Source organism: Camellia sinensis, chromosome 7, assembly GCF_055761805.1.
Source record: "Camellia sinensis isolate YWXY chromosome 7, ASM5576180v1, whole genome shotgun sequence".
Taxonomy (NCBI): domain Eukaryota; kingdom Viridiplantae; phylum Streptophyta; class Magnoliopsida; order Ericales; family Theaceae; genus Camellia; species Camellia sinensis.
Genome location: NC_138967.1, coordinates 148,911,737 through 148,983,825, shown reverse-complemented (window position 1 = coordinate 148,983,825; position 72,089 = coordinate 148,911,737). Strand labels below are relative to the sequence as shown.

The following is a 72,089-nucleotide window of genomic DNA, read 5'->3' as shown; positions in this document are numbered from 1 at the left end:
AGGTCCATGTCCAACTCTAGGGGAGCCCCACCGCCTGGAATGTCGTCTGCCATCTCAAGAATAGCGTGAAAATGGCCGAAAGCGTGAAAACCGGGCAAGAATGTGAAAAGTCAACCCAAAAGTCAACTCCGAGAGGGTGAAAAATGGGCGAAAAGGTCAGAGTCTGAAAAAGGCACAAAGATCGAGGTAAACTTGGGGGAAACAAACCCCAAGTGGTGGAAATCGAGAAAAGTACACCGAAACTAAGATTTGTTCGGTTCAAAACGTGCGAAACGAGGAGGGTTTTGCGAATTGAACGACAAAAAAGTGTCGAAAACACGAGAAAAACGAAGATCGAAGGTTGGAAAATCACCTAGAGAGAGAGAAGAGGGTTTTTCGAGCTTGGAGGAAGTGGAAATATAAGGTTTAAGGCCCTATATTTAAAGACTCGTGGCTAAATGTCGAAACTACCCCGACTCTGCCATTTTTGGCCAATCGGCCAAATTGTTAGCCGATCGGCTAAATAGTTGGACGATGATCTCATTTTGTGGCCGATGGATGGCCGGTGGCCTCCCCTTGGGGTCGGTGAGCCTCCCACGCCCTTGGTTGGGTCAATTATGTGGTTTGGCACCTTCATCACTCAAGACAGTGCAAGAAAGTGCACTTTTGAACCTTGACCGGCCTTCGTGTTGACCTCGAACCGTGTTTCCTGTATGCGATGCTCAGTACGCGCAAGGTGTATCCTTTTTGTATCCCTTGGTATCTTGCAAAATTCAATAACTGCTTTAAAATGTGTTGTATTACAATGTTTTTCCTTGTTTACGATAAACACACATAGGTTGCATCGTTATGCACGTCTACATGCGTTGTAACACACACAACTGGCATTGTTATGCACTGTTCATTTGCATTGTCATGAATTCCAAGAAACGTGCGCTGTCGCACATTTGAGTTCATTTGCATTGTCATGCATTTCAAAAAATGTTCGTTGTCGCGCATTTGAGTTCATTTGCATTGTCATGCATTTCAAAAAATGTGCATTGTCGCGCATTTGAGTTCATTTGCATTGTCATGCATTTCAAAAAATGTGCGTTGTCATGCATTTGAGTTTATTTGCATTGTCATGCATTTCAAAAAACAAACGTGCGTTGTCACGCATTTGAGTTCATTTGCATTGTCATGCATTTCAATAAATCACGCATTGTCATGCATTCCAATAGTTCATGCATTGTCATGCATTTCAGTTCATGCATTATCATGCGTGTCTCATTTGCATTGTAGCGCATCCCAATAGTTTGCATTGTCATGCATTTCAATAAATCATGCATTGTCATGCATTTCAATTACGCGCATTTTCGCGCATCTTTCGTCTGCATTTCAGTTCATGCATTGTCATGCATTTCAGTTCATGCATTGTCATGCGTGTCTCATTTGCATTGTCATGCATTCCAATAAGTCATGCATTGTCATGCATTTCAATAATTCGCATTGTCATGCATTTCAATAACATGCATTGTCATGCATCTTTCATTTGCATTGTCATACATTTCGAACAACTCGCATTGTCATGCATCTTCCATTTGCATTATCATGCATGTCAATCTCTCGCATTGTTGCATATTTCATGTGCATTATCTTGCGACCTATCTAACTTTTCTCCACTCGTGTGCCGCGTGTGGACGTATCTAACTTTTCTCTACTCGCATGCCGCGTGTGGACGTAACTCTAACTTTTCTCCACTCGCGTGCCGCGTGTGGACGTATCTAACTTTTCTCCACTCGCGCGCCGCGTGTGGACGTAACTCTAACTTTTCTCCACTAGCGTGCCGCATGTGGACGTAACTAACCCTTACTAACCCTTACTAACCCCCTTCTCCCCCTCTTGCATTGTTACACACATTGCATACGTTTTCGCGTATGCTTTACTTACATGTGTTTATGCACCCCTCTTGCATTGTTACACACATTGCATACGTTTTCGCGTATGCTTTACTTACATGTGTTTATGCACCTTCTTTGCATTGTTACACACATTGCATGCGTTTTCGTGTATGCTTTACTTACATGTGTTTATGCACCTTCTTTGCATTGTTACACACATTACATACGTTTTCGCGTATGCTTTACTTACATGTGTTTATGCACCTTTCTCCCTTTTCGCATTATTATACACATTGTACACGTTGTCACGTGTGCTTTACTTATATATGTTCAAATTTCATATCATTATACACATTGCTATACGTTGTCACGTATGCTTTACTTACATATGTTTATGTTTCAAATTGCATTGTTATGCACCACTCGGCTCGCGTTGTCGCGCGTGCCCTCCTTGCATTGTTATGCCTGTTTCAAATCGCATTGTTATGCACACACTTGGATTGCATTGTTATGCACCCTTTCCACCCGCATTGTCATGCACTCCCTCACTTGCGTTGTCACGCACTTTTCACTTGCGTTGCTATGCATGTTTCTAACAATGTTGTACCTGTCAAGTTTCTTCCTTTTGCAGGCACGATATTGTATGCACGGTTCATTTGAAGCTGGCGCGACTAGACGAACCGGACAGGTATTGTATTCTCCGCGTGAGACGTAGCGAGAATTACATAATTCTCTTACATCCTTTCGGCATTGTAATGTAGTTTGGTTTTTGGCTTGCTTAACACTGTTGCATGTTATGCCTCGTTACAGCTTTGTTTGCATCATCAAAAGTTATGTTTGGCTTTGTGCATTGTTCTTGCATTTTGCCCCTGCCTTCGGGCACATATCTTGCTATCTTGCATGCTTGTCTAAGTCTTCAGCCTTGTCAAAAATGGGTCATCTCTGGGCTTTGACATTCACTCCCGTCATTGTTATGACTTTCAAGTTTTGTCAAAGAGGGGCAACTGTAGACACCCCATTTTTGACCGTCCTCAAGACTTGGACGTCATCATTTGAACACTCGATGATCATCCGTGTTCGTGTTCGTTTTGAGTTCTCGGAGGTCTCGACTACTCGCCTTCCCTCAAGATCTCTCAACGTGCCGGTTTTGTGCCTGGTCTTGGACTAAACACTGTGTTTTTTGCTTCTAAGGGAAGAGCGTGGCTTGTTTGCCATCCCCTCAACCCACCGGCCATGGAATAAGGCCATCGGCCCCTTTTTCTTGCCACCGGCCAAGAGTCTTGGCCGATCGGCACTATATTTGGTCGACCGGCCATTGTGCTGGTCGATCGGCCATTTTTGCTAGCCGAACCCTGTCCATCTGCTTTACGCAGATATTTTGTGCCAGCTGCCACAGCTGGCACCCATTATTCACCCCTTCCATATTTGCCTCTTGTTTAGCTTCTCTTGGAAGCTTGAGGATTTGAGCCTCTATAAAGAGGGAGCCCCTCCTCCCTCCTCCAGGGTTCAGAAAATTAGGGTTAGAGAGTGAGATATAGTTTTATATCTATACTCCCTTGTTTGATCCTATTTTGTGCCTCAAAAGTTAGTTTTTGTCTTACTTTTGCACTTGAGCACCTAGCATTACACCATCCTTGGGTTGTTGAGGCATTAGAGGGTTGTTGTTAGGGTTCTTGAGTTGATTTTGATCAGAGAAACCTGCTGGAGTGGTGTTCTTGAAGAGGTTCTACAAGGGTGAGTTCCTTACTTTTGTTACCCCATTTTGGCTTAGGCTTTTAGCCATTCTTGCTTATTGTTTTAAGCTTCGACTATAACTAATAAAAGTTCTGATTTTGTGTGCTTTAGAACTTTGTTTAAAGTCACTTTGAGGTTTGGGGTTGTCTCCCCCCCCCTCCAAGGCCCTGTTAGGCCTTGTTTTAGGCCATACCTTTTGGCCATTGTTTTAGTCTTTGCATGACCTCTCTACTACTGAAATCCAGACGATTTTCAGTGGTGGAGACGTGGTTTTGAGGTACTAAATAGGAGAGGGTCATCCCCTCTCCTTGTTGTCTTTAATGCTTGCATAAATGGCTTATGTGGTAGCATGTGTGTTTAACTTGTTTTAGCTTCATTTCAGTATGTATTAGGCTTTGTTTTGCCATGATACACCTCTGTTTTGAGTTGGTTTAGACATGCCATGTATGCTTCATACACTTGTCTTGTAATCCCATGATTTGGCCTTAAGATGCATCATGTTGTAACATGTGTTTTTAGCATGATTTTGGCTCAACTCCATGAAGCTTTTAGCCTTGTTGTAGCATGCTTAAGCTCTGTTTTTCATTGTTTTGGTCATGCTTGCATTGTTTTGTATAGCCACCATGCAATCTAGCTTGTTAGCTTTAAGTGTCCAAGTTGCTAGCATGCCCTATTTGGATCGTTTCAGTAGTTTGGCATCACTTGTAATGTTATTTCAGTCCATATTCTATGCTTATAAACTTACACTTATCACTCCTTTAATGCCTTAAAGAGTTGTGGTCTTATGCTTCTTGAACGAATCATTGCGTATGCTTCCATGCTTAGGCCATTTGGATGCCATCTAAGTGTGTTTTTGGCCTTGTCTCGACCTACGTTGGGACTGTTTTGAGTCCCTTTCACCCTTTGGGACTTGCCTTGTATGGCCATGGTTTGAGCCTCTTGGTTAGCCTTAGGCCTTGGACCTTCTTGCATGCTTTGCTTGCTTTACTTGGTTGATTTGGCATCATTCCTTACATATTTTCAGAGCTTAATGCATTGCCATATTCTCATATTTATCGCATCTTGCTCATGCTTGAAGAGTGTGCATGGTTGCCTAAATGTTGGACCACTCACATGTGCATGATCGTTTTGCATTTTCATGCCTCCAATTCTTCACTTTGGCCACTATTTTGGACCTATTAGAGAGTTGTCCATCTTGGTGTAAGTCCATCCTTTGCATGTTGTTGCATGCTCGCCTTGTATGTTGTTGCATACTCGGCTCATTGCATGTTATTGCATGCTTAAGTTACATTTTGCATCCTCGTTAGCTTGCATTTTGCCATATGTTTGGTATGTTGTTACATGTTTGCATGTTTGTTCACATGCTCATGTTGCATTGGTTTGCTTGCATGTTTAGGGTGCATAACATTGTGCATGTTTGCATCCCTTGCCTCTTGATAAATCATGATAGAGGTTGGGGCTCTTCTATGTATTTGTGTGCATTTCATTTGACATCAAAATGCACATTTGGCACCTTGGGTCATCATGCATTGGAATGTGTGATTGATGGCCCGAGGGTCGAGAACCATACTCCTTTGAGTCTCAAACATGATGAGGAGGGTGGTTGTGCAAACATTTCCTTGAAAATGCATTGCCATGCTCTGTTTGCCCTCTACTGCAGCAAAAACAGCATTCTGCAGGAAAAGATGGCCGATCGGCTATCCGTAGTGCCGATCGGCTAATTATTGTTGGTCGAGAGCCTTACCAATGGTTGATGACCATTTTCCCATGGCCAGTGACTTCATATCTTGGCCGATGGCATCTTACAGCACCCAGAACGTGATCCAAAAGCATCCTTGAGACTTTTGCAGTCCTCAGAGGTGCAGAGCAGTGTAAACAGAGGTAACATGAGTACGGTGATGGATTTCCGAGTGAAGTCGACCATGCATGCATTTGTCCCTCTTCCCGAGGCCTCTTTACTGCTTTAGTAGCTTAGTTAATTTGTTTAATTAGTTAAGTGTTGTGTAATATTTAATTAGCTTGTTAGTTAATTAATTTGTATTATTCTTTCGGTCCCTTCCTCGAGAGGGCGCAAATGTGTAATAAGCGTGCGTGTGTGTGATGCATGTCTTCCAACCTCCACTTCTTTCTCCCTTTTACTTAACCGTTTATGATGGTTAGTTCTAGGGCACGTTTCAATTAGCATCTTTATGCTATGTATGTTTGCATCATTCATCTGTATTGCATGCACCGGGCTCGGCGCATCATACTAGCTGCATTGTATTTAAATTCCAAGTTGAATACATGTATTGAATTGTTGCATCTCACGTGCCATTTTAGATTAGCTGAGCCTATTCTAGTTGCATTTTTGCCTGCGATGCATTAGCCATCTTAACATGGACTTGGATCATGCATTTGATTACTAACATGTTCTTTGTTTTGGCTCGGAGTACACTATAAGTGTTTATGCTTTAGCATCTTGCATGTATGTGAGTGTTAACATGACGGCATGCTTGCCATGAGGCTAATTGCTTGTGATATAATTGTCTGAATGCCTGCGGGTGAAGGTTGGATTACTTGAATTGGATCAATTCATCGAAATCCGTGTTTTAGCTTACTCGCGAGTAGCAAACCTCAAACCATTTTCCAAACAAATGGATATGCGATGCTTTGTTTCAAATTGGGCGATCTAGTATATACTTGTGTGTTGTGAGCATCACATAGTAAATTCTAGCTAATTAACCGGAATAAGAACGCATGTGTTTTCAAAAACTCGATATCATGCTTAGTACAGGCCGATCTTCGGATCGGGCGAGCGGGGGTGCTCATAGATGACCTTCCTCAATCGTACCCAAGTTCCCGAGCCGAGGCAACTTTGGTGATGATGGACACGTGGCCTTAGGCAACGAGTCAGGGTTTCCTAAATTCCCCCAAAATAAAATATTTAGGTGGCGACTCTGTATCTGGCAAAGCAGTCCATGTTTGGCACTTCTTTCTTAAAAATCTGTTTTCCAAAATGATTTGCCGGATTTGGACTCTTTGGTGATTTATCGGTCTTGCATTGCACATTGCGAGATCAGATTAAGAACCGCAACAAATGAGTCTGAACTGTGGTAGCATAAGGCCCGAGGGCGCGTCCACACCGATATACTCACAAAAGTGGTTTCTGGGATCAAGTTTCAACATTGTTTGAACTTGGTCAACATCTCTTGGAACTAAGCACCTTCGGATGCAAGGCAGTGTTGATCGATCACTATGGACAGAGGGCAAAGGCATGATAGTCAAGGGCATCCCAACAGGGGGTACAGGACATCCAATCAGGGGGTGTATGATATCTTGGTTACACAAGTTCAAGCATAGCAGGTGAAGACATCCGAGACAGGAAACGTGGAAGAGATCTGTGGGAGATAGGAGCAGAGGCTCTCTCCAAATCATAGAGTGGTGTGAGTTAAGTTGAGGATGTAGGATTCCCTCCTTCTTTTGTATCTCTGGTGTATAATCTCTAGCTTCAGGGGATGCAGCGTCTCAGTGAGGAGATGCAGACTATGTTAAATTTGGGCGTGACAGGATTGGCAGCAGTGTGTGCATTGGATCACCTCACATGGGTTGAGGGGGTGATTTGTTGATATCACCCCATGTGAGGGGTGATTTCCTTTCAATGTGAAGTCAGCTCCAACAATGTCCTCGATTGCAGTTGCCAACCGACAAGCCGCAAAGGTAGACGATCCACCTTTGTTGAATGACCAGCTGGCCATGTGTAAGGCCAGCCAGCTCTCTCCCTTCTCAGTGTATAAATAGAGGTAGAGAGAGCAGAGGGAAATGTGGTGAGTGGTGAGTTCAAAAAGAGAATACAAAGAGTGACTATCAGTGTGTAATTCTTCCATTTCTCCATATAGTGAAATCCGCTGCCCGTGGACGTAGGCGACTTGCCGAACCACGTTAAATCTCTTATGTTATTGCTTGTGTGTGTTTCCTGGTGTGCCCCCGATCCCCAACAATTCAATGATCTACAAATCCCATATTGCATTTCCAAAGTTAAAGAATAGCCAAGACCCAAAACAGTTAAATCTAATACTAGCACAACCAGAACCAAGCAAGTATGAAACCCCACCACCACCCCAGCCAAGCCCCTAAACAATTAAGCTAAAACTAGCATAACCACAGCCCATGTAATCAGGAGAAATTATTCAGTTGTAGGAACAAATCTATCTGGTGGTCCAATTTCCACAATAATTACTTTACATAATAAGGACCATCACTTTTGTGTGAATATTTTAAAAGACAACATAAGATACGTTAATTAATAAATAATATAGAGCATTATTTCAGGAGTACTAAACAATTTTTTTTGTAGCCAGTGGTGGTGAGCCTTGACACAGCATTTTGTGGAGAACATGCAACATCATTCTATGATCTTAGCACATCCAACACTCAAATCATGTCTATAAAAGCTCCTGATTAAGCATTGTCTAGCTCATCCAAAACTGCTTAGAGAAATCTAGTGAACAAAATATGGGTTCCTCTTTGCATCTCTTTCTATTCATGCATTTACTCTTCTTATCACTCTCTTGCTTTCATCTTGTAATAATAATGGCTAACTCTTTGTCTGCTGAGCAGCCACTATGCCATGCAGACGAGAGCTCCGCCCTGCTGCAATTCAAGCAAAGCTTTTCAATTGACAAATCAACTTCTAGTGATCCTTCTACTTATCCGAAGGTTGCATCATGGAAGCTCGAAGGAGATAGTGGCCATTGCTGCTCATGGGATGGCGTTGAATGCGATCAGGAGACGGGTCATGTGATTGGCCTTGACCTCAGCAACAGTTTCCTCTACGGTTCTATCAATTCAAGCAGCAGCCTCTACAGCCTAGTTCACCTTCAGCGACTTAACCTTGCTTATAATGACTTCGATTACTCTTGCATTCCATCAGAAATTGGCCATCTCTCAGGGCTAACAAGTCTCAACTTTTCCTCCTCTGTATTTTCCGGTCAAATCCCTTCGGAAATCTCAAAATTGTCCAAATTGGTTTCCATTGATCTTTCTTTCAATGTAGGCTCATCAAATGCAGGAGGACTGAAACTTGAAAAGCCTGGTCTGAGAAGCCTACTTCAAAACTTGACTAACCTCAAAGTGCTTCGTCTCAATGACGTGAGCATATCTTCTGAAGTACCTGATACATTGGCCAAATTAACTTCCTTGACAACTCTCGTTCTTGAAAATTGTGGGTTGCGTGGCGAGTTTCCAATAAGCATATTTTATCTGCCAAACCTTCAAGTTCTTGATGTAAGTTTGAATGGATATCTCACTGGCCATTTGCCCGAATTTCATCCAAGTAGCCCCCTTCAGCATTTGATGCTTTCTTATAACAGCTTTTCGAGGAAGCTACCGGATTCGATTGGAAATCTTAATTTCCTGAATCAATTAAATTTCTCTGGCTGCTATTTTCCAGGGTCCCTTCCAGCTTCACTCGGTAATCTGACCCAACTCAATTACGTGTCGCTTTCATCCAACAAGTTTAATGTAGGGACTCTACAATTACTTGGTAAGCTAACTGAACTCACTGACTTGGAGCTTAGGGACCTCAATCTATACGGTTCGATCCCATCAGTTCTTTCAAACCTAACTCAACTTACTTATTTAGACCTGTCCTCCAATCACTTAAGTGGTGAAATAATATCTCATATAACCAACCTAACCCATCTAATTTCGCTAGATCTTTCAATAAATCAATTGCGAAGCCCAACCCCAAGGTCATTATCTGAGCTAAAGAATCTTGAAACTCTAGATCTTTCTTTCAATAACCTCAGTGGCTTCGAACTTGAAATTTTTCTGATGCTCAAAAATCTTATTTTTCTCTATTTGTCTGGTAACAATTTAACAGTTCTAACCAAAAAAACTTCAATTAACACTCTTAACAAATTAAAGGTGTTAGAGTTGAATTCATGCAACTCGAGGAAATTCTCAAATTTCTTGCACTTCCAAGACAAACTTGATATTTTATCTCTTGCTGAAAACAAAATTCATGGCAAAATTCTGGCATGGATGTTGAATATAGGTGTAGAAATATATCTTCGGAATAACTCTCAAACAGGCTTTGAGAAAAATCCAGATATCCTTCCATGGGATAATTTACTCAAGTTAGACCTTTCTTATAACAGGCTACAAGGACCGCTGCCAATTCCACCATTATCCACTTGCTCTTATAGTGTCTCACATAGCGGATTGACAGGAAAACTTCCACCGTTGATCTGTCAATTGAGTTCTCTTTATGTTCTTGATTTGTCTAATAACAACTTGACTGGAACTATTCTTCCATGTTTGAGTAACTTCAGTGATTCTTTGAAAGTCCTAAATCTCAAAGGCAACAACTTTCAGGGTCCCATTCCTCACTCATACAATAGAGGAAACAAATTGAAGATGATTGACTTCAGTGATAATAAATTACAGGGGAAGGTGCCAAGATCATTGGCAAGTTGTACCGAGCTTGAGATTCTTGATCTCTCAAATAATCTGATTGACAATGCATTCCCCTTATGGTTAGGAGATCTTACAAAGTTACAGGTTCTCATCTTGCGATCCAACAAATTCTATGGTGCTATAGGGAATCCCAAAATTAAGTTAGAGTTACCAAATTTGCACATCATTGACCTCTCTCATAATGGTTTTACCGGCGATTTGCCATCAAAATACTTTCAAAATTGGAATGTAGTGAAATTTTTTGATGTCGACAAGATGAAATATATGGACACAATCATTAAAGTTCGCACGAACAATGACATTTGGGGTGATGGCTATTGGTACATAATGAACATTACAAACAAAGGTGTAAATACAGAATATCAGGAGATCCTGAATGTCTTCACTGTCATTGATCTCTCAAGCAACAAATTTGAAGGGTTGATTCCAGAATTTATTGGTGTTAGTATATTATTATATGTTAGTGTTTAGCTTTAATAATTAGTGTCCCCTTGCTTTATGCTTTCGGTGCCTCAACTTAGCATCCTATGCTGTCATCTCCTCTCTATAAAGAGAGTGTTTATCTTCTTGTAAAAATGTACAGAAATATAGAGTTATTCATTTGCTATCTCCTCTCTTTCTCAAATTATTGTTACTTGGTATCAGAGCTAGGTTAAGAACTTAGTATTTTTCGCTTCACCGGCGGGCGGCAACCTCGCCTTGGCCGCCCGCCGGACCTCAACCTAGTCCGCTAGAATTTTCTACACATACCTTCACTCTTCTTCACCACCTTGCCAAAGCAAACCCAAAATCCCTCTGGGACATTTCGTCGAACACCATGTCTGCAACAATGATTGGCATGACACACACACTGAGATGAGGCTGCTAACCCACAACATGCTATCATCCAACATCAAGGGGGTCACCAATGGCTTCCCTCTCCGAATCGAAGTCCAGAAAGTGATCGAAAAGCCTGTGGATTTCAACCCCGATTTTCTTCGACACATGTTCCCCAAGATCGACTGGAATGCTCTCGTCGGAGCCTCTCAGACCATGGGCTACCCTGACCTTCCCGACTCCACTGACGCCGCCATGCTCGACTCCGACGACTTTCTCCGGCGCTTCCATCACTCCCTTCTCAAGCTCCACCTCGAAGAGGGCGCCCTCCTCTGCCCTAAGACCGGCCGTCGATTCCCAGTCATCAAGGGCATCCCCAAGACTCATCTTCATCACAGCTTCAAGCAACGCCACAGTCTCTGTTATCGAAGACCCACGCCACCTTGCACACCATCGGCGGCCACAGCCGATGTTGGCGTGATACCAACCGCGACGCCACACAGTGGGTTCTCTCTGTATACTCCACACAGTGGCTTCACCTGAACTGATGTTCCCATCTCTCTCCCTACCAACTTGTTTGGTCACCTTTTCTCTCTCTAGACATGCTCTCTACCGAGAGCTCTACAAAAGAAACCTTGGCCCCTATGAGACACCCCCCTCTACAGTGTACATGCTCGCAGATGACATCAAATCTACATCAATTGAGGCTCACGCATAGCAGCAGCAGTCCTTGGAAGCTTTTGGCACGCAAAAGCATCCAATACACTCGCCAAGTTGAACGTGTGACATGCACACTATCATCCACGATCCGTCTCGCAATCTATGAGATGAGCTCATGCTCAGCTTTGCTTCATCTTCTCAGCCACCACCTCTGCACCGATCCACCTGCATTGCCACGGGTGATAGAGAGAGGGCCATTGACCTCTCCTCTCTCTCTCTCTCACTTTACACCCACTCTCTCAATCCGGCAAACAGATTTTCTCTCTCTCTCACTTTAAACCCTCTCTTTTCCTTTCTTTTTATTTTAATATTGACATCCACTACATTTTGTCTTTCAGTAAAAGCAAGTATATGTCTCCACCCATAGAAATAGATTTTCTCTCTCTCTCACTTTAAACCCTCTCTTTTCCTTTCTTTTATTTTTATTGACATCCACTACATTTTGTCTTTCAAATAAAGCAAGTGTATGCCTCCACACAAAACCATCCTCATAATCCCTCTATAATATATTCCATCTCTCTGTCATCATTGTTTGGCCACCCACCGAATAGCCCATGACCATCTAATATATATATATATATATAATATAATATAATCGATTGTATTCTTCATCACCATACTCATCCTTTCATCAACCCCTTGTTTTATTCATATCAAGGATTCACCCCGCTCACCATTCTACACCAAAAAAACAAAAACACCTTTTCTATCGTTTTTTTTTTTTTAACATCTTCACTCTGTGTTGAGCTGTTTTACTCCACTTTATCAATCCCTTTGTTTCAACCTCAAATAGGTTTCTATCTTCACACCTATTTAAGTTTGAGGGGGGGGGGGGTTATACATATATCATGGTGAGCATGGTTACACACTATGTGAACCACCCAAGTTGATGAGCATGGTTATACACCATGCGAATCACCCAAGTCACCCCATGGCGCACTTCCTTAGTCGCCCCCTTGGTGCACCACCAAAGTCTTCTACAATCGATCCGGCATGACCCCGTAAACTGTCCCGACATTGATTCCGGTCAGTTTCTACATCGGTCCGGCATGACCCCGTAAACTGTCCCGACATTGATTCCGGTTAGCTTCTACAACGGTCCGGCATGACCCCGTAAACTGTCTCGACATTGATTCCGGTTAGCTTCTACATCGGTCCGGCATGACCTCGTAAACTGTCCAGACATTATCTGCTACAACGGTCTGACACGACCATACAGTGTCTTCTCCAACGGTGTGACACGACCATACCGTGTCTTCAACAACGATTTGACACAAACATACAGTGTCTCCTATCCTATTTTATTTTATTTATCAGTTTACTTTCCTGTTTTGTTACTCTCTCCAAACTCAAGTTGGTTAGTACCTATCCTCCTTGAGTTTGAGGGGGGCTGTTAGTATATTATTATATGTTAGTGTTTAGCGTTAATAATTAGTGTCCCCTTGCTTTATGCTTTCGGTGCCTCAACTTAGCATCCTATGCTGTCATCTCCTCTCTATAAAGAGAGTGTTCATCTTCTTGTAAAAACGTACAGAAATATAGAGTTATTCATTTGCTATCTCCTCTCTTTCTCAAATTATTGTTACAATTGGAAACCTTAAGGGGCTTAAGCTGCTTAACCTTTCCAACAATAACCTTAATGGTGGAATCCCATCATGGTTCAGGAACCTAACAAACCTTGAATCTTTGGACCTTTCTCAAAACAAGCTCTCGCGAGAAATCCCTCAGCAACTAGCACTTCTCACTTTCCTTGAATTTTTAAATGTCTCAAATAACCATCTCACTGGACCCATTCCACATGGGAAACAATTCAACACATTCGAGAACAATTCGTACGAGGGGAATTCAGGATTGTGCAGAGACCCTTTATCAAGGAAATGTGGAAAGTTAGAGGCATCACCACCATTGAACTCAGAACAAGATAATGATTCAACGTTCCCAAGTAAAGTTGAATAGATTTTCATATGCGCGGGATATGTGAGTGGGATAGTAGTTGGGATGGTTATTGGGCACAAAATAACCACAAGGTACCATGAATGGTTCATCGAGAATTTTGGAAGGAAACAGCGTAAGCTGAGCAGGGAGAAAAGGGGGGACACGGAAATCGAAGTTGATTATGTATTGTTTCACAAGTTATTTCCTTTGGGGTGCGTTTCTAAATTTATTGAATTATTTATGTATAATGCTTTCATGATATATTTATGAAGTGTGTACTCTAGCTAGCTTCTACTTATAGAATAGCACAGATCGTCTTACCCAAAATTTCCATTCCCATGTATTAAAAGCACTCTCAATCACATAATTGTGTCTTGAGTTTTCTGTATTTTGAGATTCTTGACATAATTGTGTCTTGAGTTTTCAGTATTTTGAGATTCTTGACATATCATATGGTTGATTGTTCATTAAGTACAGGGATCATGAGATTTTGGGTATAGAGAATCTCTAACTTCATGGCAATACCACTATATGAATCATGTGAACATAAGGTAGGATTAGAAAAATTCCAGTAACCATCATGTATTTTTTGGGGCGAATTATATTAATGATTCCTTTAATTTGGGACTTGTGTTACTTTAATTCATAATATTTTAATTGTGATATATTTGACTCTTAGTTTTGAATCTCGTTCCAAATAAAAATAATTGAAGATATTGTTTCCTTTGCAAACAAAAAAAATGCTTCATTTCAAGGGCAAATTCATCAATTTGATAAAATATAAACTAATTTGACAAAAATAAATGTCAAAAAGTTAATTTTGAATTTTTAAAAATTATTTCTACCCACCAAACATAAAATTATATAAAAATAATAAATCTTTTACATTTTTATATTTTTACCTAATTAATTTTTAGTATGCGTTTGAATGATGATCATGTAATGTGTGATTGTTTTTATTGATGTTTTTGGATAATTATCATGTAATAGATGGTTGTTTTTGTTGTTAACACATATTTTTGGATGATCATAATGAAATGGATGATTATTAGGCTTTTTTTAGTAGTGGTAGTAATAGTAGTTTGAACTTCCACCTTGAATAATTTGAAATTATGTTTTTTATTTTTTTTGTTACTATTATATTTTTGGAATACTATGAATACGCTAGTCATTTAAGTTGTGTAATTTTTTTCCCCCTAATAAATATTATATGTTGTGTACTTAAAACAAAACTTTGAAGAATGTGACTCAGATAAGGCTTGTCATATTTCAAATAATTAGACTATAGCAAGATTTGTTCAAAGGTCCAAATTAGCCCATACATATTAGTACAGTGGGCTGGTCTAGGATTTGAATTTTGTTTAGGGTTGGATTTGGGATAGCCGAATTAGGCTCAATACGGGGCCATGTTTTACGAACCGACTCTTTCGAGTACGCAGCACAAATTTTCTAAAATCAACAAATTGGGAAGACTTCCAACCCAGCACCCAAAATTATGAAGTTGGGCTACCAAGTTTTCAACAAACTTCTATCCTTGAAAAGTCTCCAACTCCAAATTAAGACTATCAAAATCCATACGAAGAAGAAAAGAAAAGGAACTGCTAAGGATCTATTTAGAAGTGCAATTTGAGCAGGTTGAAAGGTTGTCCAAGTTCAGTCTAAGTTATGTTGAGAGATGGTCAGACCCGCCTAAGCACAAATTGTAACCTGAGGTTCTCTATTCAAGCCCGAGGTTCTACTATTAACCCCCAAAAAATATACATACTATATGCATCTTTACCTTAAACTATTAAATTAATATATATATATATATATAATAAATTTCAGTCATTGATCAAAGTACTAAAACTAATATGCATTATAATCGAAAATCATTTTAGTCATAATCAAAGAATAGATCACATACAGCACTACTTTGGGACAAAATCAAACATCATAGTAGAACATAACCAACTTTGATTTGACTATTTATTAGTTCCACCACCACAATAGCTCATAATTAAACACTACAATAACTTACAATTACAGGACTTATGTACCTGACATTGCTTTCACACTAGCCATGTTTCTCAACCCACACAGTGCGGTTGAGTGAAGTCAAGCTAGCGAAGCACAAGTGAGTGGAAGTCAAGCTAGTGAAAAATGAAATCAACAAAAGATGTCATACTCCATCTACTTCCATTCATAGGGATAATATGTACCTCACATCACCATTTTTTCACCCCCTAGTTACATTTTAGAACAGGATTGGGATTTGAATTGATACTACTAAGAGAAAATACATATCAGTGGAAAGTTTACAAAATATTAACATATCAGCCCAAATTCACTTTAAAGCCATATATAATGGCGTAATGGTCGGGTCTGGGGTTTGAATGTTTCTAGGATTGGATTTGGGATGGCCAAATTAATCCCAATACCCAGACCAGGCCAAACCTAGAGTGGCACATATTTCCTTAGTTTCCCTCAATCATCATTAGGTAAATCACACATTTTGTTCTTCTACTTCCTTTTATCATGAATCCCAAGCCTCCATTAACTAGCCCAGATCACTTCCTATACCTCTGCTTCTGCTAACTCGGATATCCCCAGACTATATGCAAAAGACTGAACTACTACTTACTAATCATAGAGTTCATTGAAACTTTCTTATATTTGCCAATTGCTATCTCATGAATTAGGCTTTGACTATATGGAACACTGCAAGAGAGTCATTTTCTGAAATAGGCATGAAAATTTCTTGGTAGCCTTGCATCCACCATTGATTTCCAATGAGTTTTATGTTTTTCATCCTAAATTCCTAATAGTTTCTTTGACTTCATTTGGCTGATTAATTATGATCCAGTGAGCGGTACATTCAAGGATTGGATCATAGTTTAGGGGATGCCAAATTGGTTTCGTACTGTTGTTTGCTCTTGTGGGCAGCCTCAATTGGATGAATACTCCTACTGGTATGTAACCTAGGAAGGTAGAGATTATCACTTTTTTGTTCTGTTGAGTTTGCCTTGTACAAAAACAATGCTGCTCTGTTCTTCTGCTCCAAATCATGCTCTAACCCTCCATGTTTGCTAAGTTGACTTGTAAATGTGACAATTCTATGGAGTTCATAGGAAGTTCAATACACTCATGATCTGATTTAGGAAACTAATGTCATTCTTTTGATATCTTCAAAACACACACGGAATGTCATGCTTGTCTAGGCAGAGTTGCACTGGAACTACATAAACAGTTGTGAATCCAATATGATCAGATTTATTGTGGATGTGTCTCAAATTCAATCTCAATTATGCTTATTATCCATTATTGACAACGGTCACTAATGTTGCTAGGTCCAAAGTGTTATTTGCATTTGGGTCTATTTTGACCCAATTTTCTATTTGTTGAATCCTGGTTATATATTAGCTTATTTCAGTTTTATAGTATTGAAAGCTTTTGTTACAAAGGATTGTGTTAAGACTTGAGCGAGCAGACTCATTGTATTTGCTACATATGTTGTCACGACCCAAACCCGCACCTAAAAGTTTAGTCCATGCCCGGCCTGTACATAGGCCTCAAAACAGAATTTTAGAATAATATTTAACCACATACGGGGCCTTAAGTGGAAGCAATATCAATAAAAGACAATATCCATTGAGCTTGTGCATACATGATGGCTTAATTAGATTTAAGCCTTTAAATATACTCTCAGAGTTACATATACAATCACAGAATTTATATAGATCTCACACACACTTACATATGACTCCATAAATTACATAACTCCCAATAATCAAAATTGAGGCCTCAATATGGAGGCGTACCCCAGGTAGCTTGGCAAACAGACGGACCTCAATACAATTCTAATGTCGATCCCCGATGGCTCACCTACATAAATATATATAAAAACGGAGTGAGCAAAGCTCAGTGAATAATAGCAATGTAAGGAGGTTAATTCATTGAGCATAGTCTTAAAGAGTGTAAATAAGCATATCAAATCATACACAGACCTTATTCATAATTATATCTCAAAACAGCCTCCGGCCCACATGTGATACAAAACGGCCTCGGGCCCATATAAGATACAGAATGGCCTTAGGCCCACAGATAATACACGGCCTCGGGCCCATATAAGATACAGAATGGCCTTAGGCCCACAGATAATACAGAACAGCCTCAGGCTCACATAACGACAGCTGTCCACACATTGTAGGGTAGGTAGAACATCGACATGTACACTACCTCCCTTGGCCTCTGGCCATGAATCATAATCAATTTACATCATAACGGCCTCAGGCCCACTTTTATTAACAGAGACAGAACGACTTTAGGTCCAAAACAGTGCCATTGTTCAATTATGTCTGTTAATTCAATCAGAGCACAATGTCAATAGTATATGTCATTCTCAACAACCATATATAAATCATAAGCACCAGAAGTAAGTATAACATATCGTTACACGACTATTACTTACAGTGATAGGTTTTTGACAGCGGTAGAACGATGTCCTCGTCTTGACCTACAAACACAATGCACATAGCATCATAAGAATATACCCGATTCCTTACGTTACTCTTTAATCAATTAGTCATATCGGTTCTAAACTCATTAGTCTTTAATAAGTCATAATCCATGTCTCAAAAGATAGGAGGAATTGATAGGAAAATGGGTCAAATGAAGAAATGGTACAAAATCAGTGGACAGAAAGTGAGCAACTCTCACTAATTTGGGCATATCTAATTTTTTACTTATAATTTGGGAGTGAGACCACCACCATTGGAAATTAGACTTCCGGGGCTTGATTTTAGGCTCAAGAATCACTCAAAACGGAGTTCAGATGCAAAAGATATGCTTATTCAAAGTTGGCTGAACAGAGCTGTCCCCGCACGTGCGGGAAACAGGGCCGCACGTGCGGGAATGGGGCCACACGTGCGGGACTACGTGCCTTTTTAGCAGAATCAAACTTGGTTTTGGAACTGGACTGCCGCACGTGCGTGACACGCAGCACGTGCGGCTCTGGGCAGTTTGCAGTCCGAAAATGGCTGTATAATTTGGAACCTCTCATTTTCAAAATCAAACCTCAATTTCATGTAAATCAAAGCCTAAAATCTTTAATACATGATAAATTTCACATTATTAGCTTCCATCAAAGATCATAACCCCAAAATACTACTCAAATTCCCAAGCACAAGAACAAGATTAAGATTTAAAACACAAGAGCATAAAGTAGCCATGATTTGGGGTTCAAAGCTCACTTATATGGTGGAATCCTCTTTAGCCTCTTTAAGAACCATTAAATTCCTACAAGAAACGAAGTTGTAACATAATTCATGCCATATTCAAAGATTCAACATTTTCTTACTTGAAGAAACAAGACCCATACATACAATCATAGATAACCCAAGAAACTCACTCTTTAGTTTATGATCTTCAAGGATTGAGAGGGAGAGTCTTACCTTAAACCTTTACCATCACTTATTCTTGTATAGCCATGATGAATTCAAGCCAAATCATTGATTTCTTCATCATTCTCAAGTTTTCTCTTCTTCTCTTGCTTCTATCTTGCTTTCTCTCCAGATTTTTCTTTCCTTAGATATTTTCTTGGCTCAAACATTGAGTTAAACAACTCATATAGCATATCTATATACTAGCATATGCCCGTGCCTGAAGGCACGGTACAATTAATTATGAGATTAAAATATAAATCAAAATTATAGAGGAATGTATTCAAATTTTTTGTTTTTTGTTTTTTTTTTATTTTCTTTTCAAAGAGTATGTAATGAATTCACAGGAAGGAGAAAAATTCTTAAATGAAGACATGAAACTTAAATGAAACACCAATTTATTACTAACCCAAATAAATTTTAGGAACCTCCAAAATTAGGAACCTCCATGACTCCCAAAATGATGTAAACCAATTATATATTTTTATTTTTTTTCTTTCCTTCCTGGACCAATCATAGGTGAGTCAAAGTTATAAAGTTGTATTTTTTTAAGAATATGTAGCATTTTTTATATTTTTAATAAAAAAAAATCTTCCAAGATAAATTGCACTTCCCCAAATTGCAATCTCTCAATTTTCTCACCCACTCTCTCTCCTCTTCTCTATTACCTCAGTCTCTCTCTCCCAAAGACTGTAAAACATTAATCTTCTCAACTGTCTCTCTCTCTCTCTCTCACCAACTGATATCTCCTCGTTCTTCTCTCTTCTCAAACGAAGACTCTCTTTTCATTCTCAGAAAGCTAAATATATATATATATATATATATATTTAGCCAAAATTTCACTTTCTTTCTATTTCTCCCACTTTCTTACCAACCAAACAGGACATAATTTTTTTGGGTACAAACTACTAATTCATGGGCTGATAAAAATATGATGAAATTACTGATTTATGGATTGATTTATGGTGGAATACTTGACATATTTATGGGATGAAAGTTTAAAAATCTGATGAAAGTTCAAATATTTACACTGATAAAAAAAATCTAAAACTAACCCAACACATTAAAAAATAATGGAAAGTTTGAAAGATTTAAAATCTAAAATCTGATGGAAGTTTAAGTATTCATGGGATGAAAGTGTTCATGGCAGAAATTTTATCAGATAAAAGTTTCTGCACCAAGTGCAGCAAGGAAAAAACCCAAGTAAAACTATCAAGTATTCCACAAATGGCATAGAAAACCTAAATAAAACTAACCCAACACATTGAAAATACAATGGAACACAACCATCATCAAATGCACAACTAATTTCCCCCACTTTCTTTCCAACCAAACAGGATATTATTTTTTTGGTACAAACTATTGATTTATGGGTTGATAAAAATATGATGAAACTACTGATTTATGGGCCGATTTATGGTGGAATTTTGACATATTTATGGGATGAAAGTTTAAAAATCTGATGAAATTTTAAATATTTGAACTGATAAAGAAACCTAAAACTAACCCAACACATTGAAAAAACAATGGGTTGTTTGAAAAATCTAAAATCTAAATCTAAAATCTAAAATCCGATGGAAGTTTAAGTATTCATGAGATGAAAGTATTCATGGCAGAATCTTTTATTCAATTTGGTCTGATTTTGATAACAAAAATATAACAATAATTTCATGGCTTTTCATAGATATCCATAGAAAGCAAAATAAGAGAGAGACATAGAGAGAGCATACCATTTCTGCTCACAAATTCATATGTTTATAGATTCATATATCTATACACATTTCTAGGAGAGATAGAGAGAGTAAACTCACGGGGATGTGTCAGAAAGCGCCAAAGCCGGAAAACTTGTTCCTGGGGGTGATGTCTCAAGCGAAACGACTTCGAATTTCTACGGATTTCTGCGAATAAAATCAACCTAAAGAAAGTGGTTTTAAACAATCAGGCCAAAGCTAATAGATACTTATGCATAACAGGATAGACAATAGAGTGCAATAATCTAAAACTTTTAATAACATACAAAGCCTGATCTAATATACAAAAACCCACACTATTTTAACCAAAAAAAAATAACTTGACTCTGTTGAAATAGACAAATTTTCATGAATCAAATTCCCAAGTTTAGAGAGAAATTAGAAGAGAGAAGTTATTTGGTGTGATTTTGATTTTGTTGTTGCCTCAAGAAACTTGACTGTGTTGAAATAGAAAAAATTTTGTGAATCAAATTCTCAAGTTTAGAGAGAAATTAGAAGAGAGAAGTTAAATTAAGGCCAACAGCAAAATCAAATTGAGGCAACAGCAAAATCAAAATTAAAATTGAGGCAAAATCAAAATCAAAATTAACATGAATCAAATTGAGGCAATAGCAAAATCAAAATCACAGCAAATATTTACAGATGTTTTTTTTGGATATCCTTTTTTTGGACTCATTAAGAACAGAAGTATTTGCAGATCCATTATTAGATTTTCCTCTTGTTCCCAACCATCTGAAGGCAGGCTCCCTTGTCTCTGGATGATGGGTCTGAGTACCATTCAAGAAAGATTCAGATTAGATTACTTTAACATAACTTAAATGAACTGAGAGAAATTGAGAGAGTAAACCTTCTCAATGAAATTCATTGAAGACAACACATTTGCAATATCGTATAACCGTCTAACTTTAGCTGCAGAATTATCTTATGAAGAAAGTGTTAGCTAAAAGTTTATCAATACTCCTTCAATCAGTAAAATATTTAGATAGCCGAGTGAAGAATCATTACTTCTCATCATTGATGGATCATGTGCATCCCCAAGCAAAATCTTAGCAGCATCCTCAAGGGAGATCAAATCAACCTAAAGAAAGTGGTTTTAAACAATCAGGCCAAAGCTAATAGATACTTATGCATAACAGGATAGACAATAGAGTGCAATAATCTAAAACTTTTAATAACATACAAAGACTGATCTAATATACAAAGACCCACACTATTTTAACCAAAAAAAAAAAAACTTGACTGTGTTGAAATCGACAAATTTTCATGAATCAAATTCCCAAGTTTAGAGAGAAATTAGAAGAGAGAAGTTATTTGGTGTGATTTTGATTTTGTTGTTGCCTCAAGAAACTTGACTGTGTTGAAATAGAAAAAATTTCGTGAATGAAATTCCCAAGTTTAGAGAGAAATTAGAAGAGAGAAGTTAAATTAAGGCCAACAGCAAAAACAAATTGACGCAATAGCAAAATCAAAATTAAAATTGAGGCAAAATCAAAATCAAAATTAACATGAATCAAATTGAGGCAATAGCAAAATCAAAAGCACACCAAATATTTGCAGATGTGTTTTTTGGATATCCTTTTTTTGGACTCATTAAGAACAGAAGTATTTGCAGATCCATTATCAGATTTTCCTCTCGTTCCCAACCATCTGAAGGCAGGCTTCCTTGTCTCTGGATGATGGGTCTGAGTGCCATTCAAGAAAGATTTAGATTAGATTACTTTAACATAACTTAAATGAACTAAGAGAAATTAAGAGAGTAATTTCATATGTAACCGTACCTTCTCGATGAAATTCATTGAAGACCACATTTGCAATATCGTACAACCGTCTAACTTTAGCTGCAGAATTATCTTATGAAGAAAGTGTTAGCTAAAAGTTTATCAATACTCCTTCAATTAGTAAAATATTCAGATAGCTGAGTGAAGAATCATTACTTCTCATCATTGATGGATCATCAAGCAATATCTTAGCAGCTTCCTCAAGAGAGATCAAATCAACCTAAAGAAAGTGGTTTTAAACAATCAGGCCAAAGCTAATAGATACTTATGCATAACAGGATAGACAATAGAGTGCAATAATCTAAAACTTTTACATACATTAGAGCAAAGGAAGAGCTTGACAAAATTCTATGTAAGAAGTCCCAAAGATTTTTCCTTTCTATTGTCTGTCAACAAAAGTATCTCTTCATGGTAAGTTCAACAATTGACCCAAGACTCAAAACATAAAATTACAAAACAACATTGAATTGTCCAATTGTTCAAGTATAATTACCAATTGACAAAACAAAAAGATCAGTAAGTAGCAATATAATAATAAGTATGTGATTGTAACAATATAATAATAAGTATGTGATTATATAAAATTACAAAACAACATTGACTTGTCCAATTGTTCAAGTATAATTACCAATTGACAAAACAAAAAGATCAGTAAGTAGCAATATAATAATAAGTATGTGATTATATGCTCTGATTATTCAAAGCTGTTTTTTTTTTTGCTTTGAATTTCTAACATGTAAATCAACAGTAAAAAAATTAAACATAGAATTTCCTGTTTAATGTTGAAATTTCCTATTTAAAAAAAAAAAAAAATTTGTCGAAATTTCGGAGGGAGGGTAACAGCATAATAATTGAATCTCATTCTCCAAGCCAAGTCTGGCAATGGTAAGGAAGATTGAAGGTGCTATGATTGTGTGAAACCACATTTATAAATTGAAGGCACTTTATGGGTACTTTTTTCCCGAAAAAAATTCGTACACACAATAACATGAATATAAACAACAACAATAACATCCAATTGAATATAATCGAATTTCACAATGAACTCAAAAAAACCCCTAAAATTAACCAAATCTTTAATATAACCAATTACTCTAGTTGGTACACAGTTAATCGCACAAAGCCGTGTTGTTGAAATGACACTTACCAACTTCTAGAGTAATCGCAAGAAGGTAAATAGAAAATAAATAAACAAATAATTTTGTAAAATCCTGAAATGACCAATATAAACCTGTTTCAAATTCTATATATAAAGACTATAAATAGAAAGAAGTCAGTCTCGTGCAATTTCTGAAAGTGCTAACATACTTACAAAAGCTGCGTTGTTGAAGCATATGCCACCAAAGGAGTGACATAACCAGATGTCATTGTGGAAGTCGTACATATCGAGCTTCAAACCTCTAACACCATTCTGCGAGGGGACCATTTTCAAAATAGAAAGTCATTTGAAGTGTTTGTATACTAAAGCATCAGATTAAGTAATCTACTATAAATTGTATCCTATTAAGAGCAGGTCAATCTGTTCACAGTTGCAGTAAACATCATCATTAAAATGAAAAGGAAATAATTGAAATCATTAAAAAGATTAAAACTTTCATAATATTTGCATTGAAGTCAAGAGCACTACTGTGAAAGTATGCTCATTGTCCTGGAGACGATACCCAAAGAAAAATCCTGGTCATATGATCTTTGGCAGATACGTGCAGCATTTGAAATGAATCCATATGAAACATGATTGATCATGATTGCTCTAAATTTTTCTCAGTTGAAGCCAGAGATAAATCTTGGACAGAGATAGAGATGGAGATAGAGAAGACAAACATGGTTAGAAATGGAGGAATGATGATGAAACTGCCAATCGGTTTTAGATTCCACCCAACTGATGAAGAGCTTGTGGTTCACTACCTCAACCGAAGATCCACTCTTTTCCATTGCCTGCCTCTGTCATTCCTGATCTTGATGTTTTCCAGACCAACCCTTGGGACTTGCCTGGTTAGTTACAATTATTCCTCACTTAACTTATTACTACCTAGTTCCTAATGCCTACTAAATTGCGACAAATGTTTGGTTGCTTTCATGCCCTGTTAAAATCAACTAAACGAATAGTTCAAAATGTAGTTTGTACATAAATTTAGCAACATCCTTAAACCAAGATTGTATAGAGGTGATTGGTTTTAAATAAGGTGATTGCTTTCATGCCCTGTTAGAGGGCATCAAATATTTTCTGAAAAAAATTCTAAAGTCAATCACCTTTTAAAAATACCCAGCAATTTTTTTTTTTTAAATTATTTGCACACAGAAATAAAAATATTTGAAATCTATGGATACTTTCAAAATTTTCATTATTTTATCAACACCAAAAATTGAACAAAGAAAATAAAAACAAAATCAAATAGACCCTTTTTATGTGTTTGTGTTCAATTGAAATTGATAAATTCTTCTAAGCAAACAAAATCAAATAGACCCTTTTTATGTGTTTTTGTTCAATTTTGGTTTTAATGATTTTCCCCCCCCCCTCTCTATTCGGGGTTCAGGTGATTCGAAAGAGAAAAGGTATTTCTTCTGCAAAAGATCAAAAAAGAATGTGAACAAATGCAAGGGAATCACGGGGTCTGGTTATTGGAAAGCCATGGGCAAAGACAAATATATTATATCTCCTGGAAGCAATCAAGCTGTTGGGGTTAAAATTTTTCTCAATTGAAGCCAGGGTTGACACAGCCCGTCAGAAAGAGAGAGAGAGAGAGAGAGAGAGAGAGAGAGAGAGAGAAAGAGAGAGAGGCAGGACACGATGAACTCAAAAAAAAAAAAACCTAAAATTAACCAAACAGTATCAGAAATCGCAATAATAATAAAAACACACAGCCCAACAGAGAGAGAAGGGGAGAAGTCGAAACCGAGGACTACCTTGCGAGCCGAGTTCGAGAGGCAGAAATCGAGGACTGGAGAGCAGCGTCGCTAGCGAGCGAAGAGGAAGGGTAGGAAAGAAGAAGAACAAAGAGGGAGAGAGAGAGATCTTACCTTGCGAGCCGAGTTCGAGAGGCAGAAACTGAGGACTGGAAAGCAGCGTCGGAGCGAGCGAAAGAAGAAGAACAGAGAGGGAGGGAGGGAGAGAGAGAGAGAGAGACGTGGGTGAGAATAGAGAGGGAGAGAGAGCCGTGGGTAGGTGGAAGGCTGGGGGAGACAAATATTTGGGCGGGAAATAGATAGATCTGAGCCATTGATATATATCCAGGGTTGTTATAGACCATTGGATCAAAATGTATCTCACATACATTTTATACATTTTCAAAAACCTTCTTCCCTTATTATATAGATGTTTGGGTGGTTAACTTTGTACTGCAAATTGAAGGCCTTAAAGACTTCAGAAACCAGTACAGAGGACATATTTATGATCAACGTAATTTTTAGAGTCATCTGAAAAGTTTAATTGAAATTTGATTTTGTGCGATTCGTAAGGGCGTGTTTGGCCCTTTCTATTTGTGGAAAGCTTATATATATATATATCTATATAATAAGGGAAGAAGGTTTTTGAAAATGTATAAAATGTATGTGAGATACATTTTGATCCAATGGTCTATAACAACCCTGGATATATATCAATGGCTCAGATCTATCTATTTCCCGCCCAAATATTTGTCTCCCCCAGCCTTCCACCTACCCACGGCTCTCTCTCCCTCTCTATTCTCACCCACGTCTCTCTCTCTCTCTCTCCCTCCCTCCCTCTCTGTTCTTCTTCTTTCGCTCGCTCCGACGCTGCTTTCCAGTCCTCAGTTTCTGCCTCTCGAACTCGGCTCGCAAGGTAAGATCTCTCTCTCTCCCTCTTTGTTCTTCTTCTTTCCTACCCTTCCTCTTCGCTCGCTAGCGACGCTGCTCTCCAGTCCTCGATTTCTGCCTCTCGAACTCGGCTCGCAAGGTAGTCCTCGGTTTCGACTTCTCCCCTTCTCTCTCTGTTGGGCTGTGTGTTTTTATTATTATTGCGATTTCTGATACTGTTTGGTTAATTTTAGGTTTTTTTTTTTTTTTGAGTTCATCGTGTCCTGCCTCTCTCTCTTTCTCTCTCTCTCTCTCTCTCTCTCTCTCTCTCTCTCTCTCTCTCTTTCTGACGGGCTGTGTCAACCCTGGCTTCAATTGAGAAAAATTTTAACCCCAACAGCTTGATTACTTCCAGGAGATATAATATATTTGTCTTTGCCCATGGCTTTCCAATAACCAGACCCCGTGATTCCCTTGCATTTGTTCACATTCTTTTTTGATCTTTTGCAGAAGAAATACCTTTTCTCTTTCGAATCACCTGAACCCCGAATAGAGAGGGGGGGGGGGAAATCATTAAAACCAAAATTGAACACAAACACATAAAAAGGGTCTATTTGATTTTGTTTGCTTAGAAGAATTTATCAATTTCAATTGAACACAAACACATAAAAAGGGTCTATTTGATTTTGTTTTTATTTTCTTTGTTCAATTTTTGGTGTTGATAAAATAATGAAAATTTTGAAAGTATCCATAGATTTCAAATATTTTTATTTCTGTGTGCAAATAATTTAAAAAAAAAAAAATTGCTGGGTATTTTTAAAAGGTGATTGACTTTAGAATTTTTTTCAGAAAATATTTGATGCCCTCTAACAGGGCATGAAAGCAATCACCTTATTTAAAATCAATCACCTCTATACAATCTTGGTTTAAGGATGTTGCTAAATTTATGTACAAACTACATTTTGAACTATTCGTTTAGTTGATTTTAACAGGGCATGAAAGCAACCAAACATTTGTCGCAATTTAGTAGGCATTAGGAACTAGGTAGTAATAAGTTAAGTGAGGAATAATTGTAACTAACCAGGCAAGTCCCAAGGGTTGGTCTGGAAAACATCAAGATCAGGAATGACAGAGGCAGGCAATGGAAAAGAGTGGATCTTCGGTTGAGGTAGTGAACCACAAGCTCTTCATCAGTTGGGTGGAATCTAAAACCGATTGGCAGTTTCATCATCATTCCTCCATTTCTAACCATGTTTGTCTTCTCTATCTCCATCTCTATCTCTGTCCAAGATTTATCTCTGGCTTCAACTGAGAAAAATTTAGAGCAATCATGATCAATCATGTTTCATATGGATTCATTTCAAATGCTGCACGTATCTGCCAAAGATCATATGACCAGGATTTTTCTTTGGGTATCGTCTCCAGGACAATGAGCATACTTTCACAGTAGTGCTCTTGACTTCAATGCAAATATTATGAAAGTTTTAATCTTTTTAATGATTTCAATTATTTCCTTTTCATTTTAATGATGATGTTTACTGCAACTGTGAACAGATTGACCTGCTCTTAATAGGATACAATTTATAGTAGATTACTTAATCTGATGCTTTAGTATACAAACACTTCAAATGACTTTCTATTTTGAAAATGGTCCCCTCGCAGAATGGTGTTAGAGGTTTGAAGCTCGATATGTACGACTTCCACAATGACATCTGGTTATGTCACTCCTTTGGTGGCATATGCTTCAACAACGCAGCTTTTGTAAGTATGTTAGCACTTTCAGAAATTGCACGAGACTGACTTCTTTCTATTTATAGTCTTTATATATAGAATTTGAAACAGGTTTATATTGGTCATTTCAGGATTTTACAAAATTATTTGTTTATTTATTTTCTATTTACCTTCTTGCGATTACTCTAGAAGTTGGTAAGTGTCATTTCAACAACACGGCTTTGTGCGATTAACTGTGTACCAACTAGAGTAATTGGTTATATTAAAGATTTGGTTAATTTTAGGGGTTTTTTTGAGTTCATTGTGAAATTCGATTATATTCAATTGGATGTTATTGTTGTTGTTTATATTCATGTTATTGTGTGTACGAATTTTTTTCGGGAAAAAAGTACCCATAAAGTGCCTTCAATTTATAAATGTGGTTTCACACAATCATAGCACCTTCAATCTTCCTTACCATTGCCAGACTTGGCTTGGAGAATGAGATTCAATTATTATGCTGTTACCCTCCCTCCGAAATTTCGACAAATTTTTTTTTTTTTAAATAGGAAATTTCAACATTAAACAGGAAATTCTATGTTTAATTTTTTTACTGTTGATTTACATGTTAGAAATTCAAAGCAAAAAAAAAAAAAACAGCTTTGAATAATCAGAGCATATAATCACATACTTATTATTATATTGCTACTTACTGATCTTTTTGTTTTGTCAATTGGTAATTATACTTGAACAATTGGACAAGTCAATGTTGTTTTGTAATTTTATATAATCACATACTTATTATTATATTGTTACAATCACATACTTATTATTATATTGCTACTTACTGATCTTTTTGTTTTGTCAATTGGTAATTATACTTGAACAATTGGACAATTCAATGTTGTTTTGTAATTTTATGTTTTGAGTCTTGGGTCAATTGTTGAACTTACCATGAAGAGATACTTTTGTTGACAGACAATAGGAAGGAAAAATCTTTGGGACTTCTTACATAGAATTTTGTCAAGCTCTTCCTTTGCTCTAATGTATGTAAAAGTTTTAGATTATTGCACTCTATTGTCTATCCTGTTATGCATAAGTATCTATTAGCTTTGGCCTGATTGTTTAAAACCACTTTCTTTAGGTTGATTTGATCTCTCTTGAGGAAGCTGCTAAGATATTGCTTGATGATCCATCAATGATGAGAAGTAATGATTCTTCACTCAGCTATCTGAATATTTTACTAATTGAAGGAGTATTGATAAACTTTTAGCTAACACTTTCTTCATAAGATAATTCTGCAGCTAAAGTTAGACGGTTGTACGATATTGCAAATGTGGTCTTCAATGAATTTCATCGAGAAGGTACGGTTACATATGAAATTACTCTCTTAATTTCTCTTAGTTCATTTAAGTTATGTTAAAGTAATCTAATCTAAATCTTTCTTGAATGGCACTCAGACCCATCATCCAGAGACAAGGAAGCCTGCCTTCAGATGGTTGGGAACGAGAGGAAAATCTGATAATGGATCTGCAAATACTTCTGTTCTTAATGAGTCCAAAAAAAGGATATCCAAAAAACACATCTGCAAATATTTGGTGTGCTTTTGATTTTGCTATTGCCTCAATTTGATTCATGTTAATTTTGATTTTGATTTTGCCTCAATTTTAATTTTGATTTTGCTATTGCGTCAATTTGTTTTTGCTGTTGGCCTTAATTTAACTTCTCTCTTCTAATTTCTCTCTAAACTTGGGAATTTGATTCACGAAATTTTTTCTATTTCAACACAGTCAAGTTTCTTGAGGCAACAACAAAATCAAAATCACACCAAATAACTTCTCTCTTCTAATTTCTCTCTAAACTTGGGAATTTGATTCATGAAAATTTGTCGATTTCAACACAGTCAAGTTTTTTTTTTTTTGGTTAAAATAGTGTGGGTCTTTGTATATTAGATCAGTCTTTGTATGTTATTAAAAGTTTTAGATTATTGCACTCTATTGTCTATCCTGTTATGCATAAGTATCTATTAGCTTTGGCCTGATTGTTTAAAACCACTTTCTTTAGGTTGATTTGATCTCCCTTGAGGATGCTGCTAAGATTTTGCTTGGGGATGCACATGATCCATCAATGATGAGAAGTAATGATTCTTCACTCGGCTATCTAAATATTTTACTGATTGAAGGAGTATTGATAAACTTTTAGCTAACACTTTCTTCATAAGATAATTCTGCAGCTAAAGTTAGACGGTTATACGATATTGCAAATGTGTTGTCTTCAATGAATTTCATTGAGAAGGTTTACTCTCTTAATTTCTCTCAGTTCATTTAAGTTATGTTAAAGTAATCTAATCTGAATCTTTCTTGAATGGTACTCAGACCCATCATCCAGAGACAAGGGAGCCTGCCTTCAGATGGTTGGGAACAAGAGGAAAATCTAATAATGGATCTGCAAATACTTCTGTTCTTAATGAGTCCAAAAAAAGGATATCCAAAAAAAACATCTGTAAATATTTGCTGTGATTTTGATTTTGCTATTGCCTCAATTTGATTCATGTTAATTTTGATTTTGATTTTGCCTCAATTTTAATTTTGATTTTGCTGTTGCCTCAATTTGATTTTGCTGTTGGCCTTAATTTAACTTCTCTCTTCTAATTTCTCTCTAAACTTGAGAATTTGATTCACAAAATTTTTTCTATTTCAACACAGTCAAGTTTCTTGAAGCAACAACAAAATCAAAATCACACCAAATAACTTCTCTCTTCTAATTTCTCTCTAAACTTGGGAATTTGATTCATGAAAATTTGTCTATTTCAACAGAGTCAAGTTATTTTTTTTTGGTTAAAATAGTGTGGGTTTTTGTATATTAGATCAGGCTTTGTATGTTATTAAAAGTTTTAGATTATTGCACTCTATTGTCTATCCTGTTATGCATAAGTATCTATTAGCTTTGGCCTGATTGTTTAAAACCACTTTCTTTAGGTTGATTTTATTCGCAGAAATCCGTAGAAATTCGAAGTCGTTTCGCTTGAGACATCACCCCCAGGAACAAGTTTTCCGGCTTTGGCGCTTTCTGACACATCCCCGTGAGTTTACTCTCTCTATCTCTCCTAGAAATGTGTATAGATATATGAATCTATAAACATATGAATTTGTGAGCAGAAATGGTATGCTCTCTCTATGTCTCTCTCTTATTTTGCTTTCTATGGATATCTATGAAAAGCCATGAAATTATTGTTATATTTTTGTTATCAAAATCAGACCAAATTGAATAAAAGATTCTGCCATGAATACTTTCATCTCATGAATACTTAAACTTCCATCGGATTTTAGATTTTAGATTTAGATTTTAGATTTTTCAAACAACCCATTGTTTTTTCAATGTGTTGGGTTAGTTTTAGGTTTCTTTATCAGTTCAAATATTTAAAATTTCATCAGATTTTTAAACTTTCATCCCATAAATATGTCAAAATTCCACCATAAATCGGCCCATAAATCAGTAGTTTCATCATATTTTTATCAACCCATAAATCAATAGTTTGTACCAAAAAAATAATATCCTGTTTGGTTGGAAAGAAAGTGGGGGAAATTAGTTGTGCATTTGATGATGGTTGTGTTCCATTGTATTTTCAATGTGTTGGGTTAGTTTTATTTAGGTTTTCTATGCCATTTGTGGAATACTTGATAGTTTTACTTGGGTTTTTTCCTTGCTGCACTTGGTGCAGAAACTTTTATCTGATAAAATTTCTGCCATGAACACTTTCATCCCATGAATACTTAAACTTCCATCAGATTTTAGATTTTAAATCTTTCAAACTTTCCATTATTTTTTAATGTGTTGGGTTAGTTTTAGATTTTTTTTATCAGTGTAAATATTTGAACTTTCATCAGATTTTTAAACTTTCATCCCATAAATATGTCAAGTATTCCACCATAAATCAATCCATAAATCAGTAATTTCATCATATTTTTATCAGCCCATGAATTAGTAGTTTGTACCCAAAAAAATTATGTCCTGTTTGGTTGGTAAGAAAGTGGGAGAAATAGAAAGAAAGTGAAATTTGGGCTAAATATATATATATATATATATATATATATTTAGCTTTCTGAGAATGAAAAGAGAGTCTTCGTTTGAGAAGAGAGAAGAACGAGGGGATATCAGTTGGTGAGAGAGAGAGAGAGAGACAGTTGAGAAGATTAATGTTTTACAGTCTTTGGGAGAGAGAGACTGAGGTAATAGAGAAGAGGAGAGAGAGTGGGTGAGAAAATTGAGAGATTGCAATTTGGGGAAGTGCAATTTATCTTGGAAGATTTTTTTTTATTAAAAATATAAAAAATGCTACATATTCTTAAAAAAATACAACTTTATAACTTTGACTCACCTATGATTGGTCCAGGAAGGAAAGAAAAAAAATAAAAATATATAATTGGTTTACATCATTTTGGGAGTCATGGAGGTTCCTAATTTTGGAGGTTCCTAAAATTTATTTGGGTTAGTAATAAATTGGTGTTTCATTTAAGTTTCATGTCTTCATTTAAGAATTTTTCTCCTTCCTGTGAATTCATTACATACTCTTTGAAAAGAAAATAAAAAAAAAACAAAAAACAAAAAATTTGAATACATTCCTCTATAATTTTGATTTATATTTTAATCTCATAATTAATTGTACCGTGCCTTCAGGCACGGGCATATGCTAGTGCATTAACGAATCAGACGAATTAAATTTCCAATTAATTTTCCCAAATAGCTCTAAAAATTCCCATTAACATATCACTCAATTCCGATTTCTGAACCCATAAAAGTCGGCAATTCAACTTTAAAGTCGTAACTTAACAGATAATGCTTCAATTCAAACAGATATCATTAAATTAAAATGCATTAACCAACAAGGACATAAAAGTAATTTCGGATACGAATTTTGGGGTCGTTACATACGTAGTAAAACTCTTTCACTCACCCTGATCGGCTGTGAATTGCCTTGTGAATCGACTATATGTATTTGGGATATGCATCTTTTATACTATTATGTATGTGAACAACTCACTTTAGTCTCTTGAAGCCTACTCTCTCCTTTTGCCAAGTGGATGCTTTTATATCAAAACAGAAAAAGAAAAATTATAAAGTGAAGTGCACAACATTTGAACCTAAGATCTTAAGTTTGAAAAATAATAGGCTCACCACTTGATCAACAAGCACTACATATATTTCTAATTCAAAATCAAATTTTATATTTTACAAATTTAATAGCACGCCCTACTATAACTAAATAGGATCAATTATGCGATGCAAATTGGCCAATATTGAAAACCATGGACGAATCATTGAGAATTCATACAACGCAATGCTTAAGAAAACTCAAATTATATCTTTTTTAATAAAGAGCAAAAACAATGATAGGAGTATCAACTGAATTAAGCTAGGCTGCCAAAATGAACAATTGTTTGAAACAGTTCTGGCATCCCCTGAAACATTAGCTTCTCAAATTTTCCAGTCTCTGGATCATAAGACATCAAAACTCTACCTCCATGCTGTACCAAAACATTGCCATTCTTTAAAAGACAGAGAACTTGAGCAGGTCTCACCTGCGAAATCTTCCTCCAAATCGCATACGATTGCTTCAATTCTGGTTTCAACACCACCCGAGGCACAGAACTAGTTCCAATGTTGAACTCCTTGATCCAAGACTCTTTCACATCGTACACTCCTTGAGAAAGGCGTGCTGAGTTTTCTCACAATCTGATTGTTGTGATCGGAGAGTTCTGCAAAGCAAAGCTGGTTGTGGATTGGATCATAACTATGGAACATCAGACACGGGTTGTTCTTCGATGTCCGGTAATATTGAAGTTCAGCGAGATGAGGATAGTTTGATAATATTTGAAAGGTTCGACTTGTGAATCGCAATCGAATGAGAGAGGTTATGGGTAGCCTTGAAACTATGTCGATGGCTAAATCAAGAGGTAGGCTCTCTATCATAGCAGTCGTTGGTTCATCGGTGTTTTCATGGTTTGTTTTTGTTTTCTTGCTGCTCTTTTTGAAATCCATGGTGGATCGGATACAAAAGTATCAGGGGAGAATCTAGAGTATATATATCATAGAATTCTAGTTAGCGTGAATTTGTGTTGTTTAGGTTTAGTAAAATTGATGATAAGTTGGAGTTATAGTTACAGTTGGATTGAAACACTGAATTGCCATCTGATTTTTGAAATCCTGTATATATCTATATATACAAGAAGCTCTTTCTTCTCCATGGCTCCTTTTTTTTTCCCTATTTTTTTCTTTCATTTTGAATAATTTACTAATGATTGCCTATATGTTGAGTAAAATTTTTTTCCGTAATTATGCAAACATTCTTTGTCAATTATGCAACAAATTTTTTCGTAATTATGCAAATATTCTTGGTCAATTATGAAACATAAATCTTTTATTTTTTAATAAATTACAAATACACTCATAAAGTTTGTTTAAAATATAAATCAGTCTTATAATACTAGAAATTATAATTAATGTTTGTTATAAATTTTAATTTAACACAATACCCAAGGAAAAAAAACTATTCTCCTATTCAATAATAAATTATCAAAATTTTCTATTGAAAAATATTTCTCATATCATGAAAATTTGTTAATTGAGTTAATGATTTATTTATTAACAAAATGGTTAATTGAAAAATATTTTCCATATCATTAAAAATTGTTAATTTACTTATGATTAAAATTAATCATTTATTATGCAAGTGTGATTTATTTATTAATAAAATTAGTCATTATATGGATGTATTTTCTTCTGCTTCTTTAGTAGTTCAGTCATTTATCTTAGTAATTTTTTTTAGATGGGAGAATTATCTTAATATTTATTTTTTATTTATTTGTTGAGAAAAGTTATACACCATAAATTTGTTTTTTATTTTATTTTATAAATTCGGAAGAAATGTTAAAAACTCATAAATTCAACCAAAATGATATTGTAATAGAATTGGGATAGACATTATTGGGTGTATAACAAATCAAAAAATGATATATATCATACCACATAATTCTATAATATATCTAATGATTTATTCTTTTTAATTTCATAAAACAATATAATTGAAATTTTTAAAAAAAAATTATCAAAATATAAAACTTAAACATACTGTAATAATAGCCAGTGCCTTGCACAGGCCTATGTAAACTAGTATAAATATAAGAACTGTTTAGTTGCTTAAGGTTCATCTTTTCGTTTCAATTTTGTCCTTTCATATTCAATAATTTACCAAGGGTGGTCTATATGTTGAGTGAAAGTTTTTTTTGCAATTACGCAAACATTCTTGGTCAATTATGAAATATAAATCTTTTATTTTTTAACAAATTACAAATACACGCAAGGTTTATTTAAAATATGAATCGGTTCTATAATACTAAAAATTACAACTATTGTTTGTTATAAATTTTAATTTAACACAATACTAAAGAAAAAAATATATTCTCCTATGTAATAATAAATTATCAAAACTATTTATTAAAAAATATTTCTCATATCATTAAAAACTGTTAATTGACTTAATGATTTATTTATTAACAAAATGGTTAACTGAAAAATATTTTTCATATCATTAAAAATTATTAATTTACTTAATGATTTACTTATTAATAAAATTGATCATTTGTTATGCGAGTATAATTTATGTATTAATAAAATTAGTCATTTGTATATATATATATATATATATATGTATTTTCTTATACGTTTTTATTAGTTCAGTGAATTATCTTAGTAGTTTTTTTTAAAAGAGAGAATTAACTTAGTATTTATTTTATATTTATCTGTTGCGAAAAGCTATACACCATAATTTTTTTTTATAAATTCGGAAGAAATATTAAAGACTCATAAATTCACCCAAAATGATATGGTAATAGAATTAGAGTCTACATCATCAAAAAATGATACATATCATACCATATAATTCTATGATATATCTAATGATTTATCTTATTCAATTTCATAAAACAATAGTTGAAATTTTAAAAAAATTATCAAAATATAAAACTTAAACATACTGTAATAACAGCACGGGGGCTTTTTTAAACTAGTATATATATATATTGCATGGTTAAAGTTTAATTTTTTTAAGGGCGAATTAGTCCTTTTAGGGGCTTGTGTTTAATTGTGATACATTTAATCCTGAATTTTGAATCTTATTTTAAATAAGAACAATAAAAGATATTTCCTTTACAAATGGTCTATTTTTAGGACAAAGTTGTCAGACAATTTATTTTGTGGTGGTTAACTTGTATGTATGCTTGAGATGTAATAGTCATTTTTTTTTAATGAATAATGTTATAACTTTATTGGTTATGAAGTTGTGTTTGGTTTGGTTTTTAGAATCTACTTTCAAATTTTTTAAGAAATTAAAAATTAAATTGGTGAAAAAAATTAAAAACGCATCATATTTATATAATTTTATCTTTTGAGAGGGTAGAAATAATTTTTTAAATAATGTTTTTTGATATTTTTATTTTGTTAAATTAGTTTTTATTTTTTCAAAAGTCAAACATGGTGAAAAATATGAGGTCCTTATTAAACTAATCCGTTAAATTAAGAAATCTAAAATTAAAAACATTTTGTATATTAAACATATTTATTACACATTAAAAGTCTAATAACCATTCAAAAATATCTGTTAACAACAAATATAACTATCTATTACATGGTAATCATCTGAAAACATCAACAAATACAACCGCTCATTACATGATCTGTGATGACCGGTACGTAAGTTGCCTTGTTCACTTGAGTTGTGTTGGATTTTCGTTCATTAAAATGTTAGGTTTTAAAGTGTGATTCTGTCAACGGTTGGGCTCGTTACTTTTAAAAACTTCTCCTCAAAATTTTCGTCATTGTTTGTTTCAATTCTGAGTTTGCACTCGTTTCGAAGGGTGCGAGGTCAGCTTCGAAGTGTTGGGAGAGAAGCCAAGGATTTTCCGAGCTGGAGGGCCAGGGCCACACGTGCGAGGCCTTGGGCCGCACGTGCGGGAAATTGAGAAAGGCTGTGTGCAAGGCTGCATTATATGCAGGTGCGGAAGAGGAAGTACGGGAGAGACTGTGACAACCCCGGCCCATGATTAACGCTAATTCATGATTAAGCATGCTAAGTAAATGATTGAGACAAAATCCTAAATTAATTACATGAGTGTGTTGCTTTAAATAAATTTTTATCTGCTTAATGTAGAAAGATCTGTTCATGTTTTGGTTTCGATTTACAAATCGAAGGCCTTATCGACATCCGATTTAGAAATTGACTTGATTTATATGTTAATTATGATTTATAGAGTTTTATGGTAGGTTTGATTAAAATTCGATTCGGAACAAATAAATTAGAATAATTAGTGCCAATGTGATTAATATAAGTCAATTTAATTAAGTCACCCTAATTAAGCCTATATAAGGCTACTTTGACTCCTTTACTTGGTTTTACACTCTGTTTTCCTACTCTTTGATGCTCAAAAACGTGAGAAAGGGAGAAAGTAGGGAGATTTAGTCTTAGGCATGAGAATTGAACTTAATTGAAAGGAATTGCTAGAATAGAAGAAGGGACCTTGGAGATTGATCACCTAGCTCAAGAATTTGGCATCTAGAACCCAATTGAACATCTAAGGTAAGAAGTCAAGTCTCTAGTCTTGAAATTAAGTTGATTCATCTATGAATTCAAGTGAATTGAGCTATGAGATGTAAGAATTAAGCTTAAGAAGTAGGAAGGAATATTAATCCATGCATGCATGTTCATTTCATTACATTTGGAGCATGTTTGCTAAGAATTCTCTCATACATGTCATAGATTGAGCTTAATTGTAGGAAGTCATCATGTTTTCTATCAAATTGCCAAATTTGATCATGTTTTGACGTGGTGGAGTTCAAGAGAATTCATGCATGTTATATTCTTGAAACATTCATAAAGTTTAAGTTGAATTTGTGTACAATTGGCATGCTTTTGGGCTTTAATTTCATGAAATGATCTTTAAATCATGATGTTTTGTGAGTTTCTAAGTGTTTTCCAGAATTTTGACCCAAGATGATGAGTTTTGGAGTGTTGAATTCATGTTTTGAACTCTGTGAGCAAATTTGGAAAACCCAGAATTTTGCTTCCGCGCTCGAGCGAAGGATTCCACGCTCGAGCGAGCACCTTTATTTTCACATTTCCGCTTGAGCAACAAAAGGTTGGCTCGAGCATACATTGCATGCTCTGAGAAGTTTGCATGTTTGGCAGCACGCTTGAGCGACAAGACGTGCACTCGAGTGAGGACTTGTGTCTCACGCTCGAGCGACCGTCAAGCGAAAATTGCACGCAACTGGAACTTTTTCACATTTTGCAGACCGCTCGAGTGAAGGAGTGTGCGCTCGAGTGACCACTCACATTCGATATGTTCGTTTGAGCGAGACCCCTGTTTTCAGCAAGTTTTTAAAAATATTTTGAAGTACATTTTTGCATCCTCTTTCCATCCTAGGCCATGATTAAGACATCATAATGAGGATAATGAAGTAGAACCACACCAAAACAAGTAGAAAGGACTAAGTTATCAATTCCGAGTGTGTAATTTAGTATACGTTCGTTCTGTAATTGTGTAGGTTACGCGCCTCAAGGAAGCTGAATAGCCTGCTTGTAGCCTTGTTATCTGTGAGTAACAATGTTGTAAAGCTATGTTCAATTGTAATTATTTTCTGATCGATTAAATGTACTATTTCTTGAAATGAGATGATACTGTTTCGTGAATGAATGATTGTCCTATTTTGTAAGCTGTACTCGTGGCATCCATAACAACTGTTACTGCTACTGTTACTGTTACTGTTACTGCTAATGTTACAGAGATCTCTGTCAGTTCCTATCTTTGGAACTACTGTTACCGTATTGATGGCCATCAACTGGCTGTTTGGTCTATTAAGACCTACTGTACTGTTTTGCTATTGGATGTACTACGTATAACTGCTATGATTTCTAAATGAATGATATGACTTGAAATATGAGACATTGAATGAATAACTGATCTACAGATACAATTGACTGTTTTAATTACTGAAGGGACATTCGTTCTTAACCGCTTTACACATTCGTTATTCACTGGGCTTTAGCTCACAGTTTATTGCACATATGTATGTGGCTAGGCACCGGATCAAAGCTAGAGGTGTCAACCCGAGCTCACGTTTTGTCAAGCCAGCCGTTATGCCTCATACCAAGGTTCCGAACTTGCACGAGTCAATACTTTTTTTTTTGGGTGATTCAAATTCACCTTTTTGTCTTTGCTAATGTAAAGAATGTTTAAGTCTTTTGTTTATATAGTTTATGATGATGGGATTACGTCCCTAACTTGCATATTGTCTTGCATACGTATTTTTGCTATAAGTGGTTATGAATATGGCCATGTATATAAAAGTTTATTTCCAATCAGGTCCTCACAGCTCATTGGACATTGTCTTGTTATTGATTGGCTTCCGCCAGCCCCCTTTATACTGTATTATTGTCATTACTGTTAAGCAGGCCTTTGATAATCACGGATTACTGGCCGGTTACGATGCTAAACCCTTAGGGGAGGGTTTGGGTCGTGACAGAGACTGCACGTGCGGGGGTGAGAGCCATACGTGCGGGAGAGGGCGCCGCACGTGTGGCCAGGCACATGTTCAGTCTCGTTTTTCATGCATTTCAGCTATGTATTTCACATGTTGCCTCATTTTCACTCATTTCTGATTATATCTCTCTTTCTCTCTACAATATTTCTCTATTTTTCTCTCATCTCTCTCTCTACTCAAACCCTCAAAACTTTACATTTTCTTTTGATTCCAAGGTCCATTGAGATTTTAGTACTAGTTCCTTATACCAAAATGACGAGCATACCGAGGGTTTCATTTTGACCGGTGGAGATCGAATTCCAGCAAAATTGATTTTTGGCTCTTCTCCTCTTCTCTTTTTGAGATAGGGATTTCTTTGATCTTTCTCAATACTTCATCTATAGATAGACATGTGGTAAGTTTTTGTTGCATAAAAAAAACATTTCGTTATGGATTTTTTGAAAATCATGAGAGGGGATCTAAAATTTGATGTTTGAGGTTGAGATTTGAGAAATTAATTGTTGTTGGGTTAAATTTGGGAGTTGTTTAACGTGTTCATGTTTAGAGAGAGATAAAGCCCTAAATTTTATAATTTTGATTAATGACTAAGAAGGATTGAAATTACGAAATAATCATGTTACGAATTATGAAACTTGATCAATAATTTGGTAGTTGATTTGAGATAAAATCGGGTCTCATGAAAATTTAGAATTAACTTTGTGTTGAGTTGTTCATAGTTGAGTATAACAAATTAGTAGCTTGTAAATTGCTAAAAGGGGGTTAATCATGAGTTTAGAATCTTTGGGCTATGCTTGTGTTGAGTTGAAATTGAGTTGGGATATGGCTTTGATATCCTTGGATTTATTTTGTGAAATGAAATGAATGGATTGGGGCAAAGCGTGGAGAATGTTAACTTGGAAAATAAGATAATTGATTTTGAAATGGAAGAATGAAATGATAACACTATGTGAATTTCAGAAATTAACTTGAGATTGGATCACAAATATTTTATTTTACTATTGTTGTAATTGGATCTAAAGTTTCATGAGAGTTAGATTATTATTAATGTGTGAGTTGAATACATACATTTAGAGGTTTTGTCCTTGGTCATCGGTGGAGAATGACATTGTTGTGTTGAATGGTCAATGTGTATGCATTACACTTGTTGATTCTACTTTATCATGTTGTGATAGTTGGTAATGTGTACTGCGCTGAGAATGAGAGGTACCATTACCTTCCAGCTAGCGCTTGGAGAATTGGCTGCACTGAGAATGAGGAGTACCAGTACCTTCCAGCTAGCACCTAGAGAACTTGGCAAATGTACCATTACCTTCCAGCCCGTGTCTGGTAAATTGGCATTTCATTGTGAAAAGGTGTATGTAGACCACCCCGAACTCTCTTCGCGCGCCCCCCTTTCGGAGAGGGCGCGAATTGGGTTCTAGCTACCACAGTTCGAACTCCTGTCATAGTTCTAAATCTAATCTCACAAAATGCAATGTAAGACTGATAAATCACCAAAGAGTCCAAATCCGGCAAATCGTTTTGGAAAATCGATTTTAATCAAAAGCGCCAAACATGGACTGCTTTGCCAGATTTCAGAGTCTCCACCTAAATATTTTGTTTTGGGAAATTTAGGAAACCCTGAATCGTGCCTAAGGCCACGTGTCCATCATCACCAAAGTTGCCTTAGCTCGGGAACTTGGGTACAAGCGAGGAAGGTCCTGAAATGAGCACCCCCGCTCGCCCGATCAAAGGATCGGCCTCTACTAAACATGATATGTTTTTTTGAAAACACATGTGTTCTTGTTTGATTATTTAGCTAACTTACTATGTGATGCGCACGACACTCAAGTATAAACTCAATCTCAAGAATTGGAACAAAACATGTCACGCCCTCAAAATAATACATAAAACCCATCATTTTAGACATGTAATGATGTACGAGAAATAAATATCTTTCTATTAATCAGAGTAGTTCTTACAGAAATATTACATGTTACTAACAAACAAATGCCCTACGGGCTTATATCTTTCCAAGTTAACACTTGGTTACAAAAAGAGAAGAGTACTAACTCAATACATTTTAAGCCCTTGGCTTGAATTTACATATAATACATCAAAGAAAGCAAAACAACAAAGCAGTCTGTCTGCCTCTAGCCTTCCAAACTACGCCCTTGGAAGTGGCATGCTTCCTGTACCTGAAAATGGTGTCCCATATAGGGTGAGCCACAGCCTAGTAGAAGTACACTAAACCAACTATAAGCAATGACTAAGATAATAGCATTCAATGGGTGGTCCACACTTATGTTCCAATTTATACCATGTTACAGTTTTACGACAATCATGTCCATGTTACATTCACTTTCCGTTTCTTATCCAATTCTCAATTCATAACTATGACTCAGAACCTGGTCAAACAACCTATATGAAACAGACACTCATATTAAGCATTTACATTTCGCAATAGATAAGCATACTAGCTATATCAATACATCAACAAATAACCATACAAGCTGTATCAATATATCAACAAATAAGCATATTAGCTGTATCTGCACTTCAATAGATAAGCATATGAGCTGTATCTGCACTTCAATAGATAAGCATATGAGCTGTATCTGCGTAACACAATTTCCGGTTTAGAGGTCCAGCCCCTTTCTTCCAATAAACCTTCCGGTTTAGAGGTACAGCCCCTTTCTTCTAATAAACCGTGGAGTACAGCCCCTTTCTTCTCCCACACAAACAATGTATATAAACAGTTATCATATACAATCAATCAATACATAAAGTTAATGTATTATTCCAATCACTATATTCAACAGTACACTTAATCGATTAGTTTAGTTTGCCAAATCATCATGCATTGTCTACAACAATCAAGACTATCCTCCACCGATAGCCCAAAGCAGTTATTTCTAAACAGAAAATAAACGCGCCAAATGGGTAAAATATTGACATTTAAATTTGGTGAGTGATAAATAATCCAACTACACCCTTTAATCCCATGCATTCCCAATTCCAACATTTTCAATTCCATTTCTCATTTCTCACATTTATTTCACAAATTAATTTAACAATGCAATTAGGGCATTTCCCATAATTAACAAAGGAATCCTAAGGTTTCATTTCTATCAACAATCCAACATTCATCTCATTTCTCTATGCCCAACATGCATATAGGTAATAATAAATAAAACCCTAACTTTTGTAAAATTACACAAAGACCCAAACTTTCTCAAAATTACCCAACGACCCCCAACATATCAAAATGCTAAGATTCAAAGACAAAACTCATAAGGAGGAGTAGGATATCCCTACCTCAAATTCGGAGCTCAAAGGGAGAAGATGACGAAACCCAAAGTGCTCCAAAACTCAATATGCTCGGATCAAAACGTAGCCCTCAATGATCAACACAACTTTTATAAAGGCCAAAGGTGAGGAAATCACTCATACTAGATCAATACTTAGAAAGAAGTTGAGTTTTAGTGAGAGAAGCTCTCAAATGGCTTTTTCGAAAAAGTAAGAGAGAGAAACGATGTTGAAATGTGATTCAAAAATGCACAGCTGCCAACTGATATACGCATGATCCGCTCGAGCGGAGAATAGAACGCTCGAGCGTCAAGCACAAAAACTGGACCCGCTCGAGCGCAAGAAGGTCCGCTCGAGCGCCATGACACAAGAACAAAATACATCCGCTCGAGCGCGAAAACCAGTTCGCTCGAGCGTAGATTACCCCTTCTCAAAACTTCGCAGACAATGAACACCCCCCGCTCGAGCGCCAACAGACCCGCTCGAGTGTAAGGAAACCCGCTCGAGCGTGAAAAACACATCTGCAGAAGTTTTGCAGAGGCACAAATACTGGAAGTGTGAAAACTCCGCTCGAGCGTGATATGGTCCGCTTGAGCGTACAACTAAAAATCCAACTCCGCTCGAGCGCAAGGGTACCCGCTCGAGCGTACCACTAGAACTCTGGGCAACAAGGAAAGGGACTAAGGCTCAACCAGCCTGTTCGAAACACGCTCAACACATCCTAAAACTCAGACATACGGAATCTAAAGGATGACAACAAGACATACAACCACCAACTCCACGGAACCTACGACCGGAGCACTGCACATAAAGGAGACAAACCCGGGATCGCTATAACATCTCATGTTTGTTTTCGAAAAGTGGTTTGAAGATGCTACTCGCAAGTAGGCTAAAATGCGGATTTGCCACCCTCAAGTGGGCTTGAAAACATGATTTGCCACTCTCAAGTGGGCTTAAAACGCACATTTTGATGAATTGTTCCCATTCAAGCAATGAAGCCTTCATCCACAGGCATTCATGGAGTTAAATACTTAAGCAGATAGCCTCATGGCAAGCATGTTGTCATGGCAGTCACTTACACACATGCAAGGATGCTAAAGCATAACCACTCACAGTGTACTCCGAGCCAAAACAGAAGCTAGTTAGAAATCAATGCATGATCCTAGTTATGTTTGAAATGCCTAATGCAACACATGCAAAACGCAACTAAGTAGGCTCGGCTATCTAAGATGGCATATGAATGCAATAATTGATACATGTATTCAAATAGATATTGAAATACAATGCAGTTTGAACGATGCGCCGAGCCCGGTGTATGCAATACGAATGAATGATGCACGCATGCAAAGCATAAGTATGCTAATTGAAACATGCCCTAAAACTAACCATCAAAAGTTGATAAGTAAAAGGGAGAAAGACGTGGAGTTGGAAGACATGCATCACACACACGCACACTTATAAAATTTGCCCTCTCGACGGAGGGTCCAAATGAAAGTTAAGCTATTCTAAGCTAAGCTACTTAACTAATCTAATAATCTAATTAGACTAATTATTATACAACACAAATCGAATAACTAGCTACAACTAATTATTACATCACGTTAACTAATTAACAAACTAGCTAATTTAATTACAAATTCAAATGCTAACTAACAAGTAAAGCTAATTACAAATTACAAAGCCTCAGCTCAGTTCCAAGAGTTCGAAGATGCATGCCCGATCGCCTTGCTCGGAAATCCATTACTACGCCCATAATTGTCTCTGTTTGCATTTGATTTGACCTCTGAAAATTGCATAATCTCCAGAATGCTTTTTCTCTAACACAGAGACCTCCTAGTGGATTGCCGACCAGAAAAGGGTACTGTAGACCAGTTGTAGACCAGAAAAAGTGGTCGGTCGACCACCTTTACTGGTCTGCCGACCAGAAAATCTGCCAAACTCCAGTTTTGCTGCAACAGAGAACAACAAGGGGGCATAGTAGTGTATTTGCAGGATATGTGTACACAACCACCCTCCCTATCATTTCTCAAGCTCAAGGGAGTGCGGTACTCGACTCTCGGGCCACCAACCGAGCATCGCAATGCACAATGGCCGAGAAGCCAAGTTTGCACAAGTCAATGTCAATGAATGCACAAATAACACATAAGAGCCTTTGCATCTATCATGCATGATCAAGAGGGTTGGCGACCAAGAAACGCAACACGTTTCCTCACTTTGAGTATGAAACGTGCCACATTCCTTGTGTTCGGATTAACGTCCAATCCAAACACAATGCAACACACGCAACATGCCTATCTATCAATGTTAATGTGGCACTCATGAGATTCTATCATATAAGCAATGCATGCATGGCAGGCTAAAGCATCAAAGCAAGTAATGGGTATTATACAAGAGGCATGCAATACCAAGTTTAAATGGCTAATCCAACTATGGATAGACCTAAACCATGCCAAAACAGTGGCCTAAATGCGCTGAGATAATAGCATGAAAGACATGACAATGATGTTCATGCATTAACCCATGAACAAAGCATAGAAGCACAATTCTCAAGCATAATGAAGAATTGACAAATGTGAGAGTGTAACTACACTATATGCACTAAAATCATGTGTGAAATGATGCCAAATCATCCAAACAACACAAGCATAGCATCCTAAAAACCTTGAATCATTAGGCTAGTCAAAGCTATTGCACTACAACCATGCATAACATGTCCCACATGACCCAAACTACTCAAAACAGAGTTGAGGCATGCTAAATCAAGGCAAAAAACATGCTGAAACATAGGCTCAAACGGGAAGGAAAGCATGTTCATTTATTGGCTCACAAACAGGGCATAATGCATAACCCTCAAGGGCAATGAAAGAGTGATAAACATAGGAGTATAGCAAAGACATAAGCTTTGAAATTACATTCCAAATGATGCCAAATCATGCACACATCACAAATGAAGCATGCTAGAAGGCTCAAAGCTTAAGGCTAGCAAAGTCACTTGCACCATAGCCATATCAAGCAACCCCCAAAGGGCCAAGATGATTCAAAATAGTCCTAAAACATGCCAAAACAAGGCCAAAAACATGCTTGAACATAGCCAACATATGCTAGAATAAAAGGCCAAAACACCACGTAAGCTAGGCCAATGAGCATGATTACACTACAAGTGTAAGAAGTAAATGAGGGATGCTCTAACCAACCAAAAACAGAGTTGTATTATGGCAAAATAAGACCAAAAACACACTGAGATGGTAGTCCAAAAAGCTTAGGCATGCATGCATACAAGTTAGGCCATGATCAAGGCATAAAGCATAACTCTCCAAAAGCATTGAAAGAGTGAAGCATGAGAGAGTATGACCACACTTCATACACTGAAATCATGGTAGAAATGAGGCCAAAGCATGCAAACAACTCAAATAACGCATGCTAGAAACTTTGAAACTCAAAGCTAGTGAGCAAGATTGCACTATGGCTATACAAAGCAAGGCATGCATGACCAAAACCACTTAAAACAGAGCTTAAGCATGCACAATATGAGTAAAAGCTTGCTAGAGTAGAGCCAAAACATGCTAAAGTGATAGGCTAAAACACCAAGTGAGCTAGACTAGCATATAAGATTGCACTACAAGTGTGTGAAGCATGCAAGAGGTGACTCCACCAACCAAAATTAGAGTTAAGACATGTCAAAATAACACCAAAAACATGTTGGAGATAAGCCAATACATGCTAGAATTAGAGGCATGAAGCATGATGCATGCTAGGCCAACAAAGAGGATTACACTACAAGTGTAAGAAGCAATCAACCAATGGCCAAACCAACCGAAAATAGAGCTAAGGCAGGTTCAATAAGCTACAAAAACAAGCTTGAGCTAGGTCACAAAAGAGTAAAAGAGCATGCTCAAGTATGAGGCCAACAATACATGGAACCAAGAAGCAAGGATGGGAGGCCACCCCCTCCTATTTTGGACTTCAAAACATGGTTTCTACCACTGAAATTCCTCTGAGTTTCAGTGGTAGAAAGGCCAAACAAATGGTGCCTCCAAGGCTTTAAAAGAAGGCACCAACCCCAAGCAAATAAGGCACACAAAATGGTGAAACACCCCCAACACCAAAGAGGCCTTAAACAACCTTTCTTAACACTTAAAAATAGAACTTTTTATAGTTAACAACCAGGCCTAAATCAGCATGCAAAGGTGGCCAAAGACTTAATCAAAATAAAGCTTTAAAGGGGCTAGTCTCTTACCCTTGAAGAACAAGAACAATGCAGCAACTCCAGCAACCTTTCTAAGCTAAAACCAGTCCCAAGACCTCAAACCAAGCTCCAATCAACCTTAGCTTCAAAGTTATGGTGTTTGACTAGGTGTTTATGTGCAAAAGTGTGAAGAAATGGCACTTTTAAGCACAAATATGGAGAGAGATGGAGAAATATAGAGAGAGAGAGGGATATGTTTAGCCCTAATATTTTCTAAACCTTTGGAAAGGGAGAGGGACCTCCTCTCTTATAGAATTCCAAGCCTCAAGCTTGTTGAACAAGCTAGAAGCTTGGTACAATCCCTCTATACACGTGTATGGAGGATGCCTTTTATGCCCAACAGCTGGCACAACTAGCAAGGAAAATATCTACAGAAAATGCAGGAAGGCCGCCGACCAGTTGAAGTGGTCGACCGACCACTCCCCCTAGTCGACCGACCACCAAAAGTGGTCTACAGGGAAAGAAACTGGTCGGCAAGGGAGGAAAAGGGTCTACAGAGAGAGTAGAAGGTGGTGGTAGGCTGCCGACCACCTTAGGTGGTCCACAGACCACCCACCCTAGCTGGCCGACCACCAAAAGTGGCTAGCAGGGAAGAAAAGTGGTCTACAGCGGGGGAAACTGGTCTACACCCCTGTTCCACCCTCCAGGCAAAGGGTAACAAGGTTTGGTTCAAAAACAAACCAAAAGGAAGAAAGACAAGGGTCTGCAAGGCAAGGCACTCAGTCGGAAGCCCCGAAAACTAGTCTACAGGCCACTACAAGTGGCCTACAAGAGGGAAAGGTAGCCTACGGCTACAAAAAGTGGCCTACGGCTACAAAAAGTGGCCTACAGGCCTCTGTCTCCCTCTAGGCAAAGGCAGCAAGGCATGGTCCAAAAACCAAGCCAAGAGGAGAAAGTTAAGAGGTCCCGAGACAAGGTACTCAGCCGAAGCTTCGGAAACTCAAAACGAGCACAAACATGCACAATCACCGAGTGCACAGATGATGACGTCTGAGTCTTAAGGTCGGTCAAACATGGGATGTCTATAGTGTATCCTTGGCTTACCGTGCTTAAGGTAGGTAGAGCAGAACTTGTTTATTATTATTGTCTCAGTGTACTTGGGTATGTCATGGGTTATGATGGTTGTGTTTCTGGAGGGCCGACTTACCTCATTTGTTGAAGTAGAAAGTTATTGGTTGCTTGTTGTTTTCCTTTTATACTAAAGATATACATTCATAGACATGAATGTGTTGAAAATGGACGTAAGCACTGTATTGAGATTGCGAAGGATGTGAAAGACATCGGATACTTGTGAAAGTGTTTTGAAAATGCAAATCAAGTGTAAGTCTGGAAAGTGAGAGAAAATAATACGGGTTTGATGGAATTGTGTTAAAGAAATTATCATTGTCATATGAATTTGGAAAAAGGGTAACAAGAAGAAAGAAAAGTGAAATGCCCAAGTCATAGAATGAAATGAATGATTTTGAGAAAAGGTCTTTTATACATATGTTTCTGTATAAACCATCACATTATTTATACAGTATGAGACTAAGCATTCATGATCATAGCTATCTGTAAGTTGTTATTGTTTAGGATTATGTTGAGATTCCTACTGGATTTTATGTTCATCCCACGTTACTAATCTTTTTTCAGGTGAACATCAAGAAGTATTTCAAGGTCATGGATCTTCTTTACATGTTGGCCACGGGGCCTTTTATTTGTGGTCGGAATGCCATTGATGTAAAAGGGTTAAACCCTCTTTTCTACTTTTAAGATGTAAGCCTTCGGGCAATTTATTTAGATATACTCCTGTTGCATTCATTTTATATTCGGATGAGAGAATTTGATTTTATTCCTTCTCGTGATGTAAGGATGTTCCGCATGTTATCTTTGAAATTGATTAATTTAATGAATTTGGTAATGGATTCCGAGTAGTAAAAATGGGGTGTGACAACTTGGTATCAGAACGAGCCGGGTTTGAATACCTTGAGCTCGTGGGAAGTGGTTATTACCACAAGGGGTTTACTATGCTTGGTGAGGATGTTACATATAGTTAGGATAAATGTTAGGACTTATGTGTTGCATTTACGTGAGTATGGGATTAAGTTTCTTGGATAATACTTGTAGCCGGTGAACTTGCTTTGAGGTCCTATTAGAAACACGCCTGATCAACGTGGTTTCTAATAGGAATTCCTTGAGAGTTTCGAGAAGAATGGCTATCTTTGTGGACTTGATTCGATTATGTGTTTAGATGTTTAGATGGTTTATATGCATTGGAAAATTGTATGTTTTGGGGGTTAAGTGTGTCTTGTTGCTTAGTGGTGGTGAGTGTGTGCCTTTGGGAGGCTGTTGCGATGTGCACTAAGTTGATTTTGTTTTGGGATTTTATAGGATGTCTACACAAGGGAATAGAGGATGGATGGGTAGTATGAGTGCCAATATGGGCACAGCGGTTCCGTTAGCACCTGTCGTTGCAGCATCGACTGTCGACAAGGAAGTTGCACGCGAGATTGTGAGAGTGGTGCGAGATACTCTAGCTCACAATGAGGGGAACAACAGGCGTACCCTCAAGCTTACTAAGGAGTTTCTTCGCTCCAATCCACCGAAGTTTTTGGGGGAGGCAAAACCGCTTGAAGTGGAGAGTTGGTTAGAACAGATTACCAAGACTCTTGATATGCTCAGAGTCGAGGACGAGGGGTTGAGGATTTCTTTGGCGACCTTCCAATTGAAAGGAGATGCAAATTATTGGTGGAAGTATATGAAGGGCACTGTAGATGCCAATTTGGTAAAAAAATAAAAAAATAAAAATGTAAAAGATTTATCATTTTTATATAATTTTATCTTTGATGTGTAGAAATAATTTTTTTAAATTTAAAAACATTTTTTTAATATTTATTTTTGTCAAACTAATTTATATTTTATCAAATTGACTATTTTGCCATCTTTAATTGTCCTTATTTAGAACGGGATTCAAAATTCAGGGTCAAATGTATCACAATTGAAAAGTCATAAACCAAAATGATACAAGTCCCAAACTATAGGGATCATTAGTGTAATTTGCTATTTTTTTTTAAAAAAATCTGAGTTCAATGACGGGACACAAAAAGTTCAATTCATTGGGATAGGTGATATGCATTCTTATGGAAATGGATATACAAGTCCACCTTCTAGGTCTAACAATATGCATTCTAGGTCTAACGATATGTAATTTTTATAATTAGGCTTGAAAATTGAGTCTAATTTTTAAACTTGTATAGTAATGTCCTTATAACTTTTACATTGATTTTTTTTTAGTGAATTTTTGTAAAAATTGTTATAAAATTTTAAGAAAAATTAGAAACAAATCCAAAATTTTGACTTCAATAGCAAATAAAATCCCACATTGTAATTATATCAATTTAAATCCAACAGTTTAAAATTATACACAACTCTAACTACCTGGTCATCTCCATTTATATAATCCTAACCATCCGTTCATTTCTGTTTATATAAAGTGACACGCGTGTTACAAACAAAATTTCTGTTAGTTAATTTAACGGATGGTTGGCATTGAGTATATTTAAAAAATAATAATAATAATAATCAGGATTTCAACCGATACAATTGAAAATGTGAGGTTTTGTTTGTTATTAAGGTCAAATCTTAGGATTTTTTTTTGTAATTTTCTCAAAAATTTATATTTTTGGATTCTACTCAATTTGATGGATAATAAAGTAAAAAAAAAATTCAAAAAAAAAAATCTTAAAGACAAAAAAATAAAAGAGCCAAAAGCAGTTGGCTTTTTGTTTTTGTTTTTGTTTTTTTTTAATCTTTAGTGAATTATTTTTAAAAAAATTTAGGAAAATTTACTCATAAATTCTATATGAGAGAATGTTGATCCATTTAGTACTAAGAATTTTTTTTTTCCAACCAATTAGTCCTTTTGTTTTGAAAAGTTGTATTTATTTGATTTTGTGCCATTTGAGTTTAAGTGAATGTCTTTTTGTAGTTCATTTTTTCAATTTTCTAATTTGTTTTTGGGATGAGAATGGAAAGGTGAGGTGTGGAAGATTCTTTGTGTACTACATTAATTAGAGTGTTAGTATGGTTTTTTTAATTTTACATTAGAGTGCTACGTTAAGGAAAAAGTACGTTAATGAATTTTTGTGTACTACATTAATTAGAGTGTTATGTTTGGAAAAAAAAATACACTATAGAGTTTTTTTATATTGTTATGTTTGAAAAAAGTACATTAAGGAGTTTTTTTGAAATATTATGTTGTTACGTTTGAGAAAAATACACTAAGAAGTTTTAGTATGTTATATTGAAATGTTATATTTTTTGGAGTTACGTTTGAAAAAAGTACATTAAAGAATTTTTTTGAAATGTTATGTTCAGTAATTTCAACATTATAAGAAAATTTAAATTTATTCCTCAACACATAACACACAAGTGTTTTATACTTGGTCCTTTATAAAATTTACACTAGAATGAGACCTTTGGGTTCATAAGAAAATTGGATGACCAAACGGTTCATAAGATCACTAGTTGATATTTATTTTAACACTGGACAAACCAAAAAAAAGTCAAAAAAAAATTGACACAAATTTTAAAAGAAATCACTCAATGCAAAAAAATGCTGAAAAATATGCTACATTTTTAGGTGGATCCCAAACACATAATTGGAGTGTGGGATTAGACTCCATGTTCAATCCATCACAGAGTCCATTGTTTTGTTGAGAATTTGTAGGCTGGATTAGGAGTCTCACCGAATTATGAATTTCATATATGTTGGACTATTGTGTCCTAGGGGGATGTGTGGTAGAGATGGTGGGATTGTAATTCCATTAGATTAAATTATAAAATGACACATTTGCTCTGCAAGTATTTGATTTCATTATATATTGTATTTAGTAAAAAAAAATAATATATAAAAATCTCAATTAAAAATGAAATAAATTTATTTAATTTTTATTGATGTTTTATTTTAAATTTTTGTTGGTATTTTATTTAATTTCATTATTTGTAAAATAATTTATTTAAAAAATAACATAAATTTTTATTGACATTTTATTTATTCAATTTATTTAATTTAAAAAAAATATTTAATTTTTAAAAAATAAAATAAAACAAATTTTTATTTAATCTTGCCAAAAAAATTAAAATATTAAAGACAGATTAGTATTGCTATTACTTAGTAAAGAATTGAAAAGAATAAAATAGTCTGAGCATTTATCTTTCTTTATAATATTTCAATCAAGCATTGGATTCAATAAAATAGTCATTTGCAAACATCTCATCCATGAGAAGACAAGCGTGAGATACACACTATTTCCAACCAAATAGTTCAGAAACTATATATCTAAGGATTAATAGTCCGATAGATTACAGCCTTCCTTTATCCAACTCGTCCAAACAAATATGGCCTTCAGGATATGTTGGATTACGAAGATAGTGAAGTAACACACACACACTCAAAAAAAAAAAAATAATAATAATAATAATTTTATTTTTAGCAATAGACACCCGTTAAACAGATGTTATGCGCCTTATCTTTGGACCATTAGATTTAAAAATAATAATAAAATGATAAAAAAAAAACTTTAAGTATTCTAATAACAAAAATGGATTACCAACTGAGACGATTTCTTCTGCAATTTTTTATTTTTAATTTGTTTTCATGATCCATTAGTTAATGGGTTAGTAGTATATTATCTCTTCTTTTATTTTAACAATCAATTAGTTTATGGATTAGAGTGAGCATTGACAAGTGCCACTTGATTACTTGGAAATCGATTTTTGTTATGAAAATGAGATTATATTTCATGATAATAAAATTGTATGGATTCGAAATGAGATTATATTTCATGATAATCAAATTGTATGGATTCGATCTGATGACTTGTAAAAGAAGATGAGATAAGTCTTTAGGGCATTGGTGTGGTGCCAGTCAAAGAATTTTTGATGCCTCTTTTTTTTTTTTTTTTGTTTGATCGACAAAAGAAATCTCTATTGATGAGAAGAAGATTACATCAATAAAGAGGAGCTTCGAGCTAGCATAAGCTCCAAGCTCCAATTGGTAAGAAACCAACAAAGCAAAGCAAGAAAAACCAGAAGCCAACCAACAAATCAAAACAGAATAAGCAGACCTAAAGGAGCTCCATTTGCCGTGTTGCCTCCAGAGCTAGACAGAACAGCTGATGCTTCCACAAAACACACCTCAATCACCTCAAACAGACAGCTTAATCTGATGCAGATTAGAGACAAAATCATGAACAGAATAATCAAACTGCAATACCCATTTGGCCTACAAAGCAATATGCACCTTAATTCTTTCACATAAGCCTTCAACAGCAGGTTGAGCCCCCTTGAATGTACAATCATTCCTTAATTTCCAAACATATCAGAAAACCACAGAAGGAACTATTTGCCAAATTCTCGATTCCCTTGACTTGAACGTACCACCAGACCACCATTGCAGCAGCCCCTGAACTGATCCAAGTATTACCCATACTAGGTCCCACCACTTTACCATTAGTGACCATCACTCCCAGATCAGTGGGCAAAAAAGTAACACAAGTTCTAGAGTTTCCTCATCAGCATTGCAGAACACGCAAAAAGTACTAGCACTAGCAGCTAAGACCCCAATCCTTTTTAGGAAAGATGAAGTCTTCACCCTACCCCTCCAAGCCAGCCAACAAAAGAATTACATTTTTTGGGGAGCATAATTAACCCATGTCCTCGCAAGAACATTCATACCAGGTCCTTTTGCTGCCATCTACCACTTCCACACAGAGGACACTGAAAACTGACCTGAGTTGTTAGCTAACCATGAGCAAGAATCTTCAATATCAAACTTAATTGCAGGAGATGATACCAGCAGCCTTAACAACCTCTGCAGCTCCTCTTCTTTCCAAGCAAATAGCCTTCTTCTGAACTACAGCTGCCACACCCCTAAATTGCTCTTCTTAGCACTGATTTGGTGCAAAGACTCCTCTTTCTCAGTAGATAAATGATGTAATCTAGGGAACTCAGCCTTCAAACTTCTGTTACTGACCTAGCCATCAGACCAGAAATTTATTCTCCTCCCATTACCAACACATACTTTAAAATGATCATCATAAAATTCACCCAAGTGATGTGTTAAACGTCTAGATTTAGAGAGAGTAGAGATGGAGAGCTTAAGATTTATCAACACAATAATTGTTTATAGAGGGTTTTTGTCTAGGTTATGTATATATCAATGATCAACTCATCACAGTGGTGCCCAAAGACTTTTTGCATCTTCTCTTGTAGATTATGGGATAAGATTGGGACCATACAAATTTGATAGTCATGGTTATGACAAATGTGGTTCTAGCTATGATTTAAAGTGGCCATGTTATAATAAATGTGGTATTGGTTAGTATTGGTTATATTCAAAGTGATGTAGTTACGAAGTAAATTGGTGTTAGTTTTAAAGTCATCATGGTGATGAGGCTAGCCACATAATAAGACGTTGGTCTAGAGGTTAAATTTCTATGTTCATATTCTATAAAAAGTAATGGTAGGAGGAACCACATTCTAGAATTAAAATTTAAACATCCAAGAGGCAAGAACTAAAATTATATTAAATTTGATGAAAAAATGAAATAACGGTAGGCGTATAAAATTATAAATCACACATCTTTTGTAAAAATACATTAAGAGCAGGAGTGTCACTAGAACGTGCATAGGTGTCACTCACTATCTATGTACTCTACCAAAACATTGCAATTGTTTCTCTATCAAATCATAAGGAACAAAAACTGCACCTGTGGAATCTTAAATTGTGCAGCTAAACTAGATAGATTATGCCCACCATTCACCATCTTTTTTGCACCAATGATATATAACAGTAGTGAAAAATTTGGGGGAGAAAATAAAAGTAGAAAGTGGTTGTAGTCAAAGCTAGAGCTGTGTAAAGATCTTTAACCCTGAAAAAAAGAAGAAGAAGAAGAAGAAGAAGAAGAAGAAGAAGAAGAAGAAGAAGAGAGAAGAAAATAAAATAGTTAGTGAAAAAAATTAACGTGAACAATGAGTGCGGTAGTGTACATTGCAGCACAGAGGAGGTAATGAAGGTATTGGCATGTTTAGCCACCCAAGCAATACCAGCAAAGCGGAGTTGATAGACAGATAGGCAAGTTGCTACCAATAATATTGCACATTAATGTTAACAAACTAATTAGTACTCAGCTGTTCTTTCCGGTGAGGAGGGTGGGTCATCTATCCAGCTAGTGGTGACGGACGGGAAGTGGAGGACTCAGCTGTTCTTTTCGGTGTCTGCCTTTGGAGATGGGTGGGGGGATTTGGCTTTGGTGATTGAAGGGTTCGGATTAGGTGATGGTTGGGCTAAGCGCCCTGTTGGTGCGCGGCGGATGGGGCTACCAACTTCTACACCTATGGCAGTGGCACATCGTGGTTTGGCGGCAGTGGGTCAGGCGGTACATTCAGTACTGGAAGGGGAATGGTTTAAACTTCTGGATAAGGCATTGGTGGGCCATCTGAGAGGCGTGCAGGGCAAAGGCTTGAGTTTTGCAGCTATGTCAAAATGGGTCAGTCGTTGGTGGACGGCGTCGGGGCAGGTGGAGGTGCGTCCCCTTGGTGATCAGGCCTTTCTGTTTGTCTTCTCTTCCAGACGCGAGGCAGAAATTATGTTGCGTCGGCGATGGACTCTTGATGGCCGAGATTTGTTGTTGGACTGGTGGACACCATTGGCCCTCTGTGCTTCGGGGATGGACTCACTACCAGGACCAAGACAGTGGATTCGTGTGATGGGCTTACCGTTGCATCTTCGTGGGAAGGCGGTTTATCGAGTCCTTGGTGACCAGTGTGGTGGCTTTTTGGAGGCGGACGAGTCATCGGCGGATCTTGGTTCTCTTCGTTTGTGTGTGAGGGGTTTGGAGAAGATGCCGCAGACTGTCTTGCTCCGGTGGAGATCGTGGTCATTTTCCTTACGAATTTGGGTGGAGGTCCGGCCGTTGGTTGTGCCTGTGGTGCTGCCCGGCGACGAGGAGGGTGGTTTGGATTTTGGATTGGAACGACAAGATCTGCGGCGGACGAATCGGGGCTGTGCGAAGATTGTGGGGGTCAACGAGTATAAGCAGCGATTTGGGCGATCTGGGCGACCCGCTGATCTTCAGGGTAAAGAGGTGTGGGTTTGTCCTACTACCCAAGCTAGCTCAGTCGTGGGCTCTTTAGGGGTTTTACCAGGTCCACAATTGTGTCTTTCTGAGGCCCATAATTCTGTTGATGTTTCTTTGGGCCAGCAGAGGTGGGCTCAGGTCAATCACCCTCCAGATATGGGCCTAACTGGTGAAGAGGTTACTTTCAAGGCCTCTGGGAGTGGTTTGGGCCCAGTGGTGTTAGATCCGGTTCTACCCAACCCGGGTCAAAACAATCCAACCCTTACTCGGGTTTGTGCCTCCTTTCGTGACGGATTGGGGCTTCGCCGGGTCAATACTGCCTTCGACGCTTCGCCGGAGTCTAGGCGACCTCAGGTGACGGCTTTCGTGGCGATTTTCGCAGACTCTGGATCTCCGGTGGTGGTTTCTCTGAATATTCCAGAACTCAGTCGGTCCCTTACTGCCGTGACCGCGTCGTCGGAACCTGGGTTACCTCAGGAGAAGAATGTCGCGGAGGATTTCGGTGGTTCTTCCTACTCGATTGGGTCTTCTGTTGCAGTTTCCCCGAATAATTTTTCTATATTTGAGGGGGTTGAACCATGTTTGCAGGAACTGAGTTGTGGGGCAGATTGTGAGCCCGACGGAAATGGTGATGTAGGTTGTTGGTCCACGCAGGTAGATAGGCTAACGTTGGTGGTCCAGCCTGAGGTGGTGGATGCTGCGGTAGATGTTGCGGATGTTGTGGTTGAGGAGGGCTTTGCTAGTCCGGTATTGGATTTTCACGAGGATGTTATTCCGAGCTCGGCGGAGGTATCAAGGTGGGTTCTTTCTCGCATTAATGAGGTTAGTTATTTCTTGGCGTTGTCTTTTGAGGCTCATGAGCATGAGGCTTTTGCTTTATTTTCTGCTATTGAGGGCTCCTGGAGAGAGAGTGCCCCAAATTGCCAAGTGGTGACGCCTTTGAAACACAATGAGAGGAGTGTTAGGGAATTAAGAAGATTAGAGTGTTCTATCAATTATGATTGGAGTGAAGGTGGGAATGACCGGGTTGCTAGGAAGGGTCGTGGTACTCCATTGATGTTACAATGTGGTTAAAAATGTTATCTTGGAATGTGCGTGGTTTAAATGATAAGGGAAAACGGGTGATGGTCATATCTTTGTTAAAAACTACGCGTGCGGATGTGGTTTGTCTACAAGAAACCAAGATGAAGAGTTTGGGAGTCGAGATGGTTCGGGAGTTATGGGGAGGTCGGTTTGTGGATTGGACGTTTTTACCTGCCCAAGGGGTGGCTGGGGGAGTTCTTCTTTGTTGGGACAAGAGGGTGCTAGTAAAGGAGGAGGAGGAGGTGGGGGCTTATTCCATTTCTTGCCTTTTTCGTTGTATTGAGGATGACTTCCGTTGGGCATTCACAGGTGTTTATGGACCGGTTCATGGAGGGGAGCGGATTGGTTTCTGGGAGCAGCTTCACTACATTGCCTTTCGGTGGGGGGTTCCATGGTGTGTCGGTGGTGACTTCAATGTGGTCCGGAGTTTGGAGGAGAAGAGGAGGGCAACTTCGGTAACGGCTTCTATGCAGATGTTCTCGTCATTCATTGATGAGGCGGAGTTAGTGGATTTTCCTATGCAGGGTGGTGCATTTACATGGTCTGGAGGTGAGGTGATGTCTCGGCTTGATAGATTTTTGGTCACAGGGAATTGGGAGGAGCATTTTCCAAACGTGATCCAAACACGTTTGCATCGTCCAGTTTCAGATCATTGGCCAGTTTTATTGGATAGTAGGGGTATCCAGAGTGGGCCATCGCCGTTTCGGTTTGAGAACATGTGGTTGTTGTCTGAGGGTTTTCTAGAGCGGGTTAAGGGCTGGTGGGATAGTTATGTGCTCTCAGGTTTGCCTAGTTGTCGTCTGGCACAGAAATTGAAACTTCTTAAGTCCGAGTTGAAGAGATGGAATAAGGAAGTGTTTGGTTGCTTGGAGGCTCAGAAGGCTGCTGTGTTCGCGGTGTTACAGGAATTGGACGTCAAAGAATTTGAGGGGATTTTGTCTGCGGCTGATCTTCGTCGTCGTGTTGAGGTTCGTAAGGAGTTTGGCCAGATTGCCCGTATGGAGGAGATTAGTTTTCGGCAAAAATCTAGATGCTTGTGGTTAAAAGATGGGGATCGTAATACAAAGTTTTTTCATCGAGTGGCAAATGCCCATCGGAGGGTGAATCAGATAAGTCGTATGCGTGTAGATGATGTGGAGCTGTCTTCTTCAGATGCGGTTAGGGCCGGAATTGTGGGCTTCTATGAGCACCTGTTTCGGGATGAGGGGAGGTATGAAGGCCAAGCCTGGATGGTGTTTCTTTCGATGTAATTTCAGACGCGGTTAGTTGTCGGTTGGAGAGCCCGTTCTCAGAAGAGAAGGTGTTGGAGGCTTTGCGTAGTATGCCTGGGGATAAGGCGCCGAGTCCCGATGGTTTTACTTTAGCATTCTTTCAGCATTGCTGGGAGGTGGTGAAAGCCGATGTGATGGCAATGTTTGAGCAGTTTCATCAGACTGGTGAGTTTGAGCGTAGTCTTAATGCCACATTTATTGCTTTAATCCCAAAGAAGGGTGGAGCGGAGGATATTCGGGACTTTCGTCCAATCAGTCTGTTGGGTAGTATGTATAAGCTTTTGGCGAAAGTCTTGGCTAATAGGTTACGAGGTGTGTTGGAAGAGGTGGTTTCGGAGTCTCAGAATGCTTTTGTGGGCGGCCGGCAAATTCTGGGTGCAGTTTTAGTGGCAAATGAATGTGTGGATTCTCGAATCCATCAAGGGCGGGCGGGCCTTATTTGCAAACTTGATATTGAGAAGGCTTATGATAATGTTAATTGGAAGTTTTTACTATATATGTTGGACAGGCTTGGTTTTGGGGTTCGGTGGAGGCGTTGGATCCAATTCCGTATTTCTACTGTGCGGATGTCAGTTCTTGTGAATGGGTCTCCAAGGGATTCTTTCCTACTTATAGGGGGCTCCGGCAAGGAGACCCTTTATCTCCTTTATTGTTTATTCTGGTGATGGAAGCGTTGGGGCGGCTGTTATCTAGAGCGGTGCAGGGAGGTCGGTTGCGAGGATTTGCGGTGGGAAAGGATCCTGCTAATTTGTCGGTTTCTCATTTGTTCTATGCCGATGATGCTCTTATTTTTTGTGATGCGGATGTGGATCAAATTGGGTATTTGAGATGTGTGTTATTGTGTTTTGAGGCCGTTTCAGGGCTTCGGGTGAACTTAGCAAAGTCCGAGCTGATCCCAGTGGGGGAGGTGGCTACGATTTTGGTACTGGCAGCTATTCTCGGGTGTAAGGTGGCCACTTTGCCAGTTACGTATTTGGGTTTACCTTTGGGGGCGTCTTTTAAGGCCACAGGGGTATGGGATAGGGTGGTGGACCGTGTGTAGCGGCGGTTGGCAGGTTGGAAGCGGCAATATTTGTCAAAAGGAGGGAAACTTACGTTGATTAAGAGTGTTCTATCTTCCATCCCGACATATTTTATGTTTGTCCATGTGATCCCGGTGTCAGTAGCCAAACGGATAGAGAAATTGCAGAGGGATTTCTTGTGGGGTTCCGGGGGGGGGGGGGAGGGTTCCCATTATCCTTTCGTGGCCTGGGATCGGATTTGTCGTCCCAAGGTTCAGAGGGGTTTGGGGATTCGCAGGCTGGCCTTATTCAATATAGCCTTGTTAGGTAAATGGTTGTGCCGGTTTGTGGTAGAGCATGACAGCTTCTGGCAAAGGGTAGTGGTTGCAAAGTTTGGTGTGGGGCAAGGTGGGTGGTGTTCGGAGCGGGTAGGGCATTCTCATGGTTTTGGCGTATAGAAGGGGATCTGGTTGGGGTGGGAGGAGTTTTGGAAGCGGGTGAAGCTCAAGGTTGGGGTAGGGGATAGGGTTCGGTTTTGGCGCGATCGGTGGTGTGGTGATCTTACTTTAGAAGAGCGGTTCCCTTTGATTTTTGGAATTGCCATGGATGCTGAGATGTTGGTGGGTGCTGTGTGGTCTGGCTAGGGGGGTTCGACTTTTTTGAATGTCGGCCTGCGTCGTGATGTTCAGGATTGGGAGCAAGGTCAGCTGGTGGAGTTGTTGGCTTTTTTATATGAGTTGCAAGTGGGTGAGGACGGACATGACTCTTTGGTTTGGGACTGTCCTAGGGCTAAGGGGATTTTTTCCGTTTCTTCTTTTTATCATGTGCTTACTCATGTGGAGGAGGTTGCTTTCCTTTGGAAGTGTGTCTGGGTCCCAGGTACGCCATCTAAGGTGGCCTTTTTTGTGTGGACAGCTATGTTGGGCCGTGTTTTGACCTTGGATAATTTAATTCGTTGTGGCCACATATTGGTTAATTGGTGTTGTTTGTGTTGTGGTGCTGCGGAGTCAGTGGACCATTTGTTCATTCATTGTCCCGTGTCTTCTCGCCTTTAGGTGTTAGTTGTTGCGACTTTTGGTTTGGCTTGGGTGCAGCCGGCGTCGGTTCAAGCAGTTCTGCATAGTTGGGTAGGGGGCCGTGTTGGTAGGAGACGTCGGAAGGCATGGATGCTTGCTTCGCATTGTATTCTTTGGTTGGTTTGGTTGGAGCGAAATAGGCACGTCTTTCAGGGGTTGTCTCATTCAGTCCTTTGGTTAGAACGGCGGCTTTTTACGATTTTGTATGGTTGGGTGACTAGATTGGTTGATCCGAATGTTTTGGCTTTTGTTGAATTTGTGGAAGATTTGATTTGTTAGTTCATTTGTTTGTGTCGCCTCTTTGGCTTCCTTATTTGTATTATTTGTATCATCTTGATGCTTTTTAATAAAGTTTGGTTATTTATCAAAAAAAAAAAAAAAAAAAAAACTAATTAGTAATTATGACTATCAAGTATGTATACACCAATATACTAAGTTTAGATAGTCAAAAGAAAAGGACAATGAAAAGAACCCTCTACTTGCAAGCGATCCTAGTTTTAGCACGAGAGCGATTAAGGTGTTCAGCAGCAAAACTAGGATCAGAGAATTAAAAGTACCATGTTTTGCAGATGCGCGTGAATCGCTGAAGAATATGACTGGTTGTAATGCGAGGGACATCAACTAAAGAGATCATAATGCAAGTAGTCACCCATCATTCTTTTTTCTTCCTCTACACAAAGATTATGGAAATAAAGAGAATGATGGACCATTGAAACAGGCTTAAAACCCTGCATACACCTGATATTGTCTAAATTCTGTCCTTTCAACCACCAAAGAAAAAGTTTTTTTTTTTTGGTTACGTGTGTGCATGTGCAAATGGCATGCAATGACCTTAAGACCAGTAATCACCCAAATCAAGTCAAAGAAACTGTAAGGATGGAAAAAATAAAACTCATTGGAAACCAATGGTGCACGCAACGCGACACAACGTAACCAATTAATTTTCTTGGCTATTTCAGAAAATGGTTTCACTCACTATGTGCCTTATAGTAAAAAACCATAATCCTTGAGATAGCAAATAGCAAAAATAAGCAAGTTTCAATGACCTCCACCAAGGGTTTTCTTGTTAAAAACAAGTTTAGAGTACATTTGTTTTTTAAACAGAAAATAGGCAGTGGTTCCATCATTACATGGATTTGATGATAGATCTTTGCCAAATATACTATACAATCTCATTGTAAATCTTCTTCACTCATACTCGTCATTTAAGGGAACATGAAAACCAGTTCACTGAAAATAAGTTGGAATTATCAGAATAGTTAACTGAACAGTTATATTAATTGAGATATTAGAACTTCACTGTAGAAATATTTTTCGAAATTAAGATTGCCAACTCCCTACTCGTTCACCTAAGTCGAATGTACTTGAGTCACTAAACCACCCAAGTTACTTTTCACAAAGTAAATTTATCCATGATTATACAACACAAGCGCAAAACACACTTTATTAGAAAATAATAGCATAAAAAAGTAGAAGAGAATTAGAAACATATGTTTTCGGCATAGCATCATAGACAATTTTCATATAGTTTAATTTAATCCTTTCTGCTGTTTTCCAGCCAGAGATGCTACACGACAATACAAAATTCTACTAGTATATCTTCCCAATCAACATATACTATTCTTACACAGATACATCAGAAGAGAGAAGTACATTTCAACCTAGAATTATGAAAATATGTGAAAAGGCAATCATCTACATAAACCTACCTTCTAATTTAATGCTCCTCCTTTCTTGTAGCTGATCCCCAGATTCAGCCACGGCTCTGTAAAAGTAGTACACCCAAATGAGATATCGAAAATGTCAAGGTGTTAAGAGCAGAATGTCAATACCCCACTTGACCTTATCTTTAGATACACCGAGGTACTTTAAAATGAACAAGAAATTTTATATAAACATCCATGCATATACCCACTCAATTATGACAATAATGTTACAATCTGAAAAACAAAAATAGTTTGATGCAAGGTTGCCGTTCATATTATCCATGTAGCTCACATCATCACCATGAATCTAAGAAGAACAAAATTACAAATAATAACAATTAAGCTCAAATTCTGAAGTTCAAGTGGGGGATAATGATCTTGCCTCTTTCTCTTTCGCTGCTTCTTACTCTTTCACCTTGATGCTTCTTTGTTGACAACTGCATCAAGAGAATTGGGATTATCTTTCCCGACTCCATTAGGTGCATCTAATGCAACTAAGCTGTACATGTAAGTAAAGACATAAAATGAGTGATAAGAGCCATTTACTCCAAGATGCTTCTTGATTTGTTGGCTCTGGGGATCATTCCAAACCAACTTCTCTTCCTCTGCAACCATTAACACATCGCCATTCTTCTGCAAACCCACTACGCTCCAAAATTCTTCTAGTCGAATGATTGTGGATCAATTAGTCCACGACTCCTTGACACCATATTCCTCCATTACCCATATTTGAAAAGTCTGGGAACTTGAATAATAGTCACGTTGTACAACAGCAAGCGACTCACCCAATACTATAACATACATGGTTGTAGAATCTCTTAATTTAACTAGATGGTTCCGCAATGTCATCTCCCTAAACACCTCACCAACCATATCAAATCTCAAAATCCATAAACCACTAACAAACGCAATCCAATGAACTGCCCCATTCGCAAACGCAGAGAATGTACCGAAACAAATAGTTTCACTACAAAAATCAGCAACACAATTGTATCTCCTCCAAGAATGAGTGTTAAGGAAGTAAATCTCCACCGTCCACGGAACATCCAATCCACTCTTGTAATCAACAAGGTACCCAATTTTCACAACTTTGTAGTCATTACTTCTCTGATCAAACCCAAATCCAACAGCAGTTCCAACTATAGAAGGTAGCTTAGGAACATTACTAGTAACTGGAGTCAATGATGGAGGAAGTTTTACAATTTTTCTAATTGATGGGTTCCATAAAAACAAATTGCCTGGGCATAAAGATTCCAATAAACATAACCCATTACATGAACCCACAAAATTGAATGAAAATACAGAGTACACAGATGGGGACTCGAGCAAAAGATACCCTTCACCAAAAGTTTCGTCATCTATACATGATCTATAGCGATCTTGATTTTGGGATTCGCAGTTGATGAGTAGTTTGGGACAGTGGTGTGATTATGTTTGATTGATGTGTGTGGTGACGAAAATTGGGCTAGTGATAAGGAGACCCAAGACTTGCAGACTGACCTGAATCGAAGCAGAGACTTCACTGGCAGTCTTGCACGGATCTCCATCCAGACTTCCTCATCTAATCCTCCTTCAACATTATCCAATTTTCTAGGTTTAAATTTTAAAAAATTTTATAAAAAAATTGGATTGTTTTTTTATTTTTTGTGATTTTTTAATATTTTAAGTAATTTTTTTTTTGTTTTAAATGCATTTAACATAAATGTACTTAAAAAAGTAAAATATTTGTAGAGAAGTATTTAAAAAATTTAATAAATACAAAAGAATACAAAAATATACTGAATTTTTTTTATAATTTTTATATTTAGTGATTTTTTTAAATTCATAAATATTATACTTTTTAATTATATTTATATTAAGTGTATCGAAAAAATAAAAAATTTACTATAAAAAAATATGATTTTTTTTAAAAAAAATTAAATTCAAAATATTGAAACCAAATTTCTTCAATTCTATTTTTCTTCTCAACTTCTTGAGCAGGTTTGTGTGAGTGAAGAAAAATACAACAATGATAGGTCGCCTGAAAATTCATGGCTCGAAACACCTAAAACGACGTCGTTTTGGATGTAAAATGATGTTATTTTGACACATTTGAGCCATTCGAGCCACACAAATTCGGGCCACTCAACATTTTTCAAAAAAATAATACTATATAGTTGTGGATTTATTATTATTGGCCCAAATTATGGTGGTAGTCCTCTTATGCTATTTTAGTTTTTATAATTTCACTTAATTCGATTAATTTTAAAATTATAACATTATTTTAATTTAATCCAATTGATTATAATTCTTTAACATATTTTTATGAAAAATATGCACATAAATGTTATGTGTCATATTTTTAAGAATAAAATTATAAATTTACTAAATTCGATGAGTCAATATCAACTAATTTAGTGATAATGTTTTTGTAAAAAATACAAACAATAATGTCAATTGTATCAAATTGAGACAAAATTTACTTAAGAATCAAAATAGAGTCAATTAAAAATATTTAAACTAAAATGATATAAGGAATAAATTATAAAGACCATCAGTATAATTTGCGCTTATTGTTATTATTAGGGTAAAAATCACAAACCCCAATAAACCTAGGACACCTTTTAATATTAGGAAAAAATATAATATGTTTGAAATATAAATTACTCCTGTGATTTTAAAAATTATAAATATTTTATTGTCAAATTTTTTATTTAATAGAATTAATAGAAAAATAAAATTCCTAACTACTCTTCTATACAATAATAAAATTATCTATATTATTAATTGAAATAAATTTCTGGCATCATTAAAACTATTGATTAACTTGATAATTTATTAATAAAACACTTGAAGAAGCGAAATGTAATTGTCAAAATCACATAAGATAATTCATAATTTAAACAAATTTCAAAGGATGTATTTTATAATTTACCCATAATATTATTTGTATCACTGATATTTCTTATATTTAATTAAAGGATAAATTACAATAAATCTTTTCAAACTATCGCTCATTTCAAATTATGGCTCATTTGTACTTTACTTTCATGAATTTTAAAACATAATAGTTAACCATATCGAACTATTATTTTATTCCACTTCACACCTTTCATTAGAATTTTGTCCCAGATTTAAACAAAATCAAGTTATATGTAAATCACATGACATACTTATTGATTATTTTTAAGAAAATAATTTCCATTATTTGATTTATTATTTTTTTTAGAATAACAATACCCTTATTTGGTGATCACGAATATTGCCACTAAGATAAAGAATTACTAGATAAAAGCATTATTACTCTAAAAAATTAATAAATGTGTCTTATACTTTATATATAATCTAAGTTATTTAGCAAAAATACACTCTTGACATCTAGGTATAAGTTAAGATTATATATATTTGTTTAAAATTAAAATATAAATACATCCTTGAAGTCTGGTTAAAATACATATTGTTCACTGTGATTATCAAAATTACAATATCTCCCTGTTAGAGACTTTGCCATTTAGCAGAATTGGAAAACAAAAAGAAATTCCTAACTATCCTATACAACAATTCAATTATTAAAATTGTTAATTGAAATATATTACTAATATCATTAGAAACTGACTTAATGATTGATTAATGACAGGAGTTATTTGGAATGTAATTTGTAAAACCACAAAACACAATTACTATTTTAAGTAAAACTAAGATAATGTATTTATAATTTGTCCCTCTTTAAATTAAATTTTTAGAACATGATAAAGTTAAAATTATTGTCCTATATACATCACAATTTTTTTAAAAATAATTTATATGTCCGAATATATAACATACACATAAATAAATTAATTTAAATGATCACGTAAATTTATTTAAATTATATTTTCATAGTACAATAGGGTTAAATTTTATTTTTTTATATTGAGAATGTCACAGCATATTTTTAAAAATAATTTTGGATAAATTACACCATTGGTTTTTTAGTTCCAGTGAAATTTTATTTTGATTCTCGTAATTTCAATTTGAACAATTTAAATCTTACATTTTCAATTTGTTGCAATATAATCCCTCCATCATGTGTCGTTAATATTTTGAATGGAAATGATCATGTGTAAAACTAAAGGGATTAAAGTGAAATTAAAAAAAAACTACAAGGACTATTGGTGTAATTTTGAATTCTATTTTAGTCCCTCTAGTTTTGTACATGATCTTTCTCCGTTTAAAATTATGATGATAAAGTGATGGAGAGATCACATTGCAACGAAATTAATAATGTAAGGTTTAAATTGAGAAATTACAGGATTAAAGTGACATTTCAGTTAAACTACATGGACTAATAGTGTAATTTATATATATACATATAAAAATATTTAAAAATAAGTGAATTAATATTATCCGATGTATTTATTTAAATTAATGGGGTGTCTGTGATCCTTTTGCCAAATGTTAAGAAGTGTAAGTATATTTTTGTTGAATGTCAAAAGGTTGTATGTGATTTAATAAAATAAGATGTGTATAATACAACTTCCAAATGCAAGAGGTGTCATATTATGAAAATGTTTAGTGTATTTTCAGGAGGTATTTGTGGTTTTTACGCCCTATTAATTATTATTCCTTTTACTCTTTGAAACAACTCAGTGTCTAACACTAGCAATTGAAGATAGCCTGCCTAAATGAACAATAGGGAAGATCAATAATTCATTCATGTACTTGTGTTTAAATACAACGAGGTTAAAGTGACACCAAATTACTAGTCTAAGGTGGCCTCCTTCCAGTTGCAAGTATGAAACTAAATTGAAATTTACAATGATTGAAATTGGAACCACACCTTATTTTAGATTATAAACTTTGAAATCGAGCCTTAGCACATTAAATAAAGATCCGATAACCACAATCTAACAAACAAATCTTCTCATATCTGAAGTTTTACATTGATCATGAATATCAAAAGCCAAACATATCTGCATATCACAAGTCGAAAGACAATTATATCTCTACATTGAGAATGGAAGAGAGACCACCACCAACTGAAAATGGAAGTAAATTACCTTCTCAACTTCCTATTATTCTCGGCTTCCTCTAGCATTGTTGATTGGGATAGGCTTCTTTCCAATTGAAGTGGACGATCAATCAAGTTTCTGTAAGAGGGTCGAGGAAGCTCAGTTTTTGTGAGAGAGCCCGGCATTGCACAACAAAAGAACCTACCGCGTGACCCACTTCCTTGTTGATTAATGCTGCTCCCCAATTCCGACGTTTCTTCTATACCTTTGTCAAGGGCATTACAAGATTTTGCCTTCTCCTCTAAAACTTCATTTCCTTCTATAAGTAAAACTAGGCTTTCCATGTAATTCTCCAAATGAAACGATTGTTTCAACCCATGGATTCCAAGATACACTATTTGCCCGGTCTTGAAATCATATGTAACCAACTTCCCCTCTCTATCTTTTGCCAAAAATTCACCATTCTTCCTAAAACCTACAGCTTTGCTTATACCAAAATCAATTGTGAACAATTTAGTCCAAGACTCAACCACACCATACTCTTTCATCACCCATATATCACAATTCTTACTTGGATACCCCCAATCCCTATCATAATGGAACAAACAAATCGATTCCTCATACACTGCAACCAATGCAATTAGTCTGAACACATTAGCAACACAATCCGGGAGCTTTATCTCATGAAACACTTCAGTACTGATGTTGAATGACAGTATCAAATAGCGCCTTATTTCCTTCGTCATTGCCTCAAACCCAATCCAGTGGCAAGCCTAGTTCACAAAAGCATTGGAAACGCATTCCATCAAATTATATGATGGGGCAATAGTATTAACAGTTCTCCAAGTCCCTATGCTAAGCATATAAACATCGACCTCTGCTGGAAGCCTGTAACGAAAGTTCTTGTGAAAATATACAAGTCTCACCACCTTAAAATCGTTAGTCAAGGGATCAAATCCGAATCCAAGGATAAACGTATAAGAACCGTGAGACTTATATGTAATGCGAGGCGTTGGAAGATTCAGACATCTCTTGATTGATGGGTTCCATGAAATCGTAGTTTGATCATGAGACGACAAGCACACTAACCCATCACACGAACCCACTACCCTCAAATAATACTTTGTCCAATTTGTAAATGGGCAATCAAATGTTGTACACTCATTGAATGTGTTGTTATTGCAATGCACTGTGAACTGATCTTTGCCATCAGTGTGGTGCCTAAGTAGTACTAATTCATTGTTGTTGTTTGCAAGAGTTTGGTTTGTGTGTGATGTGATGAAATTGGGACTATTGATTAGAGAGTTCCATGATTTGCATACACACCTCATTTGTAACAGGGACTTGACAGGTAGTCTTGCGAAGATATCAAACACCACTTCTTGTGGTAGATTGTCCGACATTTTTTTTGATCAGCAAAGAAAATGAACTTTATTGATGAAACAGAAAAACTATTACATCAAAAAAGGATAGAAGGAGGAGTGCAGAAAGCATCATAGCGAACCCAGTCAATCCCAACTAGGTTGGCACCGATTAGACCGCCCAATCATATGCTAGCACAACCACAAAAGTTGGTGAGGAACCAACCACAAACACCAAAGACTACCTCACCCAAAAAAGCACTGACCACACCTAATACAAACCAAGCAGTCAATCTATCTACCAACTGCGCATACAAACTACATAACAACAAAAACAGGATATATACTCCTATTCACCAGCCTCTCTGATCAACCATCCTCATAGCAGCAACAAAGGAACCTTGATCGTCCTTTGGTTTGTAACTTGGAGTGTGTTTCCCACCTTACTCCTATTCACCTATTCACCTTACTCCTATTCAACAAAAACAGGATATATACTCCTATTCACCTGCTTTGCTTCCCACAAACAGATTGCAGGAGACCCAAGGCTGTTCAAAACCAACATGCCCAGCAGTTCAAGACAGATCAGAACCAACATGCCCAGTAGTCCAAATAGAACAAACTATCTCCTCTGCTAGGAGGCCAGAAGTAGTCCAACATGCCCAGCAGTCCAACCCGAAGCCAGCACAGAGTACACCTGCTACTAGAAGGCCAGAAGTAGGACAACATAACTCTTTTTTTGGGCTATACAGCATTCTACAGCCCACTACAACCCACTCCAAGCAGCACTAACATTCAGACCAGCATCAGACCACGGCCACTTCAATACTGCAATAGTCCAGCATCAGACCACTGCCTCTTTCACCAACACGCACCATCACAGCTGCTGGTTTAGTAGCAGACCACTCCCACTACCTGCACACAAAACTCCCTCTGCATCAGTCCAGCATCACCAAAACATGCACCAAGACAGCAGCAGGCCTACTCAGATCACTACACCCTGACCAGACCAATTCCTACTTCAACAAACAACCCAGCCAATGCAGACCTCGCCAATGCAGACCAATTCTCCCCCAGCAGCAAACAACCCAGCAGACCTCATCAGTTCCCATCACAGCAGCCCTCCCAACAGCAAGCTTCACTCTGAGTAAAAACCAGCTGCCCACACACCAAAACCTACTTCAACCAATACCCCTGATGCAGAACCTTACCTGTTGCAGATTATTCACAAAATCAGTTACTGAATAACCTGAGTAGAAAGAGCCAGCATCTTTGCACCACAACGCAACTCGCACTTTAATGACCTCACACAACTCCTCAAAATTTGGGTGAATGCCATTAAAGATACAATCATTTCTTAATTTCCAGATGGACCAAATCACGGCCAGAGGCATGGCCTTCCAAATCACCCTCTCTTGTTTATTCAGCCTTGTACCAACCCACCAATCAAAAAGACTGAGCACTGTACCAGGTTGAACCCACTGCAAACCCCACCAATTTAGCATATGTGCCCAAACCTTCCAAGCAAAAGGGCAAAGAAGAAGCACATGATTTACACTTTCCACTTCTTCATTGCAGAAAGTGCAACTCACATTGGCCTCATCTGAGAGCACTCTAATTCGTTGCAAAAAACTGGAGGTCTTTAGCCTTCCTTTCCATGCCAACCAACCAAAAAATTGAGCTCTAGGTGAAGAAACATTATTCCATAACAGATCTGAAACCTTACATACTGTACCAAACGAATTATCACACCACTTATAAACAGAGGACACAGTGAAGTTACCTGATGGGTCTGCTTTCCAATGCAAAGCATCGACCATACTTTCCCTAAGGGTTGGAGCATTACTCAGCAGCAATTTCAATCTATGCAAATCCTCCACCTCCCACTGAAAAAGTGCTCTTCTAAAATTGAGGTTCCACTCCACCCCACTGTTTCTTCTGGAGTGCATTGCATACACAGAATCAAACTTTTCTAAAGACAAGGAGTAAAGCCTAGGGAAAACTTCCATCAAGCTCACATTATTACACCAAGTACCTTGCCAGAACAGAGTGTTTTTCCCATCCCCAATCACTGGAGCAGAGTTTTCTTTCAAGAATTCCACCAGATCCGGTCTGGTTCTAGCAACACCCAAGATGTCAGCCCATATACATGAGATCCTAGGGTTATCATCAGGTTCTGGACACCACCCTACACCCACCTGATTGTATTTGTTATCTATCACCTGTTTCCACAGAGCATTAGGTTCAGCCCCAAACCTCCACCACCATTTCAATAAGAGGCACTCATTCATGAGTCTAATCCTTTTAACCCCAAGACCCCCCTGCTGTTTGCTTTTAGCAATCTCCTTCCATTTGACCAAATGTATTTTCCTTCTAAAGCCATCCCCACCCCAAAGAAAATTGGATTGAATAGACACAAATTCCTTAGCAACCCCTGCTGGCATTTTGAACAAAGATAAATAATAGATAGGTAAGCTAGACAACACAGATTTAACCAAAGTCACCCTACCAGCAAAGGAGAGGTATCTTCTCTTCCAAGAGGAAAGTCTTTGTTTGCATTTGGCTAACACCGGCTGCCAAGTCCTCTTTCTCCTTGGGCTTGCACCGAGAGGGAGTCCTAAGTACTTTAGGGGCAAACTTTGGTGAAGACAATTGAACTTATCAGCAAATTCCTTGGATGCTTCATCTGTTAACCCAACACCACACACCACACTCTTGTGGTAGTTAATTTTTAGACCGGACAACACTTCAAACCATCTCAAAATCCTCTTTAAGTTATTGACCTCCCCCCAATGAGCTTCACAAAATAGAATTGAGTCGTCCGCGAATTGCAGGTGAGAGATCCTAAAGGCACTTGAACCAACTGCTGCCCCTCTTATCAACCCCAGCTGTTTTGCTCTTTCCAGCAGGATATTCAGGCCCTCAGCCACAATGTTGAAAAGGAAGGGGGATAGAGGGTCGCCTTGCCTGAGACCTCTTTGCGGGCTAAATTCTGATGTTGGCGAACCATTTACCAAAATAGAAACTCTGGCTGTTGAGACACACTCCCTCATCTAACTAATCCATTTAACCCCAAAACCAAAATTTGAAAGCATGGTAAATAAGAAATTCCAATTGATTGAATCATAAGCTCTTTCAAAGTCTAACTTTAGGATAATGCCACTCTTACGATTCTTCTTCCAGCCATCCACTATCTCATTGGCTATCAACACCCCATCTAAGATGTTTCTGCCCCCAATGAATGCTGATTGTGCAACACTAATGATTTTAGGCATCACAGTTTTGATTCTGTTAGCTAATACTTTTGCCAATATTTTATACAAAGAGCCAATGAGACTAATAGGACGATAATCGTTCAATCCAGAGGGGTTCTCATTCTTCGCAATCAAAGCAACAAAAGAATTGTTTATACCTTTGACCAATTTTGCATTTTGATGG

At 37.1% G+C, this 72,089-nt stretch overlaps 2 protein-coding genes, 1 long non-coding RNA gene and 1 pseudogene across 3 annotated transcripts; 2 read left to right on the top strand and 2 right to left on the bottom strand.

Moving 5' to 3' along the window:
- The first annotated feature begins 8,162 nt into the window (after nt 1–8,162).
- LOC114314516 (receptor-like protein 7 pseudogene) lies at nt 8,163–10,520 on the top strand (annotated as a pseudogene).
- Nucleotides 10,521–57,259: 46,739 nt separating this feature from the next.
- Nucleotides 57,260–58,516, top strand: LOC145796204 (uncharacterized). Its single transcript, XM_082881238.1, has one exon. It carries the CDS (start codon nt 57,260–57,262, stop codon nt 58,514–58,516), a length of 1,257 nt encoding a protein of 418 aa, XP_082737364.1.
- A 3,676-nt stretch (nt 58,517–62,192) lies between these two features.
- Nucleotides 62,193–63,904, bottom strand: LOC145795376 (uncharacterized). Its single transcript, XR_014336179.1, has 3 exons — nt 62,867–63,904; nt 62,703–62,757; nt 62,193–62,379 (listed from the first exon to the last, which is right to left on the bottom strand). It is a non-coding gene; the product is annotated as an uncharacterized LOC145795376 (long non-coding RNA).
- Nucleotides 63,905–67,202: 3,298 nt separating this feature from the next.
- LOC145796203 (F-box protein CPR1-like) lies at nt 67,203–68,693 on the bottom strand. Its single transcript, XM_082881237.1, has 3 exons — nt 68,127–68,693; nt 67,339–68,063; nt 67,203–67,251 (listed from the first exon to the last, which is right to left on the bottom strand). The coding sequence occupies exons 1-3, from the start codon at nt 68,691–68,693 to the stop codon at nt 67,203–67,205; spliced, it is 1,341 nt and encodes a 446-aa protein (XP_082737363.1).
- Between the last annotated feature and the right edge of the window lie 3,396 nt (nt 68,694–72,089).

Bases quoted from the DNA above. Each gene is read 5' to 3' on its own strand.
- LOC145796204 (XM_082881238.1), top strand. From the start codon at position 57,260: ATGTTATCTTGGAATGTGCGTGGTTTAAATGATAAGGGAAAACGGGTG.
- LOC145796203 (XM_082881237.1), bottom strand. From the start codon at position 68,693: ATGTCGGACAATCTACCACAAGAAGTGGTGTTTGATATCTTCGCAAGA. The intron at 68,064-68,126 runs GTTAATACTATT...TTTGTGAACTAG, and splicing joins GCATAGGGACTTGGAGAACT to GCTTGCCACTGGATTGGGTT. The intron at 67,252-67,338 runs GTAATTTACTTC...TGTGATATGCAG, and splicing joins AATAATAGGAAGTTGAGAAG to ATATGTTTGGCTTTTGATAT.